Source organism: Mesoplodon bidens (assembly GCF_964165515.1).
Source record: "Mesoplodon bidens genome assembly, chromosome: 15".
NCBI classification, from domain to species: Eukaryota; Metazoa; Chordata; class Mammalia; order Artiodactyla; family Ziphiidae; genus Mesoplodon; species Mesoplodon bidens.
This window is the reverse complement of record NC_138171.1, coordinates 5,784,212-5,856,300: the sequence shown is the minus strand read 5'-3', so window position 1 is coordinate 5,856,300 and position 72,089 is coordinate 5,784,212. Positions and strand designations below refer to the sequence as shown.

Genomic DNA, 72,089 nt, shown 5'->3' with positions numbered 1-72,089 from the left:
CTGGGCCACCAAACAAACCCTAACAAATTTAAGAGAAATGATAGAATACAAAATTCATGCTCTGAACGTAATGTAATAAATCTAGAGTTCACAAACCGAAAGGTATATGGAAAATTCCCAAATATTTAAAAATTAAATGCACTTCTAAGTAACCCATGGGTCAAAGTGGAAATCTCAAGGGAAAGTAGAAAATATTCTGAACTAAAAATAAAAATATAACATATCAAGATTTGTAAAATGCAACTAAAGCAGTGCTGGGAGGGAATTTTATAACATCAAGTGCTTATGTTAGAAAATAAGAAACATCTCAAATGAATTATCCAAACTTCTACCTTAAGAAACTAGAAAAAGAATGGCAAATTTAACCTGAAGGGATGAAATTATAAAGATAAGAGCAGCAATTGATGAAATTAAAATCAGGAAAAATGAGGGAGAAAATTAATGAAACAAAAAGCTGGCTACTTGAAAAGACCAACAAAATTGATAAACCTCTCGCTGGACTGACCATGACAAAAACAGAGAAGACAGAAATTAGCAGTATTAAGAACGAAAGAGAGGACATTGTTATAGACTCTACAGACATGAGAAGGATACTATAGGAATGTTATGAACAACTATATGTCCTAAAACTTGACAACTTAGGTGAAATGGACAAATGCCTGAAAGACATGGACTACCAAAGCCCACTCAAGAAGGAATAGGCAATCTGAATAATCCCATAGCTATTAAAGACATGGAATCCACAGTTAAAACTTTCTAACAAAGCAAACTCCAGACGACGTGGCTTCACTGGTAAATACTACCATTCAAGGAAGAAATAATCCTAATTCTATACAAACTCTTCTAGAAAACTGAAGAGGAGGGAACGCTTCCCAGCTCATTTCTTGAGGCTAGCATTACCCTAATACCAAAGATACTACAAGAAAACAACAGACCAGTATTGCTAGTGTACATAAATAAAAGAATCTTCGGCAAAATATTATCAAGTCAAATCCAGCAAAATATAAAAAAGATAATACATCACGACCAAGTGAAGTTCATCCTGGAATGCGAGGCTGTTCAACATTGGAAAATCAGTCAGTGTAATCTATAATATTGGCAGATACATAAAAAGCACATAATCATCTTAATTAATGTAGAAAAAGCATTTGGCAGAATTCAGTACTCATTCGTGATTAATTCTCAGCAAACTGGTAATAGAAAGAAATGTCCTCAGTGCAATAAAGGGCATCTACAAAATACCTACAGCTAACATCTTACTTAATGGCAAAAGGCTCAATGTAAATTGAGTTCCCTGTAAATTGGGAACTAGGCAAAGATGTCTACTCTCACTACTCCTATTCAAAATCATGCTGGAGGCCCTAGCTAGAGCAATATGGCAAGAAAATAAAAACATAGATTGGAGAGGGGAAAAAATAAAATTGTCTCTATTTGCAGATGGCATGATTGCCTATTTAGAAAATACCAAGGCATTTACAAAAAAAATTGCCAGAACTAATAACAAGTGAGTTTAGTAAGGTTGCAGGATACAAGGTCAATATACAAAACTCAACTGTATTTCTCTATGCTAGCAATGAACAATAGGAAACTGGAATTCTAAAAACAGTACCATTTGCAATAGTATGAAAAAAAGAAAAACCTCATGAAAAACTCAGTATAAGCTCTAACATCTGTGCAAGATCTGTACACTGAAGTCTACAAAACAGTGATGAACAAAATCAAAAATCTAAATAAGTGGAGCGATATATTGTGTTCATGGATTGGAAGACTCAATATTGTTAAAATGATAAATTCTTCCCAAACAGATCTGTAAATTCATCCCCTCCAAAATGCACTTTTGTCCAACAAAGTGTACAAATTTGTACATCTTTTGTACAAATCAACAAATGGATTTGTAAATTTATATGGAGAGGCAACAGATCTAGAATAACCAAAACAATTCTGGGAAAGACGTACAATGTTGGAGGACTCACATTTTCTAATTTCGATGCTTACTACAAAGCCACAGTAATCAAGACAGTGTGGTACTGATGAAAGCCTGGATCAGTGGAACAGAATGGAATACAGAAATAGATTCCACGTGTGGCCAATTTACTTTCAACGCAGCTGCAAAGGGAATTCAATGGACAAAGGATGGTTTTTTTAACAAATGGTGCTGGAACAATTGGTCATCCATATGTGAAAAAGAAACCTTGATCCACACCTTGTATCATATACAAAATTTGACTCAAAATGGATCCTTGACTTTCGTGCAAAACATAAAATTACGAAACTTCTAGAAGTAAACCTAGAAAAAAGTCTTTGTGACCTTGCGTTATGCAAAGATGTCTTAGCCAGGACACTAAAAGAATGATTCACCATCAAACAAAAGGATAAATTAGACATCATCAAACAAATTTTTTTAAAAATCTGCTCTTTGAGAAACACCGTTAAGAGAATGAAAAGAGAAAACAGAGAGAAAATACTTGCAAAATATATGTCTGGTAAAGAACTTGTGTCCAGAATCTATAAATAACTCTCAACCCAATTTAAAAAATGGTTAAAAGATTTGACCAGATATTTCATCAGGGAAGATACGCAGATGGCAAGTAAGCCCATGGAAAGATTTTCAAACTCACTAGGTATTAGTGAAATGCAAACTAAAACCACAATGAGATGTCACTACACACCTACTAGGACAGCTCAAAACAAAACAAAACAACCCCCTGACAATACCAAGTGAAGGCGAGGATGTGGGCAACTTGACCACTCATACCTGGCTGGTGGGAATACAGGTGTGTCCACTTTGGGAACTGGTTTGGTAGTTTCTTATCAAGTTGAACAACTTCTGTCTTATGACCTAGAGATCTTACCTCAAGAGAAATGAAAATATATATTTGCACAAAACCTGTACACAAATGTTTATAACAGCTTTATTCATAATCCGCCCAAAGTGGGAACAACTCAAATGTCCTTGACCTGGCGAATAGACAGCAAACTGTAGAATAGCCATACAATGGAATATTATCCCACAGTAGAAAGAAATTAACAAATAATCCAGGAAACAGCAAGGCTGAACCTCAAAGTCATTACATTGAATAAAAGAAGCCAGACTCAAATATATAGTGTATTTGATTGGAAACATATGATTGCATCTATATGACATTCTGGAAATGACGACTGTAGGGACATAAAGAAACCAGTGGTTGCTATGGATTGGGAGCAGGGTAGCAACAAAGGAGCACAGTGGGATTTGGGGCGGTGGTTACATGGCCATTCATTTGTCAAAACTCAGAATTGTACACTTAAAAGGGGGAATTTCACTCTATGTAACTTACACCTCAAAAATTAAAAATATGTAAAAAAAATGTATTGTTGGAAATAGCACTAAGAAGAATTCTAATATCCATTTCACTTAGATAAAAAGTTGTGATTAGTAAATTAATTTCTATTTGGCCAACATTTAAAGGCCCCATATTCCCATGACTAATTTCTGATTCTTCATGAAATTTTTTAAAAACAAAAATTTTAAAAATGTGAGCAAGTATCTACCTGTACACATCCATCCATCCATCCTGACATTATCCTAACTGTTGCAATAAATGGTAAGAATAATTTTTAAGAAGATCCAGCTGTTCTTATTCTGAAATGGGTCTGTGTTATCCAAAGGACTCTTAGCCTGACACAGGACACATGCAAAGTTTGCAAAGTCAGACAAATGCATTTTCAAACGTTCGTGCTCTACGTGACACATTTACCGGCAGCCTGATAGTAACTGCTGTACCGTTGGCAGGTCCCGGATCTTCCTGCCATCTCCCTCCCCTTGCCACGGGTCACGCGCTGCCACCGTGAAACAGCTGTCCCAGGCCACCTGGGTGTGCGATCTCGGTGCCAAACCACAGAGGAGGCCCCGCAAATTCCAGAACACAGCTCACACGTCGCTTCCAGAGGCTCTGTCTTCTTCCGTTCCCTATGGGACAAAAACCAGTTGACAGGCCACCTGAGAGCTGCTGAGTTGCTCTTTGGGGTAGAACCACCCAGAGTGAAATGCTTAGGTCCCGGTATTAAAAGCATCTTCAGTTTTCCCGACATTGGTGAAAACAGGGAAGACACCCAGCCTGGAGGGCAGATGATGCCGAGGTGGCGTTGCCACAATACTGCCTGATTCTCCGGTGCCACTTGGAGCTGCTAATTCCGTGGACTGGGGTGTCCAGTTCACAAGCCCCTGGACAGTCCCAATGCCCAGAGAGATTTCTGAAGCTCCATGGTCAAGGGCCTTGGAGGAGCTGGGATTCCACCCCCGCCCCCGTGACGGGAGCAGGTGACGGTCAGGTGTGTCGTGTGGTGGGACATAGAGCCACGCTTCAGGAGGGGCCTCACGCTGGCCGAGGCCAGTGGGGGACCAGGTGACCAGTGCAGTGAGAAGTACACGCCCAAGCAACAGGCGACGCTGCTCCGAGCAGGACCCAGGCCCTCTGCAGACACAGGCTTCGGTCCAGGCGGGGCTGTCCCACTGTCCTCACTGCCCACCTGCAGCTCCAGCCATGCCATCCATCCTTGAAAGCACACCCCCCAGCAGGGGTGCCAGGCTCCCGCTGTGGCTCGTGATCGCAGCTGTCCTTCCCACGTCCTGAAACATTACTTCCATTTCGTGCTGGGGCTTCCGAGGGAATTCAGGAATCAGATGTAACACGGGTTCATGCATACGATAGTGAATATCCACAGCTTTGGGATCACGTTCTAAAATCCAGGCGCACAAAGTTGAAAAAGAGTGGTCAACAATTGTGGCCGCTTCTAGGGAGACGGTCATGCCGGGTGACACTTCGGTCTCCAGGGCTTGTCCCAGCAGAAAATGTTCCAGGGATTTCACTGCTAAGTTGGGCACATCCATTAATAAAATTTCAACTTCCTCTAGCTCCTTCGAAAGACTCCTACTTTCAAATATTAGCTTTTTTATTTAGGGAGTTGGCATCAGGCTTGCTAATGGCACTCTGTGGCCAGGACAGAAAAAGCCTATGTGTTCCTATATTCCATTTAAAATTTATTTTTGACATCTGGGGCAGCTGTACTTAAACCCTTCTACACCAGCAGCAAACCTTGGGGGTGGCTGTGTAGTGAAATTCTTTTTTCTGCTTAAGATAAATTATTTAACTGACAACATATTTTTATGTCGTAGAAAAATCCTAGGATCCCTTTTAGAATTATTTTGTCAGTATTCACCGACGATTTCAATGCCATAAGCATGTTACTCATTTTTAGGGGGTAAAGCGGTTCTCATGCTTTGAAATACTAGATGAACTTCTCTCCACAAATTCATTTAAAGTTTTCAAGTGGCCATTAAGTGAAAGGGCTACCTCGGAAAAGGTTAAACACAGCTTTTCCAATCAAGTTAGTGACAGATGCTGATTGATTTAAAGTAATTCAGTGTCTGGCGTGCTGTTTTCTGTTATTACTTTCCTGATACTTATAGTTCAGGCCTTGGGATACAATTATAATAATTATCTGGATGAGTCTTTTAATCGGCGACCTTTGGACTCTTCAACAAACTGTCACTCTTCATTAACAGGAAATGACATCACGTGCCGGCTGTCGTTTGGCTGCTTCTCTGAGGAATATTCCACCATGAGAGCTATTTGTAGTCTTCCTATATGGTCTCCCGTGGCTGGCTCCCAGCCATTGTGGCTCAGAGTTTTTTTTTCCTTTACTGCATTTTTTTTGTCTCAACAAGCATGGTGAGCATCCCGTATAGTACTTACCTGCGACTGCTCAGAAAAACAAGCATGTATGTCTTTTGACATCCTAAATTGTGCATACTATAAAAGACAATGATTTATGGAAATGAGGCTCATCATCGCAGCCACGCCTTGGAAATGAGACAAAAGCTACTTAAGTAGCACCGTAAATGAGGCTGCCCCTTAAAATCTGTTTTATCTGATACACTCAATTAAAAATAAACTGCAATAAAAAAAATTGGGGAAATGTAGAAACAGTCGGTTTGATAAGCCAAAGGTCCTAAGGCTGTTCATTGAACATGTTTAAGTAACACTGCCCACTAAAGACTGATCGTCATAAAGCATACATTCCCAGGGGCTATTCAGTAAGATTATCAATGGTTAGCCAAATGCATCACATTTAGACTGGAAATAATATCTGGAAAATAAGAAGCTCCTGCCATTTTCACAAGGCTGTCGACCTTTATAATGTAAGCTGCTTGATTTCCGTCAGGACTTAACCCCCCCTTCTGGTCCCAACCCTTTCAGTGACTGACCTCAAACAACAGAGGCAACAGTCAAGCCTCAGGTGTGTTTTAAAAGCATCCTTTATATAGTAGAACTGTGGTCAAACAATGTAATTTGAACACCCTTGCCCCAAAAAGGAGGCATTAAATTGTGCAAGAGGTGTGCATTCCAGAATGATTTCCGGCTGGATTCGCAGAACTATGTCGAAGGCCGTCTCTCTCTGGGCATCCTGACCCCAGGGCCACGAGTGTCTTCTCTTCCAGGTCCTGGAAAAGCCCTTTTCTCACTGAGCAACCTCAAGGGCCAGAAACCCTCCTGTTACTATTAAAGACACAGCTTTTTACTCACTTTTCTGTGTCGTACGAAAGTGATCAAATGAATCGCCAAGACTGTTTGTTATCACTTGGGTTTGTTAACTGTCTCCAAGGTCTGGCGTCCGTCTCCGTGTTTGAAAAGAAAGAAACCACTGCTCTCTTGTGGAGACTGGTGTCATTGCTCCTGTCACAGAAGTCAAAGGCATCAGGAATTTCTCCTTTGATCCAGGCGTCAGTGGGAATCTGGGCACATAACGGAATCAAAGCCGAGCATCTGAACTTAATTCTACCTAATAGCTCATCCAGATGTTATACATGCAAAACACTGAAAATTACCTATGAAAGACTGTTTCTGGGGAGTTTTTGATGGTGTCTACATACCAACTGGGCTTACATTTTCAAATCATGTTTCTTATGTTATCTGTTCTTTTTAAATTAAAAAACGTACATGCTAGTAAAACACATGACATGAAGTTTAGCATCTTAACCATTTTAAGCGTACAGTTCAGTAGGGTTAAGTACATTCACTTTGCAACCAATCTCTGGAACCCTTTTCGTCTTCCGAAACTGAAACTGTGCTCATTAGACAATAATTCCCCCTCCCCCTCCCCTCGGCCCCTGGCAGCCACCGTTCTGCTTTCTGTCTCTATGAACTTGACTCCTCTAGGGAGCTCACATAAGTGGAATCATACAGTATCTGTCCTTTTGAGGCTGGCTTATTTCACTTAGCAGAATATCCTCAAGGTTCATCCATGCTGTAACAGGTGTCAACATTTCCTTCCTTTTTAATGATATTCCATTGTATGGACAGACCACATTTTGTTTATCCATTTGTCTATCTATGGACATCTGAGTTACTTCCACCTTTTGGCTACTGTGAATGTTGCTTCTATGAACACGGGTGTACAAATATCTCTTCAAGACCCTGCTTTCAATTCTTTTGGGTCTATCCCCTATTGCTGAATCACGTGGTAATTCTGTTTTTAATTTTTTGAGGAACCACCATAGTGTTTCCATAGAATCTGCACCATTTTACAAGTCTACCAACAAAGCACAAGGGTTCCAGTTTCTCCACATCCCCACCAGGCAGAGAAGACGTTTTTTTAGAACCATCATTCACATAAAACAAAGAAAGGCAATTTTAAGTCATTTTATTTTATTGAGTTTTGCAAAAACCTCTTTAAACAACAGTCAAAGAATAAGAAACTACTGCAAAAGTTCAAATAGGCCCAATTACAGCATACAACAGACCATGGGGTTAGTCTTATTATGTGATTTCAATTAATTCACTGTCATAAAAAGAATATACTGCCTTTCCTGCTGGGAAATTGCTTCCATATGTTCACCTTACATGGGGCTTCTGAACTTGGGGTATTTTAACAGCAGATCAGCGTTTTAAGAATTTGAATTTAGTCAACTAGATGGGAGAAATTCTTTCACAATGCATACACACATCAGATTGTATATCAAATCATCACAAGGTACACTTTGAATACCTTACAATTTTATTTGTCAATTATATCGCAATAAAGCTGAAAAAAAAAAGAATTTGAACTTAGGACCTATCAATGATTTTAAAATATGGGGTGGAGGGAGTTCACAGCAAAAGCAGCTGCTGAGCTAAGAAAAGAAGAAAAATACGACTCAGTATAAAGATAGGTACTAGTTAATTTTAAGTACTAAAGAGGCATTTCACGCGCTGCTCGAATGTGGGAAAATCTCTTTGGTGTGGCCAAAAAATACTCATTATAGGTGCTCTAAAAAAGTACAAATTCTCTGCAAGTACACATTTTCATTATCAGATTTTTCTGGTTCTTCTCGGCCAATTATTTTAAAAATATAAACAAAGGCGTTTTAGCAAAACAAAAGGGTGACAAACTGATATACTAATAAGCTATAACGGAATGTAATGGGGGGACTTCATACCTGCCAAAGAAAATTAAGAAAGAATACAAAATCTCAAAGTGAGCCCTGCTGATCTGCCACAGTAGAAAAATTGCTCATCACTTTCCAGTCTAATCTGAGGTGTCTCTTTTTCTACTCAGTTTTTAAAAATACCATTAGGATCCTTTGCACTGAATTTGGAAGTAATTAAAAGTATTATGGTAGCTTTAAATTTTATGGATAATTCATTTGTATAAAAAGGGACATAAAATTCGTCTTTTGTGTTTAAACCTCATAATATCAGAAACATCATGGGTGTGTACAATTCAACCTGTAGTTTCCCAGCTTTGCCTGTTTGCTGAAGCACTAAGTAGTCTACGTTATCATGGAAATGACTATTATCCAAAAATCACTGCTCATTCCTTGTGGGCCACCCTGCCAGTATCAAGTGAATGAATTTATAGGTTTGAGGTTTCATCCTCCAATTCAGGATTTGGGCCCTTTATCAAATACCTGCAGTGTTTCTGAAATACCCAACTGAAAATAGGCAAACATTTCTAGGTACTACCACAAGCTCTGGAAAAACTGTGACCATCCGTTGTCATGAATTTAATTGTTTCAAAGACAGTGCTAAACCCTCGTGACGTGCATTAAGAATGACATGTCGTAACACTGAACCCGGACTCGCCATCACTTCTGCCTCACGGCCAGGATCATCTCACAGGTCATGTCTTCCTCCAGGTCCTCGCCTCCAGCCGTGGCTTCTCCAAAGTCGATGGGAACCAGCCCTCCCAGGTACTGCTCTTCGCTCACCAGGGAGGCCTCCTCGGCAGCGGCTTCTTGGGGAAAAGGCACAGCGTTGGCAAATTTAAAATAAAGCAGCCAAGACATCAGAACTGATAAACGGTGCGATTGTATTTTGGAAACAATCACTGAATTTTTATTCTCAACCTCAGCTTTAGGTCAGGGCTTCTCAACCTCAGCTCTGCAGACATTTAGGCCCGAAGGGTTCCCTGCTGTGGGAACCTGTCCTGCGCACCGTTAGGTGGGTAGCAGCCTCCCTGGCCTTGACCTCTGGGGTGCCAGAAGCACCCTCCCCCAGCTGTGGCAACCAGAAATGCCACCAGACACAGGCACCTGTGCCCTGGTGGGCAAAATCACCCCCCGCTGAGAACCACGGCTTAAGGTGAATGCAGATCCTGTGAATTACTGGCCGGACCGCTTACACAAGTCTTGTCCTGGTGCCCACGGAATGACACTGATGAAATGAAAAAGGCCAGCTGCTCTCGGGACGCCTGTCCCATCAGCTAACCAACATACCCCGAGTCACCTCCGGGTCAAGCGTCCTGCTAGGTACACGCTATGAGCCACACTCAGATCCGTGACCATCCCTGCCCTCCTTCCAGCAGCTTCTAAACAGTCAGCCCAACTTTGGGAGTCTAAAAACAGAGGCTCACATCCACAGCCAACCCCCTACCCATTTTCCAAATTCCTCCCCAAGAAGACCCCTGGAAAGTCACTGACGAGGTACGGGCAATGAGAGACAGAGGGCCCCGCCCAGAAGAAGGCGTTTACCGCATGTGACTTCAAACTCGTTGCAACATAGTTTTGCTTACGGTTCCTTGAAGCATTTGGGGGGGGAGGGGGGAGAGGAATAAGACCCAGGCCTTGTGTACGAAGATGAACACAAGAGTCGCGGAATAGGTGCCGTCTGACAGTAACTTGCAGAAATCTACCGAGGACCTGGTGGGGGACACACTGACCCACTAACACAGCAAAAGTAGAAGTGAGGCGATTACCTGGAGGATGTAGGTTCCAAAAAAAAAAAAAACCCCTGAAGTGCAAATCAAGTCCTGTTTTTGGCTAATACAAGTCAGGTTACTTGTCTCAATTCACACGTTACTTTGAATACACAGCTGACCCTCTTCGATACGCAAAACGTTTTAATATATCCAGTCTTTTCATCCCCGAGTTTTAAAACTGCAAGAGCTTTGCCCTTTCTGCCCTTCTGGCTCATGAACAGGCAACGCCAGCCGTGTCTCCAGGGCCCCTCCCAGAGCTCGTCGACAGAATGGTCCTGTTTCAAAGACTAGTGTAAGTAAACGGGGGAGAAGGCGCACGTGGGGACCCACTCTCCATCACTAAAAAAATTTTTTTTCTGTTCTTTCAATGTCAACGTCCAGAAAGCACGTTGGGGAGAGGTCAGCTCAGGATTAATGAGGGTGAGGTGCTGCCCCGCAACTGCGGAGGCCGGTGTCCAGGCTGGAAGCCCTTAGGCTTGAACTCCGCTCCCCGGCAGAAATGTCACCAATGGAGGGCAACGATTTCAAGGCCGCTAGTGAAGGCTACTCTTATTCAGGAAGAATTGTGCCAAACCTTTTAGGCACAAAGAAAATACTGCATTTATGTATCAAGGTGGGGGGGGGGGCTTAGGTGCCTAATTAGCCAGGAAGTCACACATTCATGTCGGCATCTTGGGAGCCAGCCGAGGGGTCCGGGGAACCTGGCCTCGGGATCTCTTTTCCGTGGTTGAAGGATTTGAGTCGATTTCACCTGCTTGACTTTGCCCATAAGGGACTGTGCTCATGACTCGCTGGTTTATTTAACAAGCGGTGCATGAACCGACACTGACGCCAGCCTGGTCGGGGGGAGCTGGGGACCGACCTGACGGCCAGGCCCGCCTTGCAGGGGAGCACGGTGAAGTTGAGAACGGCGCTCACCGGAGGGTCAGAGAAACGTGAAACTCAGCCCCGGGTGAGGATCTGCAGAGCAGAGACACAGTCCTGGGGGCATGCGAAGGGAGCAGACCCGATCGGGGCTCAGAGCTGAGATTTCAGGGAGGCACAGGTGGGAGCTTGGGGAACCGGGGCACCGTCACCCAGGAATTCCCGGCAAAGGAGAGGGTGAGCCTGGCCTGGATGGGAGGGGGGACCAGCGTGGCTGGGTGCTGGAGTTGGGGGACCGTGTCTGGGGTCCTGGGCTTTGGAGCAGAGGGTGGTCAGGGAAGGGGCTGCAGGAGGTGGGCGGTGAGGACGGAGGGGCCCAACGTGCACGTGCAAAAGGTGCCCCGGCGGCCGGGAGAGGCGCTGCGAGACGGTGTCCTGGGCCAGGCGGAGGCAGGGGTGGAGTCGGGATGAGCGGGGGCTGAGGTGCCAGGACCGGCTGCCTCCAGATGTGGCCGAGAGGGGCTGCCAGTGCGAGCCGCGGCTTCAGGGGCCCAGATGCCGGTGTGGGTCGGGGATGTGGGAGAGAACAAGGCTGAGGGTGGCAGGGATGGCGGAGGGGTGTCAAGACTTCAGTTTTGGATGGACTGAGTTTGAGACAGCTGAGCAGACGTGCTCACCAGGCAGCTGAATATTCACCCCCAGTCTGCAGAGGCTACAGGGGCTGCAGTCCTGGACACCAGTGACCCGCCTGAAGGAACTGCAGCCGCAGGACAGGGCGTGGGCCTGGTGTGGATGCGGTTCAGGTGTGGACACAGCTGTGGACGAGGGCGAGGGCATAAGTGCAGAGGTATGGATATGGGTGTGGACATGGCGCAGGTGTGGACATGACACAGGTGTGGGTGTAGGTGTGGATATGGCGCAGCTTGGACATGACACAGGTGTGGACATGACACAGGTGTGGACATGACACAGGTGTGGGCATGGGGGCAGTGGTCCTCTATGGACACCAGGCCGACTGCGGAGGAGAAGGAGCTGTGGTTAGAAGTGGGGTCGGGGGAGGGCAGCTAGAGGGGCAGGAGAAACGCCAGGAGGCTCCGCCTGTAGCAAGTGGGTCTGGAGGTCAAGAGATGGCCGGTCAGCAGTGCGAGGGCCACGGAAAGCAGGGAGAGGCGGCGGAACGCAGTGACCTCGGGTGGCGTGATGGGGCTAGAAGCCCAGTGGAGGGGCCGAGGGGCCAGGGGAGAGGGGAGTCCATGGGAACAAGAGGGAGCCAAGTGGAGCTGCGAGTCCTGCCAGTGTATTTATTTTTTCTCAAGACACAAGTATATTTGAGGCTGGCGAGAAGGATCTGGCTGAACCGGACGAGCTGGCCACTGGGGAGGGAGGAGAGAAACGTGGAGGGGTGAGCAGGTGGGAGAGGTGCCAGGCAGAGGCGCCACGGGGTGTCCACGGGAGCCCGGGGCGGGCTGTGGCCTCTGCCATCCAGTTCTCCACTGGCGGACGGGATGAAGGCCTGCGGTGTGGGGCTGCACTCAGGGTAAAAGGGACCACGTGTCCCTTAACTCCTGCAGGAGATAAAACAGGTGCTCCAGAGATGGGCTGTGGGTGTGATTCTGGATGGTTCTAACTGAGCTGGGCAGCTGTGTACCAACTGAGAACCCCTAGGTCCTGCCAGTGCTCCAGAGATGGGCTGTGGGTGCGATTCTGGGTGGTTCTGAGTTGGGCAGCTGTGCACCGACTGAGGACCCCTAGGTCCTGCCAGGTCACCCGCCCTCCAGGACCTGGCTCCTGCGATGCCTCCAGGGTTTGAGCTTTGCCAGGTGGGTGAGACGTGGAAAAAGAACCAGGGAGTTTGGCATGTGGACAGTTACTGCAATGAGGGACGCTGCACAGAGGGGGAAAAGGACGGACTGCAGGACACCCTGTTAAACGTGAGTTTCCGATAAACACTGAATCATTGCTTAGCATAAGTTTATCCCAGATAGTGTGTGGGATATACTCATACGACAAAGTTATTCATTGTTTATCTGAAATTCAAATTTAACTGGGCGTGTCCTCCACTTTATCTGACAACCCTTGAAGGAAGGAAGAGGCTTCCAGCTATCCGTGGGAACATTCACAAGTCCAGGATTGGGGCTGGAATCAAAATCTAGAGAATTTAAAGGCTGAGGATGTCATGCAAACATTTTCCATTTGTTTTTGCTGAAGGTTGCCTTGGTTTCCAATCACACTCTAAGTCTAAGATTCTCATACGAAAGGAACAGAAAACATACAGAACAGCTGCACAGGAGCCAGGGCCTCCCCCTCATGGAGCAGAACCATTCACAGGGCCGACAGGGCACGGACAACCCCTGTGTTAACCTAGGGACTCACATCTGCTCCCTGAGGCCAGAGGGAAAAGACTGACGCCTGGCGTGCGTTGAATGGCAGCCCCGCAAAAGACACGTCCACATCCTAACCCCCAAACCGGGACTCGGGCTTATTTGGAACAAGGGTCTTTGAAGATGTAATGAAGGCCCTCGAGATGAGATCCTCCTGGATCTTCCAGGCAGGCCCTAAAGCCAACGACACGTGTCGGTATGAGACAGAAAAGGTGAGACGCAGATACAGGGGATGCGGCCACGGGCAGACAGAGGCAGAGACGGGGTGATGCAGCCACAGGCCCAGGGGCGCCTGGGCCACTGGAGGCCGGAAGAGGCAAGGAAAGGTGCCCCCCCCCACCCAGAGCGTGCAGATGGAGCGTAGCCCTGCTGATGGCCTTGATTTAGGGCTTCTGCCTCCAGACCTATGAGCAAATCAATTCCCGTTGTTCTAAGCCACCCAGCGTGCGGTCATTTGCTGCGGCAGCCCCAGGAGATGGACACAGGCCCATAGCTCCGCCAGGCACAGGGCCGGTCCACCAGCACGACCAAGGACAGCGGGGGCATGTGCAGCGTCATCGCCTGGCTCTCACGTCCTGCCAGGACCCCATGTGACGGGGGGTGTGGGCCCACCGGGGTCCCCAGGCTCACTTCCTCTGCACATCCTCCCACTTCACCAACCCGCCCGTTGGGGCAGCAGCAATGGCTGCTGGGACCAGGCGCCTGCTGGGGTCGGACACTTAGGGTTTCTGGATGCGTCCCCTGCGCAGTAACGCTCAGCACCCAGGGGAACGTACACCCAGAAAACCACCGTCAGAATAAAACCTGATTCATGTAACGTGAGGTACCGTCTTCCTTGGCCGTCTCTTTCGGGATGGTCGGCTTCCTCTTTTTCGTTCGTCTTCCTTTTTCCGAGGCGGTTGGCTTTTCTTGCCTGGAGCCACACTTTTTCAAGTGTCTCTTCATGTTACTCTGCCGGAGAAATAAGAGCACAGGGAAAGCCAGCATCACTGGGAATGGCGTGGAAAACCCACGGCTAAAGAGACGGGAAGTGGGGAGGAATGCGCGCCTTGGGTAATCTTGTACAAAAAAGATGATTTTTTGAAAGGTGACCCTTTCCTGTTGTGTTTCGGTCTAGCCGAAACCCAGCTTATTTTAAACTATTTTTAAAGTCATGGACGTCAATGAGAAGACAAAATTTATTTTCCTAGACTGCTTCTACTGAAGTGAGGCTTGAAAAATTCAATATACCCTCGATTTTATGAAAGTCAGTAATATACCATGGGCATTTTACTGCCCTGCCAGCTTCCCTCCAGACCCACTGTGCATGGAGGTATTACGACTGTACAACATTTGGAATTAAAAAGGCAGCTCAGAGCTTTCCTATCAAACCTAGTAACGATATATTTTTGTCTATGAACACTCAGGATGGCTTAAAATAAGTGAGAACACTTACACTAAGTCCATATGCTAAAGTAAGATACTGGCAGCATGTCATTAAATATGCTGATTATATAAAATGTGACCCCTAATTTCCATTGAGACTTCAGTGTGGTGCTCAGGACTGTCCTGGTGCGTCGGGGGAAAGAGGAAGGATCCACATGTAAGGGGAGGGGGATGGTATTTAAATTTCTTCCATTTTATGCTTATCCATAGGGGTTGGCAAACTGCTTTTGAGCTACAACAGCAGACTTGAGTAGTCGGGGCAGAAACTGGTCTGTGAAGCTGAAAATATTTACTCTGGCCCTTTACAGAAAAAAGTGTGCCAATCCCTGGTTTATAGGATGACGAAGTATACAAAGCCAAGCCTTTTGGAGTCAAGGATTCCTTTGTGAATATGATAAAAAGCAAGGCTCCTTCCCCAGCAAAGGGCATGTGTATCTCCATACACAGTCTCCCTACCACTTCACAAAGTTCATGGTTAAGAACTCCTGACACCAGTTTGGATGAGCAAACAAAACAAACAAAAACACATCCAGCCTTTAAAAAGTAAGTGGGGTAAGATTTTAAGTAAACATATGGACATTTACCGCCCAGGGGGCAAAGTAATATAACAAACATCTGTGTCAGGGAAATGTTTCTCAAGAGAGGAGGTGCCCAGTATTCTGAATCCAGAGCAGGGTGGAGAGGGGTGGCCCTGTGACATTCTGGCATAGAGATACACTGGGACCACTGTGGGCTAAAGAATGGAAGTTTGTGAATCATATACTTTTAAAAAATTAAATTGAATTTGAGTATCCAGATATACTTTCATTTATTTGTCTATTTTTAAACAGCAGTTTTAGATTCACAGCAAAATTGAGAGGGAGGTAGATTTTCTTCCCTACAAATCCCGTTGTCTGCTTATTCTTTCTTCCCCCAAACCCCAACCCCAAGCGACTGCTGGTCTTATTGTCTCCACAGTTTTGCCTTTTCCAGAGTGCCATAGAGTTGAAATCATACAGTATGGAGCCTTTTCCGATTGGCTTCTTTCAATTAATGCTCATTTAAAGTTCCTCCATGTCTTTTTTTTTTTTGGAAGATTTTTTTGATGTGGACCTTTTTTTTTTGGCTCTTTCTAAAATATTAATTTAAATGTTTATTTCCTCTTTTACATTTTGTATTATAAACTCATTTAAAGCTACAACTTTACAAATATTGACAGGCTAATTCTAAAATTTAAATGGAAATGCAAAGGACTCGAATAGCTGTAGTTTTTGGCTGCATCCCATTAGTTTGGACACGTGCTATTCATAAGTTTTAAATATAATTTTAATTCTATTCTTGATTTCTCCTTTAGTCCTAATAATGTTATAAAAGAGTGATTTTGAACATTCACATTTGTATTGTTGATTTAAAACAATTTTTTTGCAATGGTCAAAAACATGATCTTGCAATTTCAACTATTTTGGAAGCTAAAGAGAAATTTGAGGTTTTCTTTATGAACAATTTTTATAAAATTTCTTCCAATTCTTGAAATGTCCTGCCCCATAACTTTGAAAGTAAGTATTAACTTAAGTTTCTACCATCTAATTGTTATATTTTGCCCAATGTGTATTGTGAGGCTAAGAATGAAAACCAAGTATTTAGTCGGTAGTTCTTTGTTTATGCCTGTGCCATCAAATATTTTTTAGAGAGGAAAGAAATAGAAGTTTAATAGCTATTCTTTTTTTTTTTTTTTTTTTTGCGATACGCGGGCCTCTCACTGTTGTGGCCTCTCCCGTTGCGGAGCACAGGCTCCGGACGCGCAGGCTCAGCGGCCATGGCTCACGGGCCCAGCCGCTCCGCGGCATGTGGGATCTTCCCGGACTGGGGCACGACCCCGTGTCTCCCGCATCGGCAGGCGGACTCTCAACCACTGCACCACCAGGGAAGCCCTAATAGCTATTCTTAATGAAGAAATAGATTCACTCCACTCGCTGTCATACAACATCTGCGAATTTTCAACAGGAAAATAACCGGCTGCTCTCATGTTCAGAAAAGGGAAATCTGAGAATTACACCATTTTCATTAATCTGGGACACTTATAATCCTTCACCCCACAGTTGCTGCAGTTCATTTTGTATTGCTGTGTATACTATGAACTCCTAACACAGGAAGTTAATTCAAAGTATACTGTTGTCCTCCTAGACAAAGATAATGTACTGATAACAATGTCACTTCTTGTATTTACGAGTTCAGCAAAAGAGATGAAAGTGACACCCATTCCTCTTCTTGGGAATCACAAGTTGAATAGAAGTATTCAGCACTGGTCATGCTAGATCTCTAAAGAACTAGGCACACAAAAACCAATAAGTAACCATAAGTCCATAAATAATCATTATTTCACTTAATTAAAGTAGTCACTCTTTCTAGATAACATCTTCAAAATAGAAGTTTTTCTTTGATATTAATTTTTTTGTTGTTGTTGCCATTGTTTTGTTGGTTTCGGATTACCATTAACTTTTGTAACTTCTCTTAAAAATAAGAGTAACAATTTTCCAACTGTAATGACTAAACATTTATGCCATGCTAAATTATTACATTAAAAACCTTCTTTTTAAATTATATAAAGGGAATTAATAAGAAGTTCTCTATCTAAAAAATGTTTTTAATTAAAAAAAATAAGAGTAACAACAAAAAAAGAGTGACAATGTTAGGGAACTAATAGATTTAATGATCCTCAAAGATATAACTCCAATCTTATGAATCCGGCATCCTTAGGGCTAGCACAGAGTCTGGCACCTAGTAAGTCTTTCACAAATTTGTGTTAAATGAGCATATGTGGCACTGTCTAAATGATGCAGTTCCAGAAAAAGCACTCTGGTGCCATCCAAGACAAATCACACACTTGCCGTGTGGTTAAGATCCCTTGACTTATCTGGTCCTCTACCAAAGCTTTTCTCTCCATTCTTGGAAGCCCTTTGAATCCAATTCTAGTTCTCTGATGCTAACATTTTCCTTACAATCTACTAAAGAAGGAGGAGTCGGAAAGGGACAAGGGAGAGGAGGGAAAAGAAAAGAAAAGGAAGGTATGCAGACCACGAAACTTCTCCACCTTCTCCATCTTACTGCTGTTTGCTCACAATGAGCCATCCAAGAGGTGGATCAAAATCCACCAAAGTCCAGGAGGTTATGGTCTATACAGGTGTTCAATCACGGGTCTCATTGTTGATGGGGACCATTTTTAAAGCCTTCATTGAATCTGTTACAATATTGCTTCTTTTTTATGTTTTGGTTTTTTGGCTGCGAGGCATGTGGGATCTTAGTTCCCCGACCAGGGATCGAACCTGCACCCCCTGCGTTGGAAGGCAAAGTCCCAACCACTGGACTGCCAGGGAAGTCCCTCTCCATGTCTTTTCATGGCTTGATGGCTTGTTTCTTTTTAGTGCTCAATAATATTCCACTGTCTGGATGCACCACAGTTTGTTTATCCATCCACCTACTCAAGGAAGTCTTGGTTGTTTCCAAGTTTGGGCAATTATGAGTAAAGCTGCTGCTATAAACACCTGTGTGTAGGTTTTTGTGTGGACATAAGTTTTCAACTCTTGGGTAAATACCAAAGAGCACGACTGTGGAATTGTGTGGTATGAGTAGGTTTAGTTTCGTAAGGAAGTTCCAAACTGTCTTCCAAACTGGCTGCACCATTTTACACTGCGACCAGCAATGAAGAAGAATTTCTGTTGTTCCACCTCCTCGGTGGCGTCTGGTGTTGTCAGTGTTCCGGATTTTGGCCATTCCAATAGGTGTGTTGTGGCATCTCATTGTTTTCATTTGCATTTCCCTGATGACATATGATGGAGAACAATTTTTCACATGCTTATTTGCCATCTGTATATCTTCTTTGGTGAGGTGTCAAAGTCCTTGGCCCATTTTTTAACTGGGTTGTTTTCTTATTGTTGAGTTTTAAGTGTTCTTTATATTCTGGATAAATCTTTTATCAGATGTGACTTTTGTAAATATTTTCTCCTAGTTTGTAGCTATGTTCTCATTCTTTTGACACAGTCTTTCACAGAAATTTTTAATTTTACTGAAGCCCAGCTTATCAGTTTTTTCTCTCATGGATCATGTCTTTGGTGTTTTATCTAAAAAGTCATCACCATACCAAGGTCATCTAGATTTTTTTCGTATGTTATCTTCTAGGACTTTCACAGTTTTGTGTTTTACATTTAGGTCTGTGACCCATTTTTTTTCTTATATCTTTATTGGAGTATAATTGCTTTACAATGTTGTGTCAGTTTCTGCTGTACGACAAAGTGAATCAGCTATATGTATACATATATCCCCATAACCCCTCCCTCTTAAGCCTCCCTCCCACCCTCCCTATCCCACCCCTCTAGGTCGTCACAAAGCATCGAGCTGATCTCCCTGTGCTATGCAGCAGCTTCCCACTAGCCATCCATTTTACGTTTCGTAGTGTATATATGTCAATGCTACTCTCTCACTTCGTCCCAGCTTCCCCTTCTCCCTGTGACCCATTCTGAGTTAATTTTTGTGAAGAGTGTAAGGTCTGTATTTAGATTCCTTTTTTTTTTTTTTTGCACGTGGATGTCCAGTTGTTCCAGCATCATTTGTTGAAAAGATTATCTTTTTTCCATTGTCTTGCCTTTGGTCCTTCCTCAGAGATCAGATGACCGTATCTACGGAGGTCTATTTCTGGGCTCTCTATTCTGTTCCATTGATCTGTTTGTCTGTTCTTGCACCGATACTGCACTATCTCTCGATTACTGAAGCTTTATTTGAAGTCGGGTAGCATCCGTCCTCCAACTTTATTCTTCTCCTTCAATACTGTGTTGGCTATTCTGGGTCTTTTGCTCTCTCTGTAAACCTTAGAATCAGTTTGTCAACATCCACAAAATAACTTGCTGAGATTTTGATAGGAATTGCTTTGAATCTATAGGTGACGTCTTGATGATATCGAGTTTTCTTGTCCATGAACATGGACTATTTCTCCATTTAGTTCTTCTTTGATTTCCTGCATCAGAGCATTCTTCATTTCTGTTACATTGCTGTTGATCTCTAGCACGTCTTTGTGGTTCTTTCTTTGGATTTCCAGCTCTGCTTACATTGCGTGCTGCCTACTTTTTCTGTTAGCGCTCTTAGCATATGAATCATAGATGTTTTAAGCTCCTGGCCTGGTAACTCCAACATCCCTGCCATTCCTGATGCTTGCTCTCTCTCTTCAAATTGTGTTTTTTGCTGTTTGGCACGCCTTGGAATTTTTCTTTGTTTTGGATAAAAGAAGCTGCTGTAAATAAGCCTTTAGTAATGTGGTGGTGTGGGGTGCATTCTCCAGCCTGTGTTGAGGGCTCAGTCTTTTCGTGAGCCTGTGCCTCTGGGCTGTGGTTTCTCAGTTTCTTTTTTCTCCCCTCTTGGGTGGAACAGAATGTCTAGGATGGGGTGGACTTGGGTATTTCCCTTCCCCAGGTCAGTTAGGCTCTGATAAAACCCCAGCAGATTAGGCACTGGTTAACTAGTCTACCCCTAGGACAGGCCTTGGTAAGAAGAATGGTTCCTTTTCCACTCCCCCTGCAGGAAGCAGAAGGAGATTTTGTGTGTTTTTTTTTTTAGATATTCGCTGTGGGAACCTTGTTAAACTCCTGGCGGTAAAGCTCACAATATTGTGGAGATCCCCCTATGTCTGGATCCCCCTGCACCTTTCAACACTCAGAGTTGTCCACACCGAGCCTCCAGCAATTCATCAATGACAGCTCTGGTTTTCCTACACCGGCACTGGCTTCCACAGCAGTTCCTGCTTCTAAGTCTCTGCTCAGGTAAGAGGGGACTCCCTGCATTCACCTGTCTGTATCTCCAAGCTTGGGGGCAGCGGTTTGCCCTGTGGCCTCACCTCTTTTATGGATCCTAAAGAGTTGTTGATTTTTCACTCTATTCAGTTTTTTACTTGTTAGGATGAAGTAGTGACTTCCAAGTTCCTTACACATGGAACCAGATGTGGGAAATCCCTTTATTTTTTATAAACATCTTTACTGAGATATAATTCCCATACCATAAAATTCACCTGTTTAAAATGTATAATTCAAGGTTTTTAGTTCATTCACAGAATTGTGCAACTATCCACCACAATCAATTTTAGAACATTTCAGAAAGAAATCCTATACCGTAAACACTCTACATTCCCCCTCCTTCCAGCTCCAGGCAACCACTAATCTACTTTCTGTCTCTATGAATTTGCCTGTTCTGGACATTTCATCAAGATGGATCAAATAATATGTAGCCTTCTGTGTCTGCCTTTTTTCAAGGTTCACCCATGTTATATAGCATGTATCAGTGTTTCACTTCTTTTTGTGGTTGAATAATATTTCAGTGTATGCGCGGGCCATGTTTTATCTGTTCGTTAGTTGATGTACATTTGGGTAGTTTCCACTTTTTGGCTATTATGAGTAATGCTGCTGTGAACATTTGTGTACAGGTTTTTGTGTGGCCATATGTTTCAACTCTTTGGGATACATGCCTAGAAGTGGAATTGCCGGGTCATATGGTAACTCTATGTTTAACTTTTTGAGGCACTGCCGGACTGTTTTACAAGGTGATTTCACCATTTAAAAATCCCACCAGCAATGTATAACAGGTTCAGTTTTCCCACATCTTTTATTATCTGCCTTCTTTGATCACAGCCATTCTAATGGCTCATCCTAGGGGTATCTCACTGTGATTTTGATTTGCATTTCCTTAGTGACGAATGTTTTCATGTGCCTATCGGCCATCTGTATATTTTCTTCGGAGAAATGACTACTTAGATCCTTTGCCTGTTTTTAATAGGGTATTTAACTTTTTATTATAGTGTTGTAAAAATTCTTTCTATATTCTAGATGCAAGTCCCAATGTGCTTTCTTGAATGGAAGGAAAAGTTTCAAAACTTCTGACTTTATGTCCTGAAGGATTCTATGAGGCTGACTTACTCTTTTCTCTGCTTTCTTGTTTCTCACACCAAAGGGCAGCTTATTTACAATTTTAACTCAGTATGAATGACATTGTTTTTGGAGCACTGCCACCGCTTCTGTTTGAAATTTTGAACTAACAGCATTAACACTTCAGAACTGTCCCACACACTACCCAAAAAACACAACTACCCTACCATCTTCTTCTAAGAGAAAAGATAGTTTCTTCCATAAAAATAGTCAAGTTCAGATAATTTAAAACTTTTATAAAGTACACACATCATCTAGGGATCTAGCTAATCATCTGTGGTGGCTTTAAAATGTCCACAAATTCTTTGGCACTCTTTCTTTCAAAAGGGACTTTACCCCTCACCCCTTGAGTACGGGCTGGATTATATGATGCATTTCTAATGAACAGAAGTAGGGTCGTGTCACTTCTAAGATTAGGGGACACTGTGGCTTCCTCCTTGCTCTCTCTCGCTCTGGTCACGAGGACACTTGAGCAGCCCAACGGAGAGGTCCATATAGTGAGGAACTGAAGCCTCCTGCCAACAGACATGATGAGCACGCCATCTTGGAAGCGGTACCTCCAGCTCCAGTCAAGCCATCAAATGACTGCAGCCCCTGACAACATCCAGACAGTAACTCACAAGAGACCCAGAGGCAGAACCACCCAGCTGAGCCACTCCCAACTTCCTGACCAGCAGAAAATGAGAGATAACAAATGTTGGTTGTCTTAAGCCACTAGGTCTCGAGGTAATTTGTTATGCAATAGATAACTAATACAACACCTAAAAAAAATAAAATTGAAGAGTAAGTATTTCTGAGCACAGTACCGAGAGTCCTATTCTAAGAATATCTACAAAACATATTAAAAATTGCATTCTCTCTGTGAAGTAGCCTAAATCTAATCCACAGGGACAATTTCAAAAATGTTACCCTAAAAGCAGGGGTCCTTTGTAGATTGTTTGGGAGTCTGAGAACTCCCTAAAGCCATTTGCAAGATTCTGTCTGCAGGAGTGTCTTTTTTCACGGAAGGGAAACCACATGTTTATAAGATTTTCAAGAGTTTTGTGACTCCAAAAAACTCATAACCACTTTCTTAATGCATGGCAGATGCTATCTTAAATCCTGGCAAGTTTCTATAATCAGGATAAAACTGCCCAAGTGTGACACCGTGCCTGGGACACAGGGATCTTTTCAAGGAGGATTTATTGGGACTTGAGTGAGCTTACCAAGCGGGAAAAGCCTTTGCCACACCTGGGGCATTTGTAAACAGTCGGGACGAAAGTTGTATCATGGTATTTCTTGAAGTGCACATTTAGAAGTTGCTTCTGTCGGAAACATCTATTGCAGGAGAGGCAGGCAAACGGCTTTTCTCCAGTGTGGATACGTATGTGAACTGTCATATGACGTTCCTAGAAGGGAAGGAAAACAAATGGCTGAGCTGACAGGAATTTTTTAGCATCAGATGTTATTTATTGTATACCTTTTTCTTTTTCCTCCCCAAAGATGTGGGCATTTTTAAGAAAAAACAAAGCAAACGCATTCTTGACACAGCACTACCATGGAAGTAGTGCAGTCTGGCCTCTAGGAAAGAAGCTTACACAGTCCCTCCCATCAGGTTACCAAGTGCTCATGATTAATCCCAGCTGGTCCTACAGTCCCAGGAGGGATGCAGTAGAACATATCTTGGGGAGTGAAACCGTAATCAATTCCCCCTCCAAAAGAGCTTATGTGTTCGCAGCCCTATTTCTATAATTATTTGCCATGACCTGAGTTTACAAAGGGCAGATGGAACCTGCAAACTTGAAAATCTATTGTTAGAGTTTCAACTCAGCAGACTTTTGGGGTCTGAAGGACATTAAGCATCTAAACATTTTCCCGGCTACTTCCTGATAGTGTTACAAATCTTCATATCGATTTAAAAGCATAGTGGGGGACTTCCCCGGTGGCACAGCGGTGAAGAATCCACCTGCCAATGCAGGGGACACGGGTTCGAGCCCTGGTCCGGGAGGATCCCACATGCCGCGGAGCAACTAAGCCTGTGAGCTACAGCTACTGAGCCTGCGCTCTAGAGCTCGAGAGCCATAACTACTGAGCCCATGTGCCACAACTACTGAAGCCCGCATGCCTAGAGCCCGTGCTCCGCAACAAGAGAAGCCACTGCAATGAGAAGCCCACACGCTGCAACAAAGAGTAGCCCCCACTCACTGCAACTATAGAAAGCCCATGCACAGCAATGAAGACCCAACGCAGCCATAAATAAATAAATAAATATAATAAATTCCTTTTTAAAAAAATAAAGCATTTGGGTGAAAATAATTGTTCTTGGCAAAGAAATCACCAAAAATTTTAACTAAGATTTATATGAGTAAATCATTTGGGGCGTCAGGACAAGAATATAGAGAGCCAAGCAAAAGTACACATTTGATTTGTTTTACTTAAAATGGCATGATTATTCAGATGGAATATATGGCCACTTCTGCATTACTGTTAATGCTCTAACTGATGGTCTTCTCTGCAATCTTTCTCTCATGAACATACACCTCCCCGCCACACACCTTTCAGCTCATCCCTCTCTCCCAGGTAAGCATCACCTGGTCTCCTGCTGGGAGTCATGGTCCACCTGGGAGGGCTGCTCTGCAGGACCGAAGCAGCTCAGTGCACCCAGCAGTGCTCCGGCCTCATCCCTGGCTTCCAGGTACCCCTGTCTGCTCTCTGCTTCCCAAACACCTGGGGCTCTATCCTCCCTGGGACGACCTCCCAAGTCTCATCCATCTTCCAGGAAGCTCTCTTAGTTCATTTACACAAATTTGAGCCTGAGGCATCCGAACAGTCTAAAGCTCAAAATCTACGAGAAAAACTCCCTCTCCTTTATTCAAAGCATATACTATTTCTAGCCACACTTTGAAACACAGTAAGAACTGACCTCCACCTCTGGTGACCAGTGGCAAAATATTCACAGTAGCACACAATGCTTCAAAACCGCTGTTCAGTTCTTCAGCTTTTGGTCTTAGGACCCATTATACTCATAAAAAATCATGGCCAACTCCAAGGAGCTTTTGTTTATGGGGATGATATCTATTAATATTGACTGTATTAGAAATCAATTGAGAAATTAAAAATATAAAAAATATTTATCAATTCATTTAAAAATAACAACAAATCAACTATGTTAACATACTTCTGTAAATGTCTATTATCTATTTTTTTAAAACAAAAAAACGAATGTCTCGCCTCATATATAAGATTGCACTATTTGGGACATACTTGTATACAAAAGTATTTGTTGTTTACCTGAAATTCAAATTTAACTGGTCATTATCTATTTTTGTTTCTAAGTCTGGCAACCTTATTCAAAGGAAATAGCTTCTGCCTTCGGTCTGCAGGGGTGTGTTATTGTGGCTGAAGTAGATGAAGAACATCTGCTCTCCCAGATATGTAGTTGGGAAAGGGAGCAGAATTTTTATAGTTTTTTTCAAATAATTGTGGATATTCTTCTCTATTACACCAAAATTCAACAAGTAATTTCTTAAAAGTTGGTTAAAATGTGGGGCCTGAAACCACACCAATGAACTTTTTGTGCTTTGTTATGTTAAAATGTGTTGATCTTTTTATACTTTGAATGGATCTTTTACCCATGCATGATTTTGTAAATAACAGATGGGTCATTTGGAAAACACCAGCTTACTGAGTTATAAAGAGCTTCTAGGTGTTGAATATATACGATTAAAAATGCTTTCTTAAAATCACTTCACTCTCATTTGAAAAGTCTTAAGTATTAGAAAGCTGCCAGGTTCACCCTGATGGATATAATTTTCCAAGTGGGAATTGCTTTCTTGGCAACCCATTTTCCTTGACATGGCAGGATCACTTCGTTTGCTTTCAAGAGAATGTCTACCAAATACCCAATAATGGAATAAGTAGAGTTTGTCATCTGTTCTTTCAAGAAAAAATAGTGATTCATGAAAAAGTGGCTAGTTGAGCTGGCAACTCAAAAGTCCCACAGATGCCTCCTCCAGATGACCACCATGCTTTGGAGGACAGCGGAGGTGCTTTATGCCAACTTCGTAGTTCATCACGCAGACTATTAAAAAGAGCATTCAGGGTCAAGACAGAATAAAGTGAATAACTTTCACTGCTTTGTCAAGGACACTCTTAAGTAAACTGCACTTTCTTTTTGCTGCCAGTGCACGAAGAACAAGAACACAGCGGTCCTGCTTGGTGTGGCCGCACTGACTCACATTAAAGCAGCTCCATTGTTTTTGCACCATCAGTGCCAATGTCACCTAGTGAAAAGGGCAAATAATGTGTTGGCATTACAACTAGTTAATAACAGTGATTTTGATCTTATGATCCCCATTGGTTTCAAGGACCTCTAGGGGTCTGTGAACCACACTTGAAGAACGCTTGCTTTCAACTCTCGGCTCCTTCCCAAAGTGCCTGAAACACAGTACCTCCTTGCAGGCGTAGCTGCAGTGTTCACACTTGAACCTCTTCTCGTTTTTGTGAGTTTTCTGGTGCTGAATGAGAGCATAGCGCTCGTGGAAGACAGCAGAACAGTAGCGGCACTTCATCTCTGCAGCTTTGTACGTATGCATGTTGAGCAAATGGACACCTAAAAGAGTAACAGAACATCACGTGGGAGAATAGGGTTACTTTCTGTGAGGCCTATTTCCCCTACGCTCCAAATAGGGTTTCTCATCCTTGCTACTACAGGCAGACCTCGGAGATATTGCAGGTTCCGTTCCAGACCATCACAATAAAGTGAATCACATGGATTTCCTTGTTTCCCACCGTGTATAAAATTTAAGTTCATGGGCTTCCCTGGTGGCGCAGTGGCTGAGAGTCTGCCTGCCGATGCAGGGGACACGGGTTCGTGCCCCAGTCCGGGAAGATGCCACATGCCGCGGAGTGGCTGGGTCCGTGAGCCAAGTCCGCTGAACCTGTGCATCCGGAGCCTGTGCTCCGCAACGGGAGAGGCCACAGCACTGAGAGGCCCGTGTACCTCAAAAAAAAAAAAAATTAAGTTCATGCTATACCGTAGTCTATTAAGTATGCAGTAGTAGCACTATGTCTAAAAAACAATGCATACTTTAAAAATACTGCTAAAAAAAGCTAATCGTCATCTGAGCCTTCAGCAAGCGATAATCTTTTTGCTGGTGGAGGGTTTGAAATATTGCGAGATTTACCAAAATGTGACACGGAGACAAGAAGTGAGCAAATGCTGTTGGAAAAGGGTGCCAACAGACTTGCTCAACGCAGGGTTGCCACAAACCTTCAATCTGTAAAAAACGCGGTATCTGAGAAGCACGAGAAAGCAAAGTGCAATAAAACGAGGTCTGCCCGTATTAACACTTGAGGCTGGCTGATGCCTTCCTGGGTGGGTGTCCTGTTGTTCAGCAGCATCCCTGGCCTCTACCCTCTAGTGCCCGTAGCATCCCTTCCTCCCCACTTGTGACAACCAAAGTGCTTCCAGACATTGTGAAATGTCTCCTGGGAGGTAAAATCAGTCTCAGCTAAAAGACTGCTGCTCTAAAGGCACACCACATGGACATCTCATTTTAATATTCGTTCATATAGAGTTAAGCGTTACATAAGGTAAGGTATATTGGACCTAGCGTGTTCGTTTAACAAAGCACTTGGAGAACCTTACGGTGTGGGTGGACTTTTAGGATAATGTTAAAATGGTTTTACATAACAAAGATGTAACTTCTGTATTTTGGCTTCAAATAAAGCTCCGACGTTCTGTTAGAGGCCAGTGTTCTGTTTTTTCCTACGTCATCGTACTTGAGAGGCGCGCTCTAGGATGATTTCTGCTCAACGAAGTCTAAAGCGTGGTGGCTTTGTGATCCTTTGTGTAAGACATCTCTGCAGGGCAGAGGTACACACCTCATCCGTGCCGCCTCGGTCATTTAAAGAGCTTGGTGTCTCATATAGCGACAGGAAGGAAGACTTAGCTTGTGTACAAAGCATCTTACGGGTATATGGAGGTATAGGGAGTGCGCCACTGACTTGGGTGGGACGTAACCTGTATTTCTTTGCCGTGGTGTCGAAATGTCCTTTCTTGGCAACTGGCTCAAGACTCTTGTGCCCTACAGGGTCTCACTGGGCTGTTTTGCAACTGACAAAGGGTTTGGACGCAAAGTTAAGACTTCATTAAACACCTTTACCCTTTCAGAAATGTTTGCAAATGTTTGTGCCTCTCATCTCCAGAATTTCTCTGGGCAAACCAGGGACTCTAGTTCTGCCCACATATTCTGAGTGTCACAGTGTTATGTGTTTTAGAAAGAAGAAAATGAGAGAAACAAAGGAGAGGGGCTGGCTCACTCACCGTCACCCCCACCACCGCCCACGGCTAAGGAGGGCCGGCTTCCCCTGCAGGCGGGATACAATCCCAGCTCCCAATCTGACACTTGGAGCTGCTCAAGGTGCCTCGTATTGTTAGGAGGGTTTGCCTTGTCACAGTACAGATTTCACGTCCCGTGAAGCGGGCTCTTTTACTGAAGCAAGTTCCTTATGGGAAGAACCACGTCTTGCTTCTTGCCCCTGCACCCTTGGTTCCCAGAATTGTTTAGGGTCACAGCAAGGGTTTAAGAAAAATTTGCTGAGTGTCACGGGAGAGATCATTTAATAGAGAGTCAGAACCTGCAGTCAGGCCACCTCCTGGCACCTGGTCACGAGACTCTGGGGCAGTTCGCTTTTTGTCCCTTATCCGCTTCGTCATCTGTAAAACCAGGCCCAATATGGAATAAAATAATATCCGGGGAAGCCCCTTATGAGCTCAAATGCCCGTGAGAGCTCATCTGTGTACCTGGACCGGGCCTGGGCCAGACTCTGAAACTGCACTTATGAGATCTAGCCACAAGATGGCACCACAGGACGACCGGAAAAAAAAAAACACCACCCAGGAGCAGCTCCTGAATCCCGCTGCCTCCCTGGGATCAGGCCCAGGGCTCCACAGGCTTCCCGAAGAGCCGGCCCGCGGGGCAGCTAAAGGAAGTTCTCTACGCAAGACACTCACGCAGATCGCCCTTCCTTGCAGTGATGGTGGCACAGTGCGGGCACTGGTACTTGGGGGCGTTCTCGCTGTGCTTCTGCAGGACGTGTATCTTCATGGTCCCGCCCTGGCTGAAGCGCGCGTGGCAGATGCGGCATTCGTAGGGCCTCTCACCTGGGACACGGATGACAACAATGACCTTCCGCCTAGGGGCTTCACCCCAAAACCCCTGGTGCTCCCCAAAGGACACCTGGAGCTGAAAGCCTTTCTTTCCCCCCCAAGACTCCCTTTGCAACTCCTTTCGTGTGTGTTTAACCCCCAACTAGGGCCAGGTTCCTAAATCAAGCCCAGACAACGTGATGTCCAGCTGTGTGGACAGCAGCCCAGATGGGCGACTCTCCTAACATCTGGTGGTACTCACAGTTCAAGACCCACACCTAGTTCCTACCTTTGGTGTAAAGAACCCAGAGGCACACATAATCAGAGTCCTTATACAACAAAATATAGAGAGAGTGCTTGACGTAATCAGTACACTTTGTTTTTTGTTTTGCCTTAACGTTGAAGGATGAATTAAGGCGCCGACTTTTAAAAACCTGGAAAACCCATGGGAGCAAATAGTTGACGGTGTTTAGTCTTCACAGTGGGGTCACCACGGGGTATTTACGTGCTGTGTTTATGTGTTGAATTATGCTCCCTTAACACTAAATAAATGCAAAGGCAACATTCCTGCGTCAAAACTTCGCTTTGACGTTCGAACTTTAATTCTGCACTGAAGATAACTTTGACAAGGTCACTTGTAAGAAGGAAACTACGCTTTACTTATTTGGCCTTAAGCGTGAGAAACTTTTACCGGAATGCGTCCTCATGTGCTGTTTCAGCTTGTAGGCGTCTTTGCCGGCGTAGCTACAGAGATGGCACTGAAAGGGGCGTTCGCCCGTGTGTGAACGGATGTGGCGCCTCAATTTACTTGCCTGATAAACAAATGAAAGATAATGATTGCAACAGAAACTTCAAACTTGTGGAGTCTTCAATAAACCAGCGTTATAAAAGGTATCTAAACGAGTCCGATCTTAACAGCAGAGCCTACCTCACACCCTGAAGAAAACATGCTAAAGCCACTGCTTCTTCTTCTCTGTGGCGGATGATGCTCTGCATTTGATGCGTGTGTGTAAGACCCTCGGGCAATAGTGAGCAGGAGGTTCAAGAGACTCTCGCCTTCAGCTTCACTTTACAAAGGAAAATGGAAATCGAGCTGCTCTGTGGCATCCACAATCTTCTTTTCATTTCTAAGACAACGGCCTCTCAATAGCTGCAAAGTTTAGATCATGCTGCAGAAGTGCAGAGGCCAGAAAATTTTTTGCTTGCATAAATAGAGAAACTTGAAAACGTGAGCTCTTGAATGGACTGACATCCGTCGGAAGCACTTCACAGTTCCAAGTTCTGTGGACCCTAAACGGCCCAGGGATGGAGGAACGCCTTCCTTGCCATTAAGAATAGATTCTACGCGGGGACTTCCCTGGTGGCGCAGTGGTTGAGAGTCCGCTGGCCGATGCAGGGGACGCGGGTTCATGCCCCGGTCCGGGAAGATCCCACATGCCACGGAGCTGCTGGACCCGTAAGCCATGGCCACTGAGCATGCGCGTCCGGAGCCTGTGCTCCGCAATGGGAGAGGCCACAACAGTGAGAGGCCCGCGTACCGCAAAAATAAATAAATAAATAAATAGATTCTACGCGGGAACTTCCCTCGTGGCACAGGGGTTAAGAATCCGCCTGCCAATGCAGGGGACACGGGTTCGAGCCCTGGTCTGGGAAGATCCCACATGCCGCGGAGCAACTAAGCCCTGCACCACAACTACTGAGCCTGCACTCTAGAGCCTGCGAGCCACAACTACTGAGCCTGTGCTCTAGAGCCCACGAGCCACAGCTACTGAGCCCGCGTGCCACAACTACTGAGCCCGTGTGCTGCAACTACTGAAGCCTGCATGCCTAGAGCCCGTGCTCCACAACAAGGGAAGCCACCGCAATGAGAAGCCTGTGCACTGCAACGAAGAGTAGCCCCTGCTCGCAGCAACTACAGAAAGTCCAGCACAGCAACGAAGACCCAACGCAGCCAAAAATAAACAAATAAATAAATTTATATATATAAAAAAGAATAGGTTCTACACAGTAGCAGTTTGTAAGAACTTTTAAGTAGAAGAAAATAAATTCTAATTTGATTAATTACATATCGTAGGCAATTAGTTAAAAGGCAAACATGCCCATTTTATCATGTTTTTGGCTTACTGTAGTGACCTTCTAGGACTGTTCTTATTCTGTATTCACTTATTTCAGGCTCTTTTCTACCTTTAGCAGAAACAGAGGTCATGAACCATGCTTGGGCTACAGACGTGGGAAAGCCCTCGGCAGCCTGTCTGTGATCTTAGGAAGGCTCCACTTGGCCTGGTTCCCTAACGTGCGGCAAGTACCCAGAAGCCTAAAGAACATTCGAGAACAAAGGAAGACTCGGAATGGAAAACAAGACCCAAACCAAAAAATTTAGCTTAGATTTTTAGAAGAAAAAAAGATATCTTTGAGTGTATCGGAAAGCAAAACAAAAGGAATTTTTAAAATTGTAGCGTGAGAGGTTTGATAAGCTGAGTGCTGTGCGTGATCCAAGAAGGCTGTGTGTAAACCTTCTCTGGACGGCTTTGAAAGGTAGGAGGGGGCACGAGGGGAGTTCACAAGTTGGTGGACTCTGCATCCCAGCTTCACACATCCCTGCTGGCACATGCGTAAAGGGGTGGCGTCAGGGTGGGGGGCTTTGGCCACTCCCCCTTGGTGCAGACCAGCATGCGAGGACTTGGAACATGCAAAAAACAGGGTGATGGCAGAAACAGAGGGTCCATATGTCGAGGTTGACCCTGGAGAAGGGTCTCAGCGAACGTGGGAAATCTGTGCTGAGAACTGGCAGGACACCAACCAAAAGTCTATTCTAGGCTTAGGATTCTCAGATGGCTTTGTTCTTTGAAACCCTCATTTTGTGTTTTCACAGTACAGTCTCAACCTTTAACTCAGATGACAAATAATTCTAAAAAATAGTTATAGCAAAAAAAAAAAATTTTTTTTTTTTTTGGAATCAAATTCTTCCCTGTCTGTGAAATTTCCTAGTTGATGAAACGCAGTTTCATTGCTACTGTATTTAAACGTTAGCCACATCCCCTTTAACTCAGTTCAATTCAAGTGTATCGGCCTTTCCCAATGGGGCTCAAAATCAGGACCCAGCACGCGCTCTGCTAGATAGTGGAGTTCTTAAAGATTAATTGTGCAAAAGTGACACTCAAAAGTAAATATGCTGTTCTGTTGTTTCACTGAGGGTGTGCTAAATCTGCTGGAAGGTATAAATAAACCGATCTAGTGGAAATGAACACGACTTATAACTGAAGATTTAAAAAGTTGGCCTCTGTCATTAAGAGTGGAAATGGCCATGTTTAAATCTTTAAGCACATTGCTTTGCATCGAATCAAGTGCCATTGAGGAAAGCTCAAAAATCTCAGCAAAAATTCAGACTGGATCTCTGTTCTGTTAGAGCAAATACACTTTGATTTTGTGGAAGGAGTCCTACAAAGAATGCAGGGTAGAACTTTTTAACAAATATGAGAATTATTTCTCAAGGACCACAGATTATTTGTAATTTGTACAGCTCTACATACTGCTTTCACTAGTCCGTAATCAAAGAAAAAAGGAAATCACATTTAAAAAATTAAATTTAGGAAACAACATGAGTATTATTGCCTGCAGAGATGTTACAAGAGATTCTACTAGTAGTTTGACTTAACATGACTTTTACAGCAGCTTCTTAATACGACATTACGAAACTTTAAGAGTGAACTTACCTCTACGCTAGCATAGTTGCACACAGAACACTTAAAGGGCTTCTCGTGAGTGTGTTTATAACGACTGTGTCGGACAAGTTGTCCACTGGTGACAAATGCCATGTCACAGTCACCACACTTGTAGGGCCTGGTTCCTGTAAAATCACATAGTTTATTCTTTTAAGCAAGATTTAACCACAATTTTCCTAGGGAATCATAACTTATAAATGACACTCAGTCTCAAAATGCTTTAAAAATTAAGAGGCTCTTTAAACCACAAATGCCCCAGAAAGATATAAGAAAAATCTTTGGAACATCCAATGGTTTTAACAAAAATTGAAGAAAAAAGACAAAATTAAAGTCTAAAAAATGTATTATTTTAATATACAAACAGATGGATTTGCATTCTTACCTAAGCCTCAACACACATCATTCAAGGGAAACATCCCTCTCAGCTGTTTACCTGTATGGGTGTTGATATGATTCTGAAGGAGAGTAACAGTACGGAAAGCTTTCAGGCAAAGGTGACACATATGGGGCTTTTCACCGGTGTGAGTTTTCATATGACGATTCAAACTCGAAATTCTAGAAGAGGTGAACGTGCAGATGTCACAGTGGAAGGTTCGTTTTACTTCTGCAGGAGGGAGAGACAACATTTATGTATTTGTAAAAACCTTTCTTTAGGTGTTCAAGTTCCACTTAAATACGAAGTAACTACACACATCCTTTTCTCACCTAATGTGGTAACTGAACAAAAGGTGCTCCATGTAAATGGTAAGCAAAAGAAAGCTGGGTGGCTATACTAATAGACAAAACAGACTTTGACAAAAATTGTTACAAGAGACAAATAAGAACATGAAGCAATGGTAAAAGAGTCAAACCATCATGAAGATGTAACACTTATACACATACATGAACCTAATAACAGATCCCCAAAATACTTGGAGCAAAAACTGAAAGAACTGAAAGTAGGAAGAGATGCTTCAATAACAGTTGGAGACTTCAATGCCCCACTTTCAACAATGAAGAGAACTAGACAGAATATCATCAAGGAAACAGAAGACTTAAACAACATTATAAACCAACTGGACAGAAGAAACAGCTATAGAACACTCCACTCAACAACAGGAGAACATACATTCTTCTCAGGTACATAGGGCACCTTCTTCAGGAAAGACCATATGGTAAATCAGAAAACAAGTGTCAATTAATTTTAAAAGACAGAAATAATTTGCTCTCTGACCATTATGGAATGAAGTCAGAAATCGATAAAAGAAGGAAATTTGGAAAATTCACAAATATATAGAAGTTAAACAACACACTCCTAAAGGACCAATGGGTCAAAGAAGAAATCACAAAGAAACTGTAAAATACTTTGAGATGAATAAAAGTGAAAACATGGCATACCAAGCTTACAGGATATAGCTAAAGTGCTCAGAAGGAAACTTTTAATTGTAAACACTTACATTAAAAAAGAAAAAATATTTCAGATCAATAACATAACTTTACATCTTAAGGAACTAGAAAAATAAGAGAAGTCTAAACCCAAAGCTAGCAGAAGGAAGAAATAATAAGGGTTAGAGTGAAGATAAATGAGATAGAAAATAAGAAAACAGCAGAGAGGACCAATGAAACTGAAAGTTGGTTCTTTTAAAGGACCAACAATGACACTTTCTCTAGACTTGTAACCAAAAAAAAAAAGATAAGTCAAATAACTAAAACCGGGAAGCAAAGTGTACTACTATTTCTGTACTACCAACCATACAGAAATAAAAAGGACTATAAGAGAATACACAAATGTGTGCCAATAAACTAGAAAACCTATACAAAATGGAAAATTCCTAGAAACACACAAACTACTAAAACTGACTCAAGAAGAAATAGAAAATCTAAATAGCCCTACAATCAATAAAGAGATTGAGTCATTAATCCAAAGACGTTCAACAAAGAAACCCCCAGGGCCAGATGGCATCATTGGAGACCAGACTTAAAGAATTAACATCAATCTAAAACTCTTAAAAAACATCTAAACTCCTCTAACATCTAAAACTCTTAAAAAAAAAAAAAAAAAGAGAAGAGTAGGAAACACTTCCCAACTCAGTTCATGAGGCCAGTATTACTCTGATACTGAAAAAAAAGACACCAAAACAAAACTATAGACCAATATCCCTTATGAATACTGATGCAAAAATCTTCAACATACTAGCAAACCAAATCCAGTAGCATATTTAAAAGATTGTGCACCTTGACCACGTGGAATTTATCACAGTAATGGAAGAGAGGCTGAACAGAGATGGAAATCAATCAATGTAATACACCAAACTGACAAAAGAAAGGGAGAAAAAAACCTACATGATCATCTCAATAGGTACAGAAAAAGCACTTCACAAATTCCAACACCCTTTCATGATGAAACAGTCAACAAACTTGGAATAGAAGGTTTTGGGGTTGAGTTGTGTTCCCCAAAAAGATCCGTTGCAGTCCTAATGGCAAATATCTATGAATGTGACCTTACTTGCACATAGGGTCTTTGAAGACAATTTCAGATGATCACACTGGACTAGGACGGGTCCTAATCCAATATGACTGGTACCCTTATAAGAAGAGAACAGAGACACAGAAAGAGACACATGGAGAACTTTATGTGACAAGAGAGGCAGAGACTCGGAGGGATGCATCTACAAGCCAAGGATGCCGTGGTTGCCGCATCACCAGAAGCTAAGAGAAAGGCATGGAGCATATTCTTTTTTAGAGCCTTCCAACAGAGCATGGCTGTGTCAACACTGTGATTTCAGACTTCCAGCTTCCGGAGCTGTGACAGAATATGTTTATGTTGTTTTAAGCCACCCAGTTTGTGGCATTTTGTTATGGCAGCCCTGGGAAGCTAACACAGGCACCAATTTAAAAATGGGCAAAGGATTTGAATAAACGTTTTTGAAGAAGACACACCAACAGCCAATAACACATGAAAAGATACTCAACATCATGAGTCATTAGGGAAATGCAAATGAAAACCATAATGGGGTACCCCTTCACACTCACTAGGATGGCTGTAGTTTTTTAAAATGGAGAATAGTGAGAATGTGGAGAAAGTGGAACCCTCCTACATTGCTGGTGGGAATGTAAATTGGTGCAGCTGCAGCTCCTCAAATAGTGAAACATAGAGTTTCCAGCAGTTCCACTCCTAGGTATACACCCAAAAGAACTGAAAACAGGTGTGCAAACAAAAACTTGTCCATGAATATTCATAGCAGCACCATGGACAATAGCTAAAAGGTTAAAACAGCCTAAATCTGGATCAACAGATCACTGGATAAACAGAATACGGTGTGTATCCATACAATGGAATGTTGTTGAGGGGTGAACGAATGAAGTACCGACACATGCTACGACGTGGATGAGCCTTGAAAACGTTATGGTAAGTGAAGGAATCCAGACACAAAAGGCCACGTGTTACCTGGGTATGAGTCCATTAAATGAAATGCCCAGAAGTGACTTTAATGGGTACACTTTTCTTTTTAGGGTGATAAAAATATTCTGGAATTAGACAGTGGTGACACTTGCACAGAATTGTGAATATATTAAAAAACCTGAAAATCAGCTAGGAGCTGGGAATTTGGGGGTACAATCTCTTGATTTAAATATATGAGAAACTAATATATAGCAAAGGTTACGAATGCAACCAGCTACTGAAGCCAGAGGCAATCAGCATAAATGAATAACGTTAACCACGCATAAGAAGGGACAGTGGTGGCAGTGTGGCTTTCTAAACTGAGTCTCTTTCTAACCCTGACTAGCTGTTGCTAGAAGGAGGAAACAGCCGAGGGTGGCCAGATATGACTTTTTATAAATGAGCTAAAAGTTGAGACTTCAAGGGTGGACTCTCTTGATTTAAATAAGGGAGAAACTAATACTTTTTAAAAAGCTGAACAAATACTTTTCGAGGGTCAGAGTCATCCTCTTTCCTGGCCTCACCTAAACATCCCCTCCCCTTAAAGGGCACCTCTGCTGCCCTCTGGGCATCACTCCTTCCTTCTCCAGGGCCTGAAGCACTTGCTCTGGTCTCTGTCAGACCCCCTAACCCCCCGGGGCTGCAAACTAGGGAGCAGATGGGGCCCAAACTTCTATTTATGTGCATGGCCCTTTTCGGAAGCCTCTGTTCTATGCTTTCAGAACATTTGCCCACAAGATGCAAAACTCTTTTGGATTTGATTCACAATACAGAATGTTCAAAATTTCTCCCATTTCCTGACATTCTGAAAGCGACTAAGGCAACCACTTCAAACTTCAACTGCCATGCCATCCCCTTCCCCTGAAGAGAATCAGCAGCCCTGTTGTTTGAAGAGTCTCTTACAAATGAACTGGCCTACCCTTTGCCTTTTTTTGACTTTTTGCAGCGTTGACTTTTTCAACGTGTGCTTGACCCAGCGCAGGTTTCTCAATATTTAAGGTTGCAATTGTCAGAACAATTTCATCTCTTCCTTCATCTCCTGGTCTCACTTCCACAAGAAGAAACCACCCTTCTGTTTCTTCACTGAATCCACCTTCAGCCAGCAGCTGTTCCTCTTCCTGACCTTTCTCAGGCTAATACACAAAAACAGGTATTCAAACAAGTACAATACTATTAATTACAGCCTGATTCAACTCTTTGCTTTGATGAAACCATAGAATCCATAGAGAAAAACACAAATTAAAGAAGCACAGAAGATTGTCCATTGCACCCAAAATGCTTAAACTGTAATTACTAAGCATCAAGGGTTTCGGTGGCGAAACAGCACAATTAAAAAACTCGATGCATCTCATCGTATTCTAATTAGTGTAACTTTTTAAACTGTTAAAAAACAACATGAGGGGGCTTCCCTGGTGGTGCAGTGGTTGAGAGGCCGCCTGCTGATGCAGGGGACATGGGTTCGTGCCCCGGTCCGGGAAGATCCCACATGTCGCGGAGCGGCTGGGCCCGTGAGCCATGGCCGCTGAGCCTGCGCGTCCGGAGCCTGTGCTCCACAACGGGAGAGGCCACAACAGTGAGAGGCCCGCGTACCGCAAAAAAACAAAACAAAACCAACAACATGAGGTCCCCCAAGATTTTCCTGGGAAATATTTTTACTGTATTTAATTTTAAATTGAAAGTTTTAAACTGCTTGTCCACACATAATACTGCATGAAGGGTAACTTTAAAAAATAGTTTTCTGGCTTCCTCCCCCGCCCCCCATTTTATTAAAACCAGTTGTACCTTTATAGATCCAGAGCTTTCTGCCAGGCTCACTGCACACTCACTGTCTTCACTGGCCCCGGCCATGTTCTCCTCCAGAACATGGAACTGCATCACCTCCACCTTCTGCAGCGAGTACACCTCCTCCTGGATGCTAATGGTGACACACTGGTGCAGGCTCTGCAGGGACCCCTCCCCAAGCCACACCAGCAACTGCAACCCACTACCAGCCTGCTGCACCATCACCTGCACCTCTTCCTTGTGCTGTGGTGCCAGGTCCTGCAGCTCCGCATCTTCGGAGGTCAAGTGCACCGTCTGCAGGGTCAGGATGTGCTTCTCGCCCTCCTCCAGGATGGCCAGCACGAGCTCCAGCTCGACCCCCGGGATCTTGGCCTGGAGGGCCCCGTGGGTGCTCTCGGCCTCTAACTCTTCAGAGCTTGGGTGTTCCCTCACTCTGCACAACCCTTCTGCTTCCTCCTCCAGGGTTTTTTCTGTTATCAGCTCTGGTTCTTTGATTTTGGTGAACTGCTCCGGAGGGACAGAGATCTCGGTCCCTGACATTGTGACTTGGTCTGTCAGAGAAAGAAGCAAGCCGTGTGGGTGGGCACAGTGGGTTCGGCCTTGCAGGCTTTGGGGCTGATCACGGCCTGACAAGTTTCCAGCCCCAAAAGGCTTTGGGGCTCACACGGCTCAGGACTAAGTTAACTCAGCCTAGGCCTAGAAGGGGCTGGACTAAGTAGGATTGAGACTAAAGCAGGTGTTTGTCCAGAAGATTCTAGAACCAACAGATTTGGGCCTGGGCAGGCTTTCAACAAATGCACATTCCAGGCCTGGAACACTTGACCCTGGGCAGGCTTCCAGCAAATGCACATTCTAGGCCTAGAAGGGAGGCCTGGACAAGCTTCCCACCAGGGCACAATTTCAGATTCAGCACCCTTTGAGCCACGGAGGCTTTCTGCCTCGAGCCTCTACCCATGCAGCCTTGGCTGTGCAGACCTCAGGTCTGGCATGCGCCCCTCCTGGTCTGGGGCACCTCCCCCCTCCTGGCTCCACCCTGGCAGACCCTCTCCTCGCCACCTACCAGAACCTTTCTTGCCTGCACCCACGCGGGGCAGCTCCGGCTCTGGAAGAGGCTGGAGTCTGGCCCCCGGGGGTGGCCCCTCACCCGGGAAGCGTGGCCTCGGCGCCCGGCCGGCCAGTCCCGGTGAGCTCCACCTCGTGCCGCGTGCTGCAGGCCTGCGGCCGCCAGCTAGCTGCCTGGGCTCGAGGGTCAAGAACGGCAGTACGCAGGCGCAGGGCAGGAAAGTGGGGCGGTGTGCAAGGGGCGGGGCCAGGGGAGGGGTTGATGGAGCAGGCGGAATGTGGAGGAGAGGAGGTGGGAGCTGCAGGGGACCCTGCAGGTAGTGCTGAGAGCCCATGGGGGGGTGGGGAGTGGAGGGGGACCTGCAGGGGGCGCCGAGACCTGCGGGGAGGTGGATGAGGGGGGGAGGGGAAGGGGACCTGCAGGGGGCGCTGAGACCTGCTGGGAGGTGGATGAGGGGAGAGTGGAGGGGGACCTGCAGGGGGCGCCGAGACCTGTGGGGAGGTGGTTGAGGGGGGGAGGGGAGGGGGACCTGCAGGGGGCACTGAGACCTGCGGGGGAGGTGGATGAGGCGGGGAGGGGAGGGGGACGTGCAGGGGGCGCCGAGACCTGTGGGGAGGTGGATGGGGGGGAGTGGAGGGGGCCCAGCAGGGGGCACTGAGACCTGAGGGGGAGGTGGATGAGGCGGGGAGGGGAGGGGGACCTGCAGGGGGTGCCGAGACCTGGGGGGAGGTGGATGAGGGGGGGAGGGGAGGGGAGGGGGACCTGCAGGGGGCGCTGAGACCTGGGGGGAGGTGGATGAGGGGGGAGTGGAGGGGGACCTGCAGGGGGTGCCGAGACCTGGGGGGAGGTGGATGAGGGGGCGAGTGGAGGGGTACCTGCAGGGGGCGCTGGTGGTGAGGGGGGGAGTGGAGGGGAGGAGAGAACCAACTGAAAGGGGTTTTGAGAGATGGAGTGTGTGGAAGGGGGAGGAGGGAACCCGCTGGAGGCTACGGAGGGCCGAGCGCTGAGCGCGGGGTGGATGGCGGAGGAGAGGAAGAGTGGGAGGAGAGGGAGGGAGGGGGGAACCCGGCGGGCGTGATGGAGAACAGGAGTGAGCCCAGGCCGTGGCCAGGGGGTGAGAAATGGAGGTCAGTGGAGTAAAAGACGTTGAGGGGTGAAGGGCGGGCTGTGGAGGAGATATGAGGAGGCCAGAAGGAAGACACGGCTTGGTGGAAGCAAGAGGGAGCGAGAAGGCGAGACGCTGGGAGGGGGCTGGACTCCCGAACAGCTTTACATCCTTCCCGGCTCTTTAGACAGTCTAAAGTTCTCTCCAGAACCTCTCCTGTAAGGCAGGTGGAGGGCAAGGGAAAGTGAGGGAGAAACAGAGAAGGGGGTGAGGGGAGAGGAGAAACTCAGTAGGAGACGTGAACCCACCACCTGTCCTTGAATTGCTCGCTTTAAAGGGGTTACTTTCTCTTGTACGAATTTCATCTCAATAAGTTCTTTTGAATGGAGAATAATGATTTTGATGGTCTCCACAGGAGTTGGTTCTCCAGCTAGATACAAAATAAATACAAGTTTGGAGCCAAGGGATGATTAAAATCATTTGCAGTTCACCAATGTCTTTAAGGCATGGTTTACACTATTCCAGGAAATTTCATTCTGTTTTATTTTTACTTTTTAATTTTTTTCAAAATTTTAATGAAAATATAATGTTTGCTGATTGTGTATAAATATATTTCGATGCCGGGAAACAAAAAATAACTCAAAGAAGAAAGCATTCTTGAGGACAGGATTGGGGTGGGCCTCCAGAACCTCAGTGGAGCAATGGCCTATCATTTGGCCTGCGTTTATTTGAGCCCATCTTCCAACAAACCGGTGATGGATTTTTCTCCCATCCATAGCCAGAGAATCGTCGATGTCCATCAAAGTGCTTCCTATATGCCTGCCCATTCATTCTCCACAGCCCCTTCTTGTAGCTCTGTGTATTTTATTTCACATTATCGTGCAGAGTACATATGCAGATTTTTTTCATTTTTGATAGTACAAAGGATAGAACTAAATTCACTTTTAAAAGAAACTCATTTGAAACTAACACAGCATTGTAAACCAACTATACTCCAATAAAAAACCCAAAAACCAAAAAAACAAAAAGCTCATGTACCAACAGTAATGGGTTTGTTGGTTAAAATCTTGGATGGCTAGTTTTAACATTGTGTCTGGGTTTCTATTACAGTATGTGTGCTATAGGGGTGAAGATAAATATTTGAAGGTCACTGGGAAAAGAGTGTGTTATAATAACTTCTTTTAAATCATTTAAATGAGTTTTTCTGCTTGAACAATCACGACCTATTTAGTGCCTTCTCGGGTAATTTTGCATTATTGCTCTCACACTCGTGCAGCTAGAAAGTTTTACCAGGATTTATATAATACATTCATGTTTAGAAATGTCAACTACGGATTAAAAACATTTTTTAAAGGAGAGGAGGGACATAGAAAGGGGAAACCGAGGTAGCCTTGGAGGGAGAAGTAGGGGCTTAAAGAGGAGAGAGTCGGGGGGAGGGGCGAGCAGGGGGAGAGCCTCCTTGAAAGGGAGAGCGGGGTGACATGGATGAAGCACTCAAAGGAGGTAGGGCAGAGCAGACAGACCTGCAGTTTTCCCAACTTTGGTTCTGATGTGGAAAGTTCCAGCAAAGATTGCCTCTGTTCCCTTTCCTCTTTGCAGGCACCCCTGGGACTCCCTGGCAAACCTCCCACTGAAGGATGTGTCACCTTGGAGCGTCTGTGGAGCCTTCTTTCAGAAGATGGAGGTAGGAGGGACACCCCAGAAGGTTGTCTTCCTTTTGAGAGTCTCCAGGCAGCCCCGCTGACTGGGGGGGGGGCGGAGGAGACGGCACACGTGCAGGACCCGTGAGGCGGCGGGTGTCGAGGCAGCCTTCCTGGGCCAGGCTGCTACCCTGGCTGTGTCAATGAGTGGGTTCAAAACGTGGGCAGTATTTGGAGGCCACCGGTAGGCCAGACACGATCTCAAGACAGCAGCCTTGGCTGGCAGCCTCTGGAAGAATCCAGACTGTCGAAGCTTCATTTCGGCAGGGCAACCTTCTTTGCAGGTGCAGGTGACTGTCACCTGTCCACTCCTTATTCTCTGTGGAATCTGAACTGACCCTTCCTTTCCGATTCCATAAGCCTCTCTGCGTTCTTGGTTAATATAATATTTTGGGGGGAGACATCTCCAGAAAGAGATGCTGGATTTCTGCTAAAAGGCCCGTGGAGCGCAGGAGACTAGCAAAGTAAGAGATGTGACCTATTTCAGCCCGGGTGCGTGGAGCAGTTTCTACCAGTTAAACTCTCGATCCCTGTTTATTAGGGACACTGAGGTAAAGCACGAGGCAGGTTGCTTGCATTTAGTCTAGAATGAAAAGAGCAATCAACTCGTGGGCCTGCAACCGTCTTGTCAAAAGCCTAAACTCCTCAGATTCTCTTCAGCTGCTTCCTTTACGCCTTCCCGGTCCCTGCTCCATCCAGACCCATCTCCTGATGATCTCAAGTGGCCACACAGGGTGTAAGCTGAGCCATGTGTCTGTTCTAATACCCAGAGCTTTGCACCTGGCTTGGCTTTGCTGTCGTAGGTGTCCCTGAGAGCACTGATGGGTACAGCGTAGCCCTGCTGAGAACCTGGGAGACCTGGCATCCTGTCCTGGAGGCAAATGCTGTTGCATCTCCTAAAGATGCTGCGGTTGGCACCTGCCAGCCTCAGGCTCCTCCAGCACCTTTGGTGTAGTTGTTGGTCACTTGCCTCCTTCAGGTGACAGGGATGCTCACCATGCCTTTTGCCCAGGATGTCAAGGGACTTGTGTGTGGTTGACAGCTGCTTGCTGGATGGGCTCCTGGGAGAGGCTACAGAGGCCTGTAGCATCATGGGTGGTATTGTTCCTTGGCTCTCCACATTATCAGCTTTTGACCAGCCAGTGTGGCTCCAAGGAAAGAAGCGTCCTGGCCAAGTATATGGTGCTTACCACGTAAAATGGAACAAGGGTAGGAGGCCACGTTAACACTTGGTTGCAGAAAGCAAATGTTCGAGTACCTCTACTCAGCTCTCTCGGCCACAAGTTCTACCTCCAAGGTCTGCTTTTGACTCAGGAGGCATGGATGACGGGGGCGGCGGGGGGAGCAGACGTAATGTATAATCCTATTCAGAAATGTAATAGATTTACCCAGAGATATATACATGATCAATATAAAAATATTTTGAAACAAAAAAATAATAAATGCATGTCTTGCAGGACAGCATTGAATGCGGCAGGCCGGCAAGTGCTGACGACACCTTTAAAATTTATTCTCAGTTTGCTCACTGCTTCCAGAGGGAGTGTCATGAGCCTTACCACCTAATGAGTCCCTGGCCCCCTAACTTGAGTGCAAAATCTTTATAAGGCACGTGGTATGCACTTAAATAGGTGAGCTTCCCAAGTGAAAAAGGAGTTTGGTGGTGAATTGCTATGTGAAGGTTGGAATTGCCAGATAATCTGCGGCAAGGGGTCTTTGTCAGTAGTTTGTACCCAGTGTGCCTAGGACAGGGAGGGCCCTCGGCAGTGTTTTGTGGAATTGCTGGATGCTGGTGTCCATAGCCCTTCCCCATTCTTTTTTCTTGCCTCTTTAGCATCCAGGAAGGGTGAATTTGGTTTGTATATCCTGGAATCTTACATAAATAAATGTCAGAGTGGTTTTCTCCTGTTGCCCTGAAGTGATATTTACCTGAACAATTGAAAGACATCTCTGATCTCTTCATTTTAAGAAGGTTTCCTGAAACTTTTTACTTTATTCAACAGTTGTTTATTCATGCTGTAGGTGTTTATAATTAACTCAGCTAACTCCATCGCTGGGAAATGGGGGACTCAGAGGACCTTCCTGAAAGGTGATCTGGCGCCCCAGAATTTCCAAACTCCACACTGGATGGGCCACTTCCCAAGACGGGCGGTGGGCCTGCTTTAAGGTAAAGAGAATTTAACCCATGATAGGTTAGGGGGGAAGCCCTAGTACTAACTAAGGTATGTTTGTACCGCCTCAGCTGCGTGTGTTACTATAATCAGTTCAATTCTAAGGAAGAGGAGATGGAAAGTTAATTTCTGCTTTGTCAAATATTAGAATTTAAGAGTAGATACCAAGTTTTTCTTCTGCATGGTTGGTTGTTTCTGTGTTTATTTGCTTATATTGCACTGAAGCCTGACTAGCAAGTGGTAGTACATTCTTCTTATTATTATTTTTTCTTTTGCGACACGCAGGCCTCTCACTGTTGTGGCCTCTCCCGTTGCGGGGCACAGGCTCCGGACGCGCAGGCTCAGCGGCCATGGCTCACGGGCCCAGCCACTCCGCGGCATGTGGGATCTTCCCAGACCAGGGCACGAACCCGTGTCCCCTGCATCGGCAGGCGGACTCTCAACCACTGCGCCACCAGGGAAAGTAGTACATTATTATTTAATCCGCTGTTGCAGTGATAAGGTTGGCCCCTCGGTGTGTCATAAAGATAATTCATGCCCAAAGAGTACATAAACAGCCTATAGCTCTTTTGCCTGAGATGTGATTGCTGTCGTTCTGGCTTCAACCAATGGGATGCCAAGGAGCGTCCACTTTCGAACCTGCCAGTTAACCTGTTGGGCAAACAATGTTTTTATATGGATCATTATCCTTTGACCTTTGGTATGAACACAGACCGAATGTACTTTTATTTAATGAGCAATTCAGCATTGCTTGTGGACCTGGCCACAGGGTGAAGAGTTTGGGGACAAAGGAGGCACAGGGGAGAATTCTTAAAACCATGTGGGATGTTTATTAGAAGGGAAGAGGCAGGATGCAAGTATGGGAATTTGACTATTAAGCAAAAGTGCAGTAGGTGTTCTAGAACTCTCCAGAACTTTATCATTATAACCTCTACCTTGTCCTGCTTCTACATGAAGAAACATTTGGGAAATAAGTAGATAACTAAATAATACAAACTTTATTACATTAAGTCTGATTAAATGGAGTCCAAAAACAAGCATCTTGCGGGGAAAAAATCTGGAAATGTGTACTCCAGCCCAGGAATGGTAGTTAACTTGGGGGCTGGGGTGCTGAAGAGGCCGATGGGAAAGACTCCTGTTTTTTTTTTCTGTGCATAATTTCTTTAAATAGTACCTAAAACTAGTGTGAAAGAAAAGGTGGTCTACTTTTTTGTTGTTGGAAAAAAACCCCTGGAGGATCAAAAACCTGAAATAAATGCTGAGGGTTTATGGACTGTGTTTCATTTGTCTCTAGAGCCCAAGCTTCTAACTGCTATTCAGCATCCAGAGGAAGCATAACTTAGCAGTAAAAGTGGTGCACAGCTTCCCTGCTGTGTGGCCTTCGACTGCTTACTCACCCTCTCTGAGTCTCTATTTTCTCATCTGTAACTTGAGCCTAATAATAGTGCCTTCCTAATTTTATTATTATGGGGAATAAATGAAATAATCCATATAAAGTGCTGAAAAATAACACAGAGCTTGGAATATAGTAAATACAAAATAAATGTTAGTTATTTTATTAGTATTTTTCACCAATTTATGCAACAATTGTTATTTATAATAGAATATTTATGTTGTTGGAATTTTGCAAGTCTTTATCTATCTATCTATTTATTTATTTATTTTTGGCTGCGTTGGGTCTTCGTTGCTGCGTGCAGGCTTTCTCTACTTGCGGTGAGCGGGGGCTACTCTTCGTTGCGGTGTGCGGGCTTCTCATTGCGGTGGCTTCTCTTGTTGTGGAGCACGGGCTCTAGGCGTGCAGGCTTCAGTAGTTGTGGACCGGTGGCTTCTCTTGTTGTGGAGCACGGGCTCTAGGCGTGCAGGCTTCAGTAGTTGTGGACCGTGGGCTCAGTAGTTGTGGCTCACCGGCTCTAGAGCACAGGTTCAGAAGTTGTGGCGCACGGGCTTAGTTGCTCTGCGGCATGTGGGATCTTCCTGGACCAGGGATCGAACCCCTGTCCCCTGCATTGGCAGGCGGATTCTTAACCACTTCACCACCAGGGAAGTCCCTCTGCAAGCCTTTTTTTTTTTTTTTTTTTTTTGCCATACGCGGGCCTCTCACTGTTGTGGCCTCTCCCGTTGCGGAGCACAGGCTCCGGATGCGCAGGCTCAGCGGCCATGGCTCAGGGGCCCAGCCGCTCCGCGGCATGTGGGATCTTCCCGGACCAGGGCACGAACCTGCATCCCCTGCATCGGCAGGCGGACTCTCAACCACTGCCCCACCAGGGAAGCCCCTTCTCTGCAAGCCTTTTAAACTTCACTTTTTAGATTTCTTTTGCTAGTTCTAAAATTAAATCTGCCTAAAAAAAAAATGACATCCCTAAATCTTCTGGCACAGAACAGATAAAGAGGGATTATTTTACATTTTTATATTTCTCCAGTAGGTTTAGCATCAGAAAAAGGTCTAAATTCAGTGGTATGGTTAGATCATACCTAATTAGATGCTAATTAGAGGCTGGTAATTCTACTCTAAAATCTAAGAGGACTGATGCCCTGTGCTGTCCAGTACCGAGGACAGCTTGGGATGTCCTAGTTTTTGCAGGAGTTGTTCCATTCTTGCTCTTGTCAAGGTCAATGCTAACCACAATGATGGGTCCCTGCTCAGTTCCCAGTGCTCTGACCACCCCTCCAATCCTCCCCTGCTCACCCCCCAACACAGGCCACTAGGATCTCGCCTCTGCTCGAAACACCACCCCGCCCCACACAGAGCCCTCCAGATGCCAGGAGAGCTGGTGTCCCCCCGCCCCCCAGACTTCAGGCGACCACCTCTCTCCCACCTGCTCCCGTCACACAGCCCCTTACTGTCTCTCACACCCCAAGCAGGCTGTCCCTCAGGGACTTTGCGCTTTGAAGGGTGGCAGAATGCCACCCCAAATACCCCACTTTCGCATAAGGATTATTTTGAGCTAAAGGCACTTGGAAAAGAGCAGATGCCAGAAGGGCCCCCTGACCTCCCCTTTTCTTCCTGAAAGCGGGAGATGAAACCCCCCTGTGAATGGTGCCCTCCCGGTACCAGGAAGAAAGAAACAGTCTTGTCACCAGAGATGGGGCGTGGAGGCCGAGAAATCCGAACAAGCAGACTTGTCAAAATAATTCCTATTTTCCTTTAGTCTCCCCATGTATTGTTACTTTTCCGTAGTTTCCTGTCTTTGCTCAACTTGGTGGATAAACACCCAGACCTGACCTGTTCACTGGGTCTTTGTTCTCTTGGGGGGCGCCCATGTCCATGGAACAATCTGTGTGTGTTTCTCCTGGTAATCTGTCTCAGATCAATTTAATTCTTAGGCCCAGCTGGAGACCCTAAGAGGACAGAGGAAGAAAGTTTTGCCTCCCCTAAAATTTGATCTCTGTTCCACCATCCCTTCTCTAAGGCCTTCCTGACCTTCCTGTTTATTTATTTTTTGTTTTGTTTTGTTTTTTGAATTTTATTTATTTATTTTTTATACAGCAGGTTCTTATTACTTATCTATTTTATACATATTAGTGTATACATGTCAATCCCAATCTCCCAGTTCATCCCACCACCACCACCCCTGACCTCCCTGTTTAAAACGGACCCCCCAGTGTCCTTTGTCAGCTTCCTGTTCCCTAGCATTTAAAAGTGGTTGGCATCTCCTCCAAAACTTGAAGGCTCATGGTGTGCTCATAACAAATGTCACTGAAATGCATGCTCCCCCAGGGCCAAGATCGTCCTGTGTTTTATTCTGCTGTTTGTTCCTTCCTGGTACTAGATCAGGCTTGCCACTTGCAATGCACTCAACAAATGTCTGTTGAATGAATGGACCTGAATGAATAGTTGTGCAATCATTGTATGCCATAATCTTACCTGGTTCTGAGAGCCAAGTGTTCAAAGTCAATGCGTAGCGGGTTCCGTTTACCTTTTAAGGTTAGTTGTCTATATCCTTGTAACGTCACACACGTCTAATGCTTCTTAAACTTCTCTATTTGGAAGATTTAGAAAGGCTGCCTGCCGTAATACAGCAGTAGGAAATAGAAGCCCCAAACGGGAGCTGAGAGTCTGTTCATGGTTTACCTCTTATGCCCAAAGTACCTCTGGCTTTTCGTTGACACGTGTTCTAAAATATATGTTCTACAGAATTAAAATTCAGAATCATTACTTTGGAAAGGGGAAGAGATGGTTTTCATTTGGAACAAGGGCTGCATTGAGGGTGACAGAGGACACAGAAGAGTCTCCGTGTGTGGGACATCTGCCGAGATGCAGGGCAAACGGTCTTCTCTTCACTTTGGGGTCGTCAGGGCTGCACTTGAGCCAAATATTTGTGAATGGATGGATGGAAGGAAGGAAGGAAGAAAGGAAATGAAAGGAAGGAAGGGGCTTGAAAAGCAGACTAGAAGCCCCGATGAGTGAGTGGGAGGCTGGCGGATAGACCAGGTTTCCCAAAGGCTGCTGTTCAGGCCAGATGCCCCTCTGGCCAGGCCGCCCAAGGGGAGACAAGTTGTTTAAAGCAGCTGGCCTCCTCACACCTCTGGGGAGCAGGACTGTCATGAAGCGGAAAATCACCTTGATAAGTTGCCTGCAGGTGGAAGAGGTTCCCAGCCAACACCCTCAACGAGATAAAGAAACTGCTCTGTATCAGACGTGGAGAATTCGCCTCTATTGTGTTTGCCTTTTCTTGTCTGTTTGTTTTCGAAGGAGGGGGGTGTGCAAGGAAAAGAGCAGAGAGAACGGAAAGAGGGACAGTACAGCTGACCCCTGAGCAACGTGGGGGTTGGGCACTGACCCTCTGCAGGGTCGAAAGTTCTGGTATAACGTACAGTCGGCTCCCCCATCAGGGGTCCCCTGCATCCATGTCTAGGGATTCAACCACTGTGGACAGTGCAGCACTGTTGTATTTACTACTGAAAACACCCGCCTGTCAGTGGACCCACGCACTTCCAACCCGTGTTGTTCAAGGGTCACCTGTACTGCGATATGGCTAAGGTATCGCTTAGAGGTGCATCTTTTTTTTTTTTTTTTTTTTTTTTGTGGTACGCGAGCCTCTCACTGTTGGGGCCCCTCCCGTTGCGGAGCACAGGCTCCGGACACGCAGGCTCAGCGGCCATGGCTCACGGGCCCAGCCGCTCCGCAGCCTGTGGGATCTTCCCGGACCGGGGCACGAACCCGTGACCCCCGCATCGGCAGGCGGACTCTCAATCACTGCGCCACCAGGGAAGCCCAGAGGTGCATCTTATGAAGATGCAAGTTGCGCTTCTCTCTCCCAGCCATCAGTGAGCTCTCCTGCACACACAGAGGCCTTGGTTTGGAGGCGGTGTATGTGGCGTGTGTGTGTGTGATGTCTGTGTACATATAGAAGTCAAGCGAAGGGCTGGCTTCCACGTGGGCATGTGTGCAGTGCAGGCCAGCATGGGTTGGGGGAACAATCCACAGGTGAAATTAACCCAGAACTGGGGTTTGGACGGAGAGGCCACCATGAGGATGTTGGTTTTAAAAATAATTATAGATTGACGGGAGGTTGCCAAACAAGAGTGTACAGGGGCGTCCCTTTACCCAGTCCCCTGCAGTGGTTACATCTTAGGTATCTGCAGTGCAATATCAAAACCAGGAAGCAGACATGGGTACAATCCACAGCGTTTATTTAGACTTTCGCAGTTTTACGTGCACCCCTTTGTGTGTGTGCATGTGTAGTTCTATCACACGTGTAGATTTGTGTAGCCGCCACCACCATCAGGATACCAAGTACCATCAGCCCCGGGAGCCCTCCAACTGCCCCTCTGTAGACACACGCACCCTCCTCCCCTACCCCATCCCTGTGACCATAAGAATTTAAGCCCCTTGCGAATTGGCAGAAATCTTGGGAAGAATGTTGTATTTTTCCACAAGACTGGCATGGGAGGCTCGTGCTTATCTTATCTAGACATTACGGGCCGTAGCCCTAGAACTATGCTGATGTGACAAAATGCCGCTGATGTGACCAAATGCCGCTGACTTCAGTCCTAAAGAGCTCATACTCCAAAGTCCTCTCATTCCCAAAGTCTGTGTGTAGACAGCCTCTGACAAAGGGGGTGGGGATGGCGTCTGAGAGCTAAACATTGTGTGAGCTGGGTCCTCGAGTGCCAGGGGTGTCCATGGAGAGTGGGAAGAAAGCCTCGTGGGGTCCGGAAGCATCGGGGCCCTGTGTTACCAGACTTGTTTCCTCTGCAGCCCCGGAAGCGTACTCAGTGTCCTGTGACAGTGATCGCTTCCATGAAGCATCCCAAAGTGCCTCTATTATGGATAAAGGATACATTTTAAAATCTAGAACAAAGGTGGCAAAGCCATTTGCCTTTAGGGCCCAGGCACATCGGTGACTCTGGCGGCTGGAGGTGGGTAGGTGTCCTCTCCTGAGGGGGACTGTGCTCCCAGCCCCGCTCAGCCACAGCCACAAAGAGACAGATGCCATGCATCTTATTTTTCTAGACAAGCCAGGGCCTGAGTGTGCAACTAAATTCCTCTGAGTGTTAAACAGTGGCAACTAATTAAAAGAAGTTTTAAGTCCTCTTGTCAACCAAACAAAATGGATGCAGGAACCAGATTGGCCCAAAGCCAAGTGGGATATTTTCCCACTGGTTCCCATTACTTAGACACAAAAGGAGGGGTCGGGTGGTTGGCACCATGGATCATTCTGGGAGTACTTGTAAGCGCTTTAGGAACTTATGAAGTCGTTGTTTTTCTCAAAAGAGAGCTCTGGAAGTGATAATAATTCAACTTTGTAGAGCGCTGTCAGGCTCACCACATCCATGTTGGTGCAGGCGTCCTCAATTTAACTCCTGGTACGACGGGTTCATGGATTTTTGTCTGAGGTCACAGGGCCTGGGAGTCCAGGCACGGCCTGAGCGTCTGAACCACAGGTGAGCACGAAATCAGGGTGGACTGGAGGCACCCCAGGGCTCTTGCTACAGCCCCGAAGTGCATGACAATTACTGCAACGGGGCTAACCAGAGAAAGAGTGACTTTTTCCAGCTTGGGAGGGGAAGCTGGTGAAGTTGGACCTATTGCTGCTTCTTGAGGGGCTTTCATATGCGTTTAGACTATATTTACTTTAGGCTGTGTTCAGAAGCTAACCCCCATCCCTCCCCATCGCTCCCCAGTTTTTCTCACCACCATCGAAGACAGCTCTCACCGTCCTCCCCAACGCACGGACGCGCGCACACACACACACTTGCTCCCTGCGTGTTTTTTCACTTGCCTGTCTCTTCACTAGTCCAACTCTGAAGCATCCCTCAAGATTCCTTCAAATCTGCCTTTTTCTGTGTCTGCCTGGGCCACACAGGCCCCCTCTGAGCGCCCCCTCCTTCTTCCCTGTTCTCAGGGCTCCCAGGAGGTGGAGGAGGGCAGGATCGGTTCCTGCAGGGCTGTGTGGATGGTCCGAAGTCAGGAGTTGGACTCTATTTGGGTTCCATAGGAAGCCACTGGAAGGCTTTGCCCCTGGGAGTGACACAACCCAATTTATATATTAGAAAGTTCTCTCCTTTCCTCATCTCTCGTCTCACAGCTCCTTGCACCCTCGGGTGCCTAGATTCATGCTTTCGACTTCATAATGGTAACCATGATTTTTGCTGATGGGAAGGTCTGCTGCGTTTCCACTGACTTGGCAGGAGAAAGATGCTAAAGGCGTCATTCTGGTGAGGGTGACGGGTGAATGGCCAGGTGGCGGAAGGCAAGCCGCCCCCGGCGTCTTGACTTCTCAGGGAGCAGAAATTATCTTCTTACGGCCAGAAAGGTCACAAACATGACCAGCTCATCCCCATGTCTCTCCCTTGAAAGACACGTCCGTTATTACAGCCGAAACATTTTTCTCATCAGGTTGCTTGTTCGTAGAGATGCTCACTTGGGACCTGTTTAGTCTTGATTGTTCTAAACAGCCTGGGCTGGAGAGTAAGGGCATCCGTCTTCGGTTGGTCGAGCTTGGACACTTGATCTAGAAGGAGACCGAGATGTTCTTTCCGGATCGCAACCCTTGGCCCCGGCCCGCGTGCTCGCCTGGTCCAGCGCCTGCCAGCGGCCTCTGGGCCGTCACACCACCTCCCTCTCCGCCCCACTGCTTCTGCACTGCAGCCCCCCTGGCCTCAGCTTTCCTTTTAAATGCCAAAGGCACCCCATCTTGGGGGGTCTCCTCCCCAGACATAAAAATGGCAACGCCTTCTCAACGAAAGTGTCCTTTCCCCAGTGTAACTGCTCTCTAGAACACTCCTCCACAGCACACGATTTCTGTCACTGTCATGTGTTTTATTAGCTCTTTCATCTGAATTCTTGTTCATGAGTTTGCCTGTTTATTGTTTGTTTCCCCTTAGGATGTGGCTCCAGGAGAGCAGGGCTACCTTGGTCCCCTCTGTCCCACAGAGCCGTGAACAGCGCCTGGCATTCATCTGCTGAGTGAACTTGAAGAGTCCAAATGTCAATGTCCTTTTTTAAAAAAAAAAAAACTTTATAAATCTATTAGTTTTTTTTTTTTTTTAATTTGAAATATAGGACTTCCCTGGTGGTACAGTGGTTAAGAATCAGCCTGCCAAGGCAGGAGACACGGGTTCGATCCCTGGGCTGGGAAGATCCCACATGCCGCGGAGCAACGAAGCCTGTGTGCCACAACTACTGAGCCTGTGCTCTGGAGCCCATGAGCCACAACTACTGAGCCCTCATGCCTCAACTACTGAAACCTGCGTGCCTAGAGCCCGTGCTCTGCAACGAGAGAAGCCACCACAACGAGAAGCCCGTGCACCGCAATGAAGACCCAATGCAGCCAAAAATAACTAACTAACTAATTTTAAAAATTGAAGTACGGTTGATATAATGCACTTTTTTTTTTTTTTTTTTTTTTTTTTTTTGCGGTATGCGGGCCTCTCACTGATGTGGCCTCTCCCGTTGCGGAGCACAGGCTCCGGACGCGCAGACCTAGCGGCCATGGCTCAGAGGCCTATCCGCTCTGCGGCATGTGGGATCTTCCTGGACCGGGTTACGAACCCGTGTCCCCTGCATCGGCAGGCGGACTCTCAACCACTGTGCCACCAGGGAAGCCCAGTATATAATGCACTTTTAAGTCTTGAGTTCCTGCAGTGGACAGAGTGAAGGCCCTGCCGGTGGTCTTGACCTTGACAACGGCAGACACAGCATTCGTAACTCCCCAAACTCAGTCTTCTCATTAACCCTGTGCAAGCGTTAAGCTCTTGCAAACGAACTCTCCAAGACATGGAGCATTCCAGAGAATGGAGGTGCAGGGCTCCGGAGTGGACATGTACCAACACCCCTTATCCTACTGTTTGCTTTGGCACCATATGCCCGCTTGCTTTCTGAGAATTTCCTCTGGCTTCTTTCCAGCAACCTGTCAGGAAGTTATAGACTAAGCACCCTTCAGCAGTTAGACTAGAATTCAGTTGTTTTTTGAAAGATGAATTTAGAGGTAATTCCCCAATTACCAGCAGTCGTCACATGAACTGAGACAAAAGACGCCTGAATCTTTGCTTTGGTACAGACCAGCCCTCACTCCAGCAGAAACCGGTTGTTGTGTCTTAGTGATGAATGCAGGGGATCAGCAGCTTAAAAGCCAATTAGCTTTGCTGTGCAAAAGCTTTTAAGTTTCATTAGGTCCCATTTGTTTAGTTTTGTTTTTATTTCCATTTCTCTAGGAGGTGGGTCAAAAAGTATCTTGCTGTGACCCATAGAGCGTTCTGCCTATGTTTTCCTCTAAGAGTTTGATAGTGTCTGGCCTTACATTTAGGTCTTTAATCAATTTTGAGTTTATTTTTTGTGTATGGTGTTAGGGAGTGTTCTGATTTCATACTTTTACATGTACCTGTCCTGTTTTCCCAGCACCACTTATTGAAGAGGCTGTCTTTTCTCCACTGTATATTCTTGCCTCCTTTATCAAAGATAAGGTGCCCATATGTGCGTGGGTTTATCTCTGGGCTTTCTATCCGGTTCCATTGATCTATATTTCTGTTTTTGTGCTAGTACCATACTGTCTTGATTACTGTAGCTTAGTAGTATAGTCTGAAGTCAGGGAGCCTGATTCCTCCAGCTCCATTTTTTGTTCTCAAGATTGCTTTGGCTCTTCGGGGTCTTTTGTGTTTCCATACAAATTGTGAAATTTTTGTTCTAGGTCTGTGAAAAACGCCAGTGGTAGTTTGATAGGGATTGCATTGAATCTGTAGATTGCTTTGGGTAGTAGAGTCATCTTCACAATGTTGATTCTTCCAATCCAAGAACATGGTATATCTCTCCATCTATTTGTATCATCTTTCATTTCTTTCATCAGTGTCCAAGAGAAAAACAAATACTGTATGCTAACACATATATATGGAATCTAAGAAAAAAATAAAAGGTCATGAAGTACCTAGGGGTAAGACGGGAATAAAGACACAGACCTACTAGAGCATGGACTTGAGGATATGGGGAGGGGGAAGGATAAGCTGTGACAAAGTGAGAGAGTGGCATGGACATATATACACTACCAAACGTAAAATAGATAGCTAGTGGGAAGCAGCCACATAGCACAGGGAGATCAGCTAGGTGGTTTGTGACCACTTAGAGGGGTGGGATAGGGAGGGAGACACAAGGGGGAAGAGATATGGGAACATATGTATATGTATAACTGATTCACTTTGTTATAAAGCAGAAACTAACACACCATTGTAAAGCAATTATACTCCAATAAAAATGTTAAAAAAATAAATAAAAATAAGAATTCCATAACCAAAAACAACAACAACAAAAACCAATAACCAATTAGCTTTCTGCTTCTTTGCTAATGAGGGGGCAGTGCCGGATAGAGTTTGGCTGCTTGAGAATGGAGTTCAAACAGGGCCAGCCGTGGAAGTCAAGCTAGCAGAACTGATGAAAGGAACACCCTTCAAGGACGTCTGTGTTCTTAGCAATATTAAAATGTTCATCTTCATTTGATGGAATGCTTCTGAGTCTGAATTGTCAGTATAGACGTTAAGGATGTATTAGCTGTTGACGCCTATTCTAGATAATAATGCCTAAAGATATCACTGGGGCATTTTTCATGGGAGCTTTACTCTGCAAGTGGAAGTTTTCCTGCATGGTTGCTATCTGTAAAAATGTCAGACTTACACACGCTAATATTTGTAAGGTGGCATTGATATTATTTTTTCCTGCAGTTGTTTGTGTGGCATTGTGCTTTGTTGATGAGTGCATTGTGTCATGGGTTGATGTCACAGGGCAATCCATGGCGCAGGGGGACGGGGGGTCACCTTGAGGCTGTTGCTTGGGCTCAGGGTCTGATTTGCTGCCATGAAGGTCTAGGAATTTGATTCTGTCGGGACTCCACAGTGGACTCGGAAGGCACTGGCATGTCAATCGGTGCCAATTTCTTAATTTACGACAGAACACGACCTTTCTAGAAAGATAGACCCCAACTCTACCATCCAGGCTTCCTCATTCCTTGCAGCTACTGTGATGAGAGAGAACTGTGGTTGGTGGAAAGACAGACTGGGGCAGAGTCCCAGCCCCACTAGTGACCCCCAGCAAGACCCGACCTTTCTGAGCCTCAGTTTCCTCATTTGTAAGATAGCCACCCTGCCTCCTACTCACAGGGCAGTTGGGAAGATTAAAGGAAAATACGTATGTAAACTTCTGGGTCTAAAAATAAGCACTGAATGATTTAAATGAGACAGGCAAACGCAGTGGTTAAGCATATAGACTTCAGAGTCAATGAGGGGATTCCTCTTACAGCTGTCATCCCCTGAAATACGCTGCTTCTTTTTTCTGAGATTCAGTCTTCTCATCCACTAAATGGGATCAGAAAGTTATCTACTGCATAGGTTTGTTGTCGCACTGAGTGAGATACTGAATGGTGATCATGGTGCTGGACATAGCAAGGGCTCCAGTGAATGGAACTCACCACTGTCATTAGGAATCTTAGTAGCTTGGGTGGTGGAAATCATAGCAGCTATTGTGGCACCACCAGCAACCAAAGCAAAACAAGCCAGGAGGTGAAGATCGCTTGATGAGCACAAAATCGAATGAAGAGGTGGACGGTCACGGGCAGAGCTTCTCTGCCCTGACATTTATTGGTGTTTCAGGCTGGGAGATTCTCTGTTGTAGGGCTGTCCTGTGCATTCCCTGGTGCCGAGCTGCATCTCTGGCTTCTACCCCCAGATGCCAATAGCACCACCCAGTTGTGACAACCAAAGATGCCTCTGGACACTGACCCATGTCCCCAGGGAGAGGGCAGACTCACCCGGCTTGAGGAGCTCTAGTCTAAGGGACAACTTCACCCAGACCAAGGAGAAGCCCATGGTCCTCCATAACTTGCTCCATTGCCTCCAGAGGCCTCCCTGCCCGATATTGTGCTTTGATCCTCCCTTTTCTAATCTATGCTATCTTTTGTCTGTTTGTTGACAAATATCGAATGACTACTATGAACCAAGTACCTGGGGGATAATCTATGGGGGAGCAAGGCTCAGCCTCTCCCTCGGGGACACTCCCTCACACAGACCTTCCACCTTCAGCCCTCCGTCCGCACACTGCTGCTCACGTGGTCTGGTGCCTTGACCCCAGGTTTCTGAAGCTCCCTGCAGCCTGGAGCCTCCCTTGGCCCCTAGGAGACAAACCTTCTCTGCACAGAATTACCTCTCTGGAGAGCTCATCTTTTGCCTTGTGCGGTTGCCCAGGATATTTACTAGCATTATGACCTTGGGGATGAGAATTAACCTTGCTGGACCTCAGGTTCCTGTGGAAAATGAGGACAACGATAGGTTCCCCAGGTGGTGCCTGCCCGCAGGTGAACCGGGATTCCCGGGCCTCTTACCTCTTCTCTGTCTTTTCTAATGATCACTTCATTCTCAGTTGTACCCCGCCCTGCCCCTTGATATTTACCACAGAGTGGTTTTTGAGGACAGAGCTTAACTTAACGGGTCAAAGCTTCAGTTGTTTTTTTTTTCTGTTATTCCAATGCCTATATTAGTCTGCATGACTATCCAATTTCAGATGTTCCTTACCAGTGAAACTCAGTGGTTTGTAAATCTCTATATCGTGGCCAGAACAGTTCGCCCCACTGTAATTTGGGCTAATCTCTGAGAAGGCCTGGCTGCATGAGTAAACGTACAAATAATTTTCCAATTAAAAAAAAAAAGAGGTACTTTATTACTTCCAAACCAAGCAAGAACTGGGCTGGAAAACTATGAGTGAAGAAAATTCTTTAGGGAAATATTAAGTAAACGTTAAGAATGACTGGGAAGTTCATTTCATAAGGTCTCTATCGCTTATTGGTTTTATGAGCCTGTGCAATACCCGCCAGGAGATAAGTGCATATATAATCCCTGCTCTGCTTGATGTGTTGGGTAACAGCTTGAGCTCTTAAGTAGCTTCAGCAGTCACCAGAAATCCTGTTGGCACTGTTAATTTGCTTAGCAAAGGCTTTCTTGAAAGATCTTAGAAGGTAAACTTTAACCCGGCCTCTGTCAGAATTACTATTAGAGGTACAGAACTGATGAGGTTTACTTAGCTCATTTCCATTTTTGCTGTACTTACCAGGGCAACGGTTCCATATTTCTGAGATCCATACTGTTCATGTCATGACACTGTTTTTAGAGCTGCTTCGCATAATTTAATTTGGGGCACCCCATTTAATCATGTGTGTCCTGTTTTACCTATTGAGTTTTCAAAGGGAAGTAAATAATTTTAAAAGGAAATCTTCATTGCTGTTCACCCGCACTAGCTCCCTATCTCTGTCTAAGAAGTTGAATCATTGCCATGAGGTCTCCTGGAAAGCTTGCAGGACTGGACATCAACAGAACTGGGCCAGATTGGGGTTTTGTCTCTACTGCGCTATGTTCATTTCTCCAATATGCAGTGTCCGTCTTTTGGAATAACCTTCAATTTTCCTACCTCTCAGAATTGTGAATATTGAATTTGGGGAAGAAGGAAAGCGGAAAAGGTGACATCCAGACATCTGTCCCCAGGGTCTGTCAGGTCTGCGAAATGAAAATGGTCGGGTGGGTCTCTATCAGACAAGATCTTGAAGAGAGAGTGTGCAGGCAGCGAGCCGCGGAGGAAAGCAGAAATGTCACAAGGGACATTTCACAAAACACATCGCGGTTTAGAGATAAGGTCACCTTCCAGGCAGGAGAGGCAGCGCCTGCTACGGAGGATGGGGGGGTCAGCCCAGCGATATTTGGCCTCTAGTTTATGCCATGACTTAGGGCCCGGCAGGCAAGATTAGGAGAAAGGTGGGTCATGACAGTTACCAAGGAAGTTTATATAGTATTGTTACAAGGGAAAAGAGAACGGCCAGCCACGTTATCCGTAATAGCCCCCAAATGGACACAACCCAAATGTCCATCAGCGGAGGTGTGGATAAACACAATGTGGCATAAACACACAATGGAATACTCTTCAGCCACGAAAAGGAATGAAGTACTGATATATGCTTGAAGACATGATGCCAAGCGAAAGAAGCTCCAAAAGGCCACATCTCATATGATTCCATTTATAGGAAATTTACAGAATAGGCACATCAGTAGAGATGGAGAGTGGATCGGTGGTTGCCAAGGGGTTAGGAGGTGGGAATGGGGAGTAGTGAGTGGTTTCTTTTCGGGGTGATGGAATGTTTTAAAAGTGATTGGGACGATGGTTGCACAATTGTGTGAATATAGTAAAAACCACTGAATTGTATACTTTTCAAGGATGAATTATTTTAGGGTGTGTGAATTGTATGTTACAGGGGGAGAGAGAGAGAGACAGAGAGAGAGAGAGGGAGAGAATTAGGAGGTTATGATCATAAAAACTTGAAATAGGATTTTAAAAAATCATTATCTCTGTTAATAAAAGTTATGCCTCCAGGTGCTGAGTTGCTGGAAGGAGTTTGAGTTTTGGAGTTCGGAGACCTGCCTCTAGGCCTTGGGCAAGTCTCTTAAACTTTCAGGGCCTTAGTTTCCTCATCTGAGCCTCAGGGAGTTAGATAAAATGATCCATGCGTTCCTTTCCAGCTCTAAATACCCTGTGATTTCCAAGATTCTCTTCCTGTCTTCTTTCTTGCCAAGTATCGCCCCAGAAAATTCGACCCGACATCTCCTTGCCAGCACTGACATGAAGAGAGCTTATGGTGTTAAATAACTTTGGATGTTTTACATATTGGCTTTCCTTTGAACGGGGCGTCCTTAAAGCAGAAAGTCCCTAATTCTTCTTAAATCGTCCCATACGATTCTAAAAATACTTAGAAACGCCATGCATGGATCATGGGAATTGTGACCCTTGACCTACGTTTATGTGACCTTCTGGTTACACAATCAGGCAAGGTGAGGTTAGGAAAAGGAATGTCCTTTGTCTCGAGTCTGATACCTGCCCATGGGACCAATTTATCACCTTATTTTCTTTCTTGATTCCTGTTTATCTCTCCTGACCTTATTCAAAGCGACTTGAAAACATTAAGTACAGCTCTCGATTTGGTTAAACTGATGGCTCTAAGTGAATAAACAAGACTGTCATCTTGGAGCTGTAGATAAGGCCATTTTCCGGGACGTGAGGACACCAGGCTTTACCTGAAACTGACATCTGAAAGTTAAAGGCGGAGGGGGCTGGTGGGGAGGAAGGAAAGAAAGGCAAAGGAGTTATGTTACCGCCAGTAAAGGTTAGAAATGAATCACAAGATCAAGGTAGGAAACCAAGTAATAAAATAAGTGCATAATAGTGGGTTGCCAGGCAGACAGTGGGCTAATACTGAAGTGACAACTGAATACAGCTGGGGGGCTCAGCAAGGGAAGAGTGGGCGAGATGGAAAAACAAAGGAAGAAATCATAAAAGCCAACACAGAGGGGAAGAGCAGTCTGTCACTTTGTCTTAGGAGAAATTAAGAAGCCAGACAAATGATAAGTGTACTTTCCCCGGGAAACACGATCAGACAGTCTGAGGTTGGCACTCCTGGCGGGGTGGTGAGTGGCACGGTGGGGTCCTGTGGGTTGACCTCTCTGACTCGGCACGGGGACAGTCGGGACTGGACGAAGTTTGCAGGTGTCAGCGAGTTGCCGGAGTGGGAGCAGGGTGATGTTTGGGGGTTTCGCTGGATCTCCTTGATCCTTCTGTTCAGAAAGAGAATAGCAGACAAAGGTAAAGACATGTAACATTACCGGGGGCCCGTATACCCATCCGTGGGCTGCCATGCCTTCCGCCCTTTGATTTTCCCCGTGACCCTGTGCAGTTAGAACTATTCTTATCCCACTGTTCCAGACGAGGACACCGGGGCAGCTTGCCCAGTCACACACAGCAAGGACCCTGTGCTTCTAACCTCCCTGACGTCTGTGTCCCTCCCCGGGCCTCCTTCTGGAGCCACGGCAGAAACTGTTAAACGTACCCCTCCCAGGCAGGGCTGGAAGGAGGGGTTTTCAGGGACCACCTAGACTTGGATGACATGGATTTCACTTGTCCTGTCGCCATAAAGGAAATGGACGGGGCCGTTCTGAACATTTGCCCTCCTTTGCAGTTGGTTGTCTTTTTCTTCTCTCCATTGGCAATGGCTTCGCCAGGCTCTCAGAATAACACCTTGCCAAGAGTGTGCCTCAGTGTGTCTCAAGCTGCACAGAAACCCTCCACACTCAAAAAACACCGGCCTGCCCAACCAGCCCGCGGAGCTGGCCACGGCCTGCGCTTCAGGCAGGCCTCAGGTGTACGGGGCAGCTCAGCTCAGCGTCCAGATGAGAGTGGGGTCTTGGAAGGATGGGGCTCCTCCCCCTATCTCTCTCCAGCCCACGCAGAGTCAGGCAACCACTCTCAGCCACAGTGGACCTCTGCAGACTAAGAAGGGATTCAGTCTCGTTCTAGAAGGTTCTCTCCAGTTCTCAAATGTTATGACCAAATGAAGAAAGAAAGGCTGACTTTGAAATCAATGCCTCGACAGGGCAAGGCAGAGAAAGTTTCTAGTGGACAACCCAGGCCTAGCTAATGTTTCGTGAAGGTAGTAGAAGGCATCATTTGTTTTCAGAGTGTAATTTTATTGTATCTTAATGCAACGAAGGTAAGATAAATTCCCTATTATTTTATAATAACCCTATCATTTTCATAATACCATACTATTATAATAACCATTTCACTGCAAGTGATGAGTATGTAATTGCATTTCTTATATATTAGTATATTATAATTTACCACCACCAACTTTGCTCTTTTTTCCCCTTAAGTTTTTATATTTTCACTATTGAAAAACTTTTAAATATTTTCTGAAGTGGCTCATTCAGGCTTATCCTGCAGACTTTCTGCTACAAACCTTCTGCCATCATCTCTCTTTTCAGATGGTAAACTACTCTGAAAGGCTCAATGAATAAATGAATAAATGAATAATGACCAGAGCAAGGTCCGGGTAAAGCAGTGCGTGTTTGGGGTGCTTGGCTGACATTTAGTGAATGGTGATGATCTTATGATCTTATGATCAAAGATGAACTTAAGCCCCTCCCCCACCACCCCAACTCCCTTCCTGACTCCTAAGAGTTTTCCCTGGCGTGGTTATGTAAATGTGCAGAGCATGAGGGAAATTATTGCCTAATTTCAAAAACAAATGAATCACCAGTATAAAGGGCGATTCTGCATCACGCTTTTATGTCTACAGTGACTCATGATGGTGCTGCGTTTTCAAAGACATGGAGTTTGGAACATGTTTGCATGCCTGACGGAGGTCATTGCGTTCCTCCTGTTAGCCGTGTGCATGCAGGATGCCTGTCCCCGGCCCACTGCCCTCCATCAAGAACTCAGATGTGCAGAGATTCCCGACAGGGCCCCTGGGTGTCGGGACAGGACAGGTGTGCGGGCCCGTCCGGCACTTGGCAGGATGTGGCGCGTCCCTGGTCCCCATGCAGTAAATGCCAGTCGTGCTTCTGTCGTTTTGTGACAACCCCATAAGCCCCACACATTTCCAAAGGCAGCCTGGTGGCCAGGGGTGGTGAGGGTCCTGCCCCTGGTGGAGAATGTGTTTGAGACAGTGAGGTTCTGCTAAGCTCTCTAGATGCTGTGTGCACAGGCACCTAAATGCTCATCTGTGTCTCCTCTATTGAACACGTGGCCAACTTAAAATCGATCATCTAATTTAGTGCTGCCTTTATTTATTCCTGGCAAGACACTTGTTTGGGGTTTTTGTATTTTGTTTACTCAAAGAATTCTTGTACAAATAGGCTCTGAGGTCTCAGGAAAGGAGAGAGGTAAAGTACTTCATGCAAATAAATAAAAACCCGGAGGCTTCTTGATCTGCTTGGAAGTCCAAACAAGATACAACAGTGGCAGAAGTCTGAGGCCCAGGCAAGGCCCCCAGGGCTGTCCCCCTGTTGCATCGAGGGGGACATTTACTTCTGGCTGACTTTTCCATAGCCCAGTGTTATGACTCCAAGCTCCCATCCTTCCGCCCAGTGTTGTAACCCGGAAGTAGATGGCTCTCAGAGCTGGGCTCATCTTAACCAAGCTCACGAGACTGTTGTTCAAGACTAGCACACCAACATGCTGACCTGCAGTGAGACCAGAGCTGGGCTGGGACTGAGCTCCTGGCATCTGTGACCTGCAAGGCCTTCAGAAACCAAATCATAACCTCATGGTGCTCAAGACTATAGAACTCAAGCAAAGTGATTGGTTAGGTTAAATGGAGTTTACCTTCTCATGCAGCAAGTAGCCCTGAGCATTTACCACGGTCAGGGCTGGGACACAGTCCTGACCAAGGCTGACAAGGTGTTTGTCCGGCATGGAGCTCGTCACATTTGAATCAGGGATCCTGAAGTTTGACCCACAGACAAACGAAGACACTAATGTCAAAGAGTGATAAATGCCAGGAAGGAAACACACCTGGGGACAGTGTGCTGGGGGTTGCTTGGAAAGGCTGAGCCCTGAGTGACAGGGAGGCCCAGCCACGCACAAGCCAGGGGCAGTGCTTCAGGCAGAAGGAAGAGCATGTGCAAAGGCCCTGAGGTAGGAACAAAGCTGGCTCAAGGATGTGACCAAGTTTAACTCGCAAAAAGGAAGCTGATTTTGGAGTTCTGAGGAGCTCCTTGAAGCTCCCAAGGGCGGACCACAATCTGATACAGAGGGTTGGGTAAGCAGATGGAGCAGGTTACAAAAAAAACAATGCACTGACATCTCTGGGATTCTTCTGGTTGCTCTGTGGACCGTCCCACACCCATCTCACCCCTCACATCAGTTAGCACAGTGTCTGGCCTCGTGAGTTGCGCTCCAATATGTGTCAGTAAATGTCCCAGGCACTGCAGAAAGGGAAGGAGCAGCATGGGCCAACCCCAAACAAATAAATGCCTTTCTGTTAAAACGTGAGTGCCTGCAACCAGAGATGGTAAAGGTCATTTCCCAGCGATGACCTGTCCAGGCCACGATATACCGTGGAGACTTAGATTTCATCTCTGACTTAGACTTTTTCTTTTTAAAGGAACAACATATGTCATCTGAAACTTTTTTTTGACATGACAATACCTGGAATAATTAGATACATAAAGAACAGTGAAACAGCAAGCGTTTCTAAGTATATTTTGAGCAGTTATTATCCACCATCAGTGCCTTTCAAATGTCACTTTGTGGAGGGTTCCTCTGTTTGTCGCAAAGCAGGAAACTTTCTCGCTGTTCTTCTTTAAAGTAGTTGAGAGTATTTTAAATCTCTATGTCGAACTGTGCAAGTCTCTCCAAAATTAAAGTGCTCAAAACCTTTATTTTGAAAAGCCCAAATGGTGCCCATCAAATCAGCGAGAACATTCCCTTTTCAGAATTTAGCACGTGTTTCTGGAAATGTCAGATGTGCTCTCATTTAAATAATGTGACATCTCACAAGAAGACATCTGATGAGCATTGCATTCAATTGTTAAAAGTACAACAAAGAAAGTCCAAGAAGTTCCCCCCCCGCCGAAATTTATCATTAATAATTCCCATGAACTACTTTGTGTGGACGCCTACTGAATGTGATTGAATTTCTCTTTCTCTCTCTGCAAATGGAGGCTGTGAGGACTCATTTTCACTGAAGGGACACCTGAAATTTTCACCTGAAAGGAAGAAAGATGAAGCATTACAGTTACTCAGCTAGGCTTCACGCACTCAAAATGTATGCAAGAATGTCTAAACACAGAAGTGCTTGAGATACCTCTTCAAATACAGGTATTTTAAAAACGTGTAGTGACCCCCAACGCGGGAACTTTTCACTTACCACCATGGGCCAACTCACAGGAAATCCAAGCTCGCTTGTTTGCGACTCATCACATTTTTTACAGGTGTGCGCAGGGCTCAGAAGGCTCGTGCGCCTCTTGCAACTTTGAACCTGGAAGTTGTAGTCTGCTGAATAGAAGTAAACACGAGCCCCCGAAGGACTGGTCCATGGCTACCGTCTTGTTCCCAAGATGCCACAGGCCCAGGAAGACAAATGTTGGCCCGAATACAGGTTGGGCTGGTGCAGTGGGTCAACGGGAAGGGTTCCAGGGAGCTGTTTCTGGGCCTGGTATTCACCCTTTTCCTCTTCCTTTGCTCCCCACCCTTGGTCACAAATACGGAGGCTCGACTCGAATGAATCGCTCAGGGAGCGCAAGGCCGACCTCGGTGCCAGGTGACGTTTTGAGACAGGTGGCTCACCCTTGCCCATGGACTAGCCCCTGGCACCCGTAGCATCAGGGGCCGACAGCCTTCCCAGTGCTGAATGAGATCAGGGACGGGAAACGATTAAGAAAACTTTGCCAGCACAGCCCCCTGGCCTAGGAAACGGCTCTCTGAAGGAGAAACTGTCCTCTGCCGGAGAAGGTCGAGGCAGGTCGGCCTGAGTCACCGTGCATCTTTGTGATGCAGCCAGTGACGCAGAGCGCACTGGGGAGGGGAAGTGTCACGGGCTGACACGCTTCCTCGCGCCGGGCTTAAATTAATTTCTCCATCTGTTCTCGTTAGTTAACAGTGATTGATCGAGTGAAGATATTATTAATAAAAATTAGGTGACCAGCCTGGGAAGGGACTTTTGCTCGTGCCTCAGCACTTAGCAAAGGGCAAGTGTAAAAAGGATATTTTCAGCAGCTTGTGATTGGGATGAGTCGGGCCAGGTGGAAAATGATCCCAGCCATTTATCAAAGCTGTCAAGACGCGTCTCCCACCAGAAGGGTTTACAAATATTCACGATGAGCTCCTGCATGCTGCTGACAGAGCCCGGTCGGCCGTAACTCAGGACTTTGAACACGACTCGGGTTATTTAGTGCACCTATTTGAGTGAATGTGCGTACATCCTGTGGCTCCTGATGCTCCTGATTATGAGAAGGCACTGTGGAACTTCTGGAAAGGTAAACAACTGCTCAGAAAGGCTGCTCAGAAAAATGCCTGCCTGGCTAGCTTCGAATGAGCCCAGGCAGAACGTGCTCCGGGGAGCGGATGATGCCGGGGGAGCGGATGATGCCGGGGGAACGGCAGCATCAGGAGTGAAAAATGAGCTGGTTATCCCACACACGTGATAACATAAATCTGATTCAAGGAACTGAGAGAGAAGAGTAGACAGGAAAGCATACGGAAGAAGTTAAATAAAAACCCGAGGTGGTGCTGCCGTTACCCCATTAGAGGGCAGATGCATTGATTGGGTGTGTTTATCGCCTGCACCCTGTACTTGGTGCTTAGTCACTGTCGCCAAGGGGGTTCTAATCCTCTGTGCGTAGAACTTGTCTTCCAGCTGCGTTTATTTAGTGGTTGTTTGCTGTGCGCCTACTATGTGCCAGGCATGGTTTAAGGTGCAGAGTTCGCTGGAAGGATTGAGAACACAGACTCCTAGAAGTCAGGAATTTTGCCTTTGCTTTTTTGTCCCTTCATAAACCCACAAGGATGTTTATTTGGGTTACCAGGTATGATGTGGGCTACCCTGTGATGTAAGTTCTATAATTATCCTCACTTGACAGATGAGGGAACTGAGGAAGCATAGAAAGGGTGTGACTTGATGAGGGCCACATGGTCCAGATACGAATGGGAGCCTCGGCCTCCGGCATCCATGCTGTCGGCTACTACACTACTCTGGCCCCAAAAGGACACCATAGGCCCCACCTGCAGATTGAAATACTGAACCAATCCCTCTTTCTGATCACCGGAATGGTCAAAGAGGGTCCACTGCTCAGTGAAGTTGACCCACGTCTGTACATATAGAAGCTGGTGTCTGAAAGCCCGGACTTCCCATTGACTTCCAACCCTGGAGCAGTGGGCCCTGCCACTTGGAGAGAGAGCCCACAGGGGCTTGTGTGCTGAGGCCAGCCCCTGAGACAGACGTCCGTGCCCTAGACCCTGCTGGTCCTGGCCAGGTCAGCCCCCAACAAGGCACAGAAGGATTGAGAAAGAGGCCTCTTGCATCACACCTTCCTTGCACCAAGCCAGGGAAAGAAAACTTGCCTGACCTCAGCTTTCGGCAGAGCTGCAGGATGGAATTCTACCTGATTGAAAACTAAAGAATGACAGAGACACAAGCGGGGCAGAGGTCTCCCCAGCCCCTGCTTCCCATTTTCCCGGCTGAAACACCAACTTGCTGATGAGACAAATCTTCCCCATCTGTGTTGGCCTGTGATTCTAGGTACCCACAACAGGTTTCTCAGCCCCTTGCCAATTGTACTTTTTCTTGAAATATCCAAAACACCGAGAGGAACGTTTCTTTCCACCTTTGCCATTTATTTTACTTGGTTGCCTCTTCCCAGCAACACAGGCTAGTTTAGGCAAAGGGGCTCATGGGCTGGCATCTTTTTCCATCAGACCCTGTGGTCATTGTCCACACGGGGTTTCCTGCGTGTGTGTAGCAGGGCTCTGACTTGGTACTGGGACATGAGAGCAGCACCCTGAGGGGCCTCCGTCTCCTCTGTGTTTCAGTGCGGAAGTACTTTAGGTATTACGGCCAAGTTAGATGCCCCAGGCCCTGATGAGACCTGCTGCCTGGACCCCGATCCCGGGGCATGTGTCCTGAGTACCAGTGCTACGAATCCCACCTCCCGCCCTTGGGAGAGGAGCTGAGAGTGTGAGATTGACTGAGGTTTAGGAATTATCCCCAGCACGGATCAGAAAAGACATTTTTTTGTTCTGAGCCGCAACACTGCAGGCATGTGGAGGAGCTTGCATAGTTACCAGGGAGCTCTAGGAAAGAGAGCGTTCAGTTCCCGAGCGATCATCATTATTTCCAACAGAGTTAACTGCGCTGCAAAGTGGATCCATGTTCTCGCTGCAAAATAAGTGCGTTGGATTGGTTCTCTTGGTAACTATGCAATGAGTTCTTTTTGCCCCGTGCTTTGCCTGGTGGTGCCGTCTTTTCTCTGTGGGTGGGCTTGGCGGTGAATGTGTTCTCACTCTGCTTCACACGCTCTGGGAAAATGGACTTGCTTGCTCTGTAGCCCCTGAAATCGAGGGCACTGTGGGTCGGAAGGACCGGCTCAGTTTACAGATAAGGAAACTGAGACCATAGAGGGTAAGGGACCAATCCAGGGACACTCAGTAACGATGGCACAAGCGTTTTCAAAGACCACCTGGAGCCGTACCACCCAGCTAACGCCCTCCACACTACAAGTCATATGCAAACACATAGGGAGAGTAGAAAACTGGGAATTGGGACCAAAATCGGGGTATGCTGTGTTTACAGCATGAAACTGATGAAGAGAACTAAGGCAGGGCTGCCCTGGTGGCACAGTGGTTGAGAGTCCGCCTGCCGATGCAGGGGACACGGGTTCGTGCCCCGGTCCGGGAAGATCCCACGTGCCGCAGAGCGGCTGGGCCCGTGAGCCACGGCCGCTGAGCCTGCGTGTCCGGAGCCTGTGCTCCACAACGGGAGAGGCCACAACAGTGAGAGGCCCGCATACTGCAAAAAAAAAAAAAAAAAAAAAAAAAAGGGAACTAAGGCAGGGTTGTAAAAAATTAGGGCAAACCTGAATTTTAAATTTTCTTTTGTCATATCTTAGTTTGCTGCTCCTTTCCACCCAGTGTAGTTGTGTACCTAAATTAACTGGCATGTAACTCTGACTTCCCATTTTAATGTGCACCAGCAGCGTGGAAACAGAGTCCTCCCCAGCGTCCAACAAGAAGGGAGGCTTACCAAACACAGTGTCACCGGTCTTCCAAAGTAGGGGAGAGGGAAAGAAGACAAAAACCAAAGCCACCGTGGACCTCAGAATCCCTGGCAGTGAACACATGCAGTGACGAATCGACGGGACTTTAGGGATAGAAGCAGTCCTGGACTGTGTCTCATCCACCTCCGTGCTGTACAGGTGAAGAAAGTGAGGCATGGATGCTGGTCTCACTGGCTTCTGGGGGAGCTGGAACCAGAATTGCCCCAGGTCTCCTGAGTCGGGGTTCTGTCTAGGTTGGGATCCTGTCTCAGTTAGGAAGCTTTTGGCTGCAAACCACAGGCCACGTAACTCAAACAGCCAGTCAACAAGGGGAGTTAGGCTCTCACATGGTACAGAGAAGCGCAGTGCTAGGCACAGTCTATGAGCAGCCCTGGAATCTGCAGTCCTGACTTTGAGGGTGACTCTCCTGTCACTGCCTGGGGCCCTAGCCTCCACAGAAGCTCACCGTCAGCATCCCACGGAGGTGACCCTGCGCTCTGAAGTTGTTCACGGGATGGATGTGGCGTGGAATGTTGAATTCCAACATGTGCATCACTTCTGCACACCCGGAGCTCCTTTACGCCTCTCCAGAAACCCGATGGAAAACTCTCCAAAGAAAATAAACAAGATTGGGGACTTCCCTGGTGGCACAGTGGTTACGAATCTGCCTGCCAATGCAGGGGACACGGGTTCGATCCGGGGACATCACACAAGGTGCGAAGCAACTAAGTCCGTGTGCCACAACTACTGAGCCCATGTGCCACAACTACTGAGCCCGTGTGCCTAGAGCCCGTGCTCTGCAACAAGAGAAGCCACCGCAATGAGAAGCCCGCGCACCGCAACAAAGAGTAGCCCCTGCTCGCCGCAACTAGACCGCACCAACGAAGACCCAACACAGCCAAAATTAATTAATTAATTAATTAATTAATTATTTTAAAAATGAAAATAAACAAGATTGTATGGATTTGCTATTTCCATGGGTCACTAATGATTGCAAGGGAAGATAACCAGCCCTCTAGAAAGGTTCTAACACCTGGTTATCGGCATTCATTTAACATATCTTATGTGCAAAAATTTTGCTTTATTAACACAAACAGGCAAAATGGGTTCCCTCTAGATCCATTTTTATTTCTTCATTGTGGAAAGAATATGCACACAGACAAAATCTTCTCCTGGGAGAAGATTCCCAAATGACACAAATTGTCTTCTCTGCTGGGTGAGTGTACATTCAGCCCAAGACTATGGTCTTAAGACATTACAAGGCTGTTGAGAGATGTGGAAAGGATTAGGTGGAGGGGTGGGGGGCGGGTGGGTGTGCTGGAGACCTGCCTGCCTCCTACAGTGGCCTTCAGATGAGCGCCCCTCCCCCACATACAGTATACCTGCTCCCCACACTGGGCCATTGTCCCACATCTTGCACATAAAAGACGGGACTACATAATCTTTCTTGGTTTTTAACTGAGGTGAAATTTATAACATGAAATCAACCATTTTGGAATGGAATCTAAAAAAAAAAGGACATGAAGAACCTAGGGGCAGGACAGGAATAAAGACGCAGACATAGAGAATGGACTTGAAGACACGGGGAAGGGTAAGCTGGGACGAAGTGAGAGAGTGGCATGGACGTATATACACTACCAAATGTAAAATAGATAGCTAGTGGGAAGCAGCCGCATAGCACAGGGAGATCAGCTCGATGCTTTGTGTCCACCCACCTAGAGGGGTGGGATAGAGAGAGTGGGAGGAAGACTCAAGAGGAAAGAGATATGGGGATATATGTATATGTAAAGCTGATTCACTTTGTTATACAGCAGAAACTAACACACCATTGTAAAGCAATTATACTCCAATAAAGATGTTAAAAAAAACAACAACCATTTTAAAGTGTAAAATTCAGTGGCATTTCGTACATTCACAATGTGATGCAACCACCACCTCTGTCTGGTTCCAAAACTCTCATCACCCCTGAGGGAGACCCCCAACCCACTAAGCTGGATTAACATCATCTGTTAAGGACCCTTTCAATTATATGATGGCTTTAAAATAGGAACTCAACTCATTCAACTCTGTAGAAAACAAACAAACAAAAAACAAAAAACAAAACCCTCCATGCTTCAGAGACTTTTACGATTTCCCCATAAAAGTAGAACATCTAAATATTTGTCCCTAACAAACACAGCCGGGGTGGATGACTGGGATTGCCAGGGGCAGATGATGCCACACAGATCATTACATGACTGGACAGTGTTTTCCTGCTGTTGGAAAGTTCCACGCCTGGGCCAGTTGGTGTCCATGGTGTAGCATCCCTGGAAATGGATACCCAGAGTTGAGTTGCGCATATACTTTTGGCTCCAGGACAAGATATGGGGTTTACATTGTTAGTTTCTTATCACCTTCTGGAAAACTGCCGTCCCTTTGATCTTTACCAGGAAAGGGGCATGCTGACCTATGAATTCAGATTCCTGAGCTGAGGGGCATTTTTGTGGTCATTCCCTGGGTGTAATGAGCCTCTCCATCACCCCCATCGGTGGTGGGGTAGAGTGGGGAGGTCTTGGGCTTGCAGTTGAGAGCCCTTGCTTGGGAAAATGGCTTATTTGCCCTCTCTGGGTCTCAGCGGTTCCACCCCTCCAGTGAAAGAATTGGTTGTGAGTGGTGAATTTCCAATGTTTTCTGAAACTCCTTGTTCAAACAGAGATCCAATATGGCAGTCTAATATAATACTTACCACGGGTGAAGTCAAAGATGCTGCGGGTGAGGAAGGCTCTGAGCACATCTCACCTGGCCATTCCCCCTTCCTCCTCCGGGAGGCTCAGAGGGATGCCCCCAAATCCCTCAGAGCACAGGATGGAAACCACAGATCCTGGCTGTACAGGAACTCCAAGCACTGGTGTTGATGGTCTTTGGAATTTCTGTTTTTATTTTATTGGCCTCAAGGTAAACATTGACCAATGGATGTCAATCAAACTGTCCTCAGAATCCTCTGGGAGACGCCACCCAAGTACATGGCTTTGTTTTTCATTGCTTATCTGGAATGGAGCTATTCCTCACCCCTCGCCTCAACTGCCCATTCATCCTGGCCCTGCTCTGGTTTCCATGTTGCCCTCCTGATGGCTCCATCCACGCAGGCATCCCGTAGGCTTTTCAAAGTCTTGCTCCCTCACTCCTCAGGACCCTGGGGACAGCTAGCTGCAGCTTAGGACAACAAAAAATGTGTATGTGACCTCAGGAAGGTGTAGGGAAGATGACACCTTTAGGTTTGAAACTATTTTTTTTTAGTGTCTGGTCTTTCTCCTTTCAGCAAAGAGGTTTTGTATGTGGACTCAAGTCTTTAGATGTTTCTTCAAAAGCAGAGCAACTATGTACATTAGGACATAGGTGCCTAAGTGGCCCCGGGAAAGCTGGGGCTGGGGGTCCCTGCAGTGTTTGCAAATGCAGGAATGACAAATGCAACTCACAGGGTGGGCCGGCCAGAGGTGGCCACCCACCCTCCCCAGCCACCTTGGAGTGTGTTGAAAAATCCATGAGGGGGTTTGACTGAAGGTCCTCAGGGGTTCCAGCAGCAGGGTGACAGTAGGGCTGCCCTTGCAGGTCCCCGTGGAAACCAATGGCCGGTACTCAGTTCTGAGACTGACTTACAACTAAGCCTGTGGGTAAATGGGGAAGACGCAGTGTCACCGGTCAGCCCTTTGAAGACATTGCTCAGTGAGTCCCCTTTGGAGCAGGGAGTCTCCAAGGACAGGGGCAGACTGGAGCCCTAAGACATCATCAACAGAGGGATTAGGGAGCTTTGCCTGTGAGTCCTCAAAACCCTAGCTTCTCTCTGTATCACTCTTTTCTTCTAGAGAACTCAGTACTTTTAGGTAAATCTGGGTCCAATGTTTACTTTTAACATTTTGACAAGGGACACTTGCAAAGGAATAATACCACCCTTCCATCATGTACATGTGCGCAAGGGGACGGTTGGATGACTCACTGCTCCTACATTTTAACTGAACCAACTTGTTCTCTCCAGGAGACTCAGAATGTAAAAACCTTGTACGTGTTGGTAGCATGTAGGACTGTGCATAAATTCTAGTTTCTCCTTTTTGTTTTTAATCTAGGTACTCTTCAAGGGAA

At 45.9% G+C, this 72,089-nt stretch overlaps 1 protein-coding gene across 1 annotated transcript; it reads right to left on the bottom strand.

Annotated features, from left to right (window-relative positions):
• Positions 1-13,913: 13,913 nt before the first annotated feature.
• Positions 13,914-38,426, bottom strand: CTCFL (CCCTC-binding factor like; the record flags this gene model as incomplete). The annotated part of the gene is made up of 10 exons (XM_081256474.1): positions 13,914-14,038; positions 14,291-14,414; positions 23,035-23,217; positions 26,260-26,420; positions 28,827-28,976; positions 29,653-29,773; positions 32,675-32,808; positions 33,117-33,287; positions 37,024-37,237; positions 37,887-38,426. 10 exons carry the CDS (start codon positions 38,424-38,426, stop codon positions 13,914-13,916), a joined length of 1,923 nt encoding a protein of 640 aa, XP_081112600.1.
• Between the last annotated feature and the right edge of the window lie 33,663 nt (positions 38,427-72,089).